This window comes from Opisthocomus hoazin, chromosome 3, assembly GCF_030867145.1.
Source record: "Opisthocomus hoazin isolate bOpiHoa1 chromosome 3, bOpiHoa1.hap1, whole genome shotgun sequence".
Lineage (NCBI taxonomy): Eukaryota > Metazoa > Chordata > Aves > Opisthocomiformes > Opisthocomidae > Opisthocomus > Opisthocomus hoazin.
The window spans coordinates 38,476,259-38,548,347 of record NC_134416.1 but is presented as its reverse complement, the minus strand read 5'-3'; the positions used below and the strand labels follow the sequence as shown (position 1 = coordinate 38,548,347).

General features: G+C 39.8%; 1 protein-coding gene across 1 annotated transcript; it reads right to left on the bottom strand.

The window, feature by feature from the left end:
- Nucleotides 1–20,730: 20,730 nt before the first annotated feature.
- Nucleotides 20,731–63,486, bottom strand: TRPA1 (transient receptor potential cation channel subfamily A member 1). The gene is made up of 27 exons (XM_075415242.1): nt 63,346–63,486; nt 60,572–60,734; nt 58,983–59,158; nt 57,096–57,203; nt 56,569–56,677; nt 56,065–56,210; nt 52,869–53,005; nt 50,653–50,701; nt 46,567–46,666; nt 45,565–45,665; nt 44,098–44,267; nt 43,843–44,007; nt 42,380–42,494; nt 39,993–40,159; nt 39,010–39,103; nt 36,992–37,051; nt 35,509–35,607; nt 34,342–34,412; nt 33,732–33,879; nt 30,871–30,960; nt 30,493–30,662; nt 28,321–28,450; nt 28,012–28,194; nt 26,262–26,330; nt 24,244–24,354; nt 23,621–23,718; nt 20,731–21,720 (listed from the first exon to the last, which is right to left on the bottom strand). Exons 1-27 carry the CDS (start codon nt 63,463–63,465, stop codon nt 21,489–21,491), a joined length of 3,381 nt encoding a protein of 1,126 aa, XP_075271357.1. The 5' UTR covers nt 63,466–63,486; the 3' UTR covers nt 20,731–21,488.
- Between the last annotated feature and the right edge of the window lie 8,603 nt (nt 63,487–72,089).

Below are 72,089 nucleotides of genomic sequence, written 5' to 3'. Positions count from 1 at the left end.
CAAGGGCTGTGCTTCACAGGTGCTTTTGCCCCTCTCTCCTCCCTAACAGGATTTCAGGCCATGGGACAAAGCAGACGGTCCTCAGCGGTTGTAACTGCTCCTACATGACTCCCTCTTCTTCTACTGCCTAGAAGTGAGCAGCAAAAGCAAATGGCAAACACTTTTTTTTCGCAACAGTTGTTCTAGTCTGCAGCTGTGTTTAACTAATTGCTTGGGTAACTGAGATGGATAGAAGAGCTTTTGAAAGCTGTTGAGAAGAGAGCTGTCCACAACCTAATTATACTGTTATAATAATCCCTTGGCATTCTGTGGACTTTTCATCTTCTGACTGAATAATAGTATAGCAAAATATCCAAGGATCCTTTAGAGTTTTGAACAAACAGCAGGGAAGAGTGGTAAAGAAAAATAGGATCCAGTGAGGAACAGCTAAAAGTCTTTCAGCTTGCTCACAGACAAATCGTGAAAGATCAGATTGCAGGAAAATATACAGAGGATTTTCAGAATGTCTCTCCTCCTTCACACTAAATATCTGAGTTTGCTTTTCTGTAGCTGATGTGACTCATTTTAATGAAAATACTTAATACTTATCAGAACCACTTGGGAAAGTTCCTGGTAACGATCACCACTGCCAAGAGGGAAAAACGACCAGAATGTCACGTAACATTTTTGCTCATTTTGGGAAGACAAATGTATACTTGAATACTGAAATACTAATACTACAGAGCCAATGAAAGATTTTTCAAGGTCTTAATAGCATGGGGTTTTTTTTTGCCAGAACAAACTTTTACTGTAGAATACCCCAGGTTACACCTGAGAAATTAGACTGGGGGGCAGAAGGCAACCACGAAGTACCCGATGAACTGGGAAACCTGTGATAACAACAGGACAAGTTGGGTGGTTCTTCCACAGAACGCTGTGAGTCAGGTTTCTTTTTCTTTGTGTGCAGAACTCCTCATTGCAAATTGCTCATGCAGGAGACACAACGCATGAATCACACTGGGACAAGTAAAGAATAAAAATGAAAAAGATCTTCCAACCTGTTGCCCTGGAAGTGTTTTTATTTTAATACCTTTATCTCTGCATAAGCCTCAGTGAGCTTTCAGCACATGCATCAGTCCTCAGTGCAGTTATGGATTTGAAACACACAGTATTCTAAGAGGCATACCTCTCCTGCAAACATATCTAAAAATAAAGAGCTCATATGCAAAGTGAGTAAAATCAGTGCCAGTCAGCGCCTAATGACAGCTGTCAGAGCCACTTCTATGGTCTTATGTTAGCTGAGCTTCCATTTAGCCAACAAAAATGTGATAGGAAATGACACTTAGTTAACATCAAGCTATATCTCAGTTTAAGCACCATGACTTTTAATTTTGATACATACTTAAACACGCTAGCTCAGCACGTTCCCTAGAGCATGACAGGTCTGAATATTAACAGAAGTATTAATTCAAATGTTAAGGCATGATAGTAAAAATAGTAGAAACAACACCTCAGCTGCTGTGCCTCCAAGCATGAAAGTTATTCCAGAGTAACAAAACCAAAACTGACCACTGTATAATACAGTCACACAATGCTGGTTCGAACGGACATCCCCAAAGCTCTTGCATTTTCCGCTTTCACTTGGATAGTCTTGCTAATACCGCGGACCTTTTCACTAGCGACACATATTTTCTGAGCTGGGTATGCAGCAGCTACTGCTTTGACAATGTGCCAGCTGCAGACACTGTAGGCAGACAGTGGAAAAATATCTCACTTTTGTGGAATATGTCTGTGTATGGGCAGGCAGAAAGGAGCTGTTAGTGTAATGCACTGACAGCCACTGCAGACACAGCCTGGAGATTTTACTTGGCTGCTGACTGCAGAGACTTTCCTGCAGTACTTCAGAGTTCTGCATATCTAGGAAAGACAACATTTTTCCAAGCTGAAGTTACACCTGATGTTTTCATCTAGGCCATGCCATTAATAATCTGGCCAACAGGATGTATCCCAACACCCAGCATCAACAGAAAGGTCCTTAAAGCAGCTGTTGCAATGCAACAACTTCAAAATCCAGTTGGCGATTGTCTCATGTCTTGATAAATCCCACTGGGCAGGAGGGTGAACTTGATGGTGAGTATTTCTCTTCCCTCTCTGCCCCTCAGGTTTCTTGCAAAGGTACAAGGCTGCGGGTGTTGGGGGTTTCTCAGCGATCACTATCAACCCCTGCAGCCCTAGAGACGTAGCTCCATCCCACCCGAATCGTGTGTGCTCCCGGTAAGCCCCATGGTGGTCTTTGAAGGTGACACAACTGTCTTCAGAAGTGCCGTAGCAGAGGTATCCCCTCTGCCTGGACAGACACAGGCTTTCAGAGCTGCTTTCCATCTCCTGATCCCTTTTGGATGGTGCAAAATGGGATGGATTATGGGGGGAAACTCTGAATGTGCACCAGGTGATGGCCTGTTTCTTTGATATTCTTTCATGAATTATATTTTCTCAAGCCTGACAGCTCAACCCTCTCAAATGAGGAGACACCTGCAAAATCAGCACCTGGAATTAAATACTTGTCATGAAAACAATGATCCCAGATGGGACTGGGTCTTAGTCCACTACGGGGAAGTGACCAGCTCTGTTTAGCTTGTGTGTCAGGAAGGGAACTTGTGTCCAGCCAAGCTAAATGGTGTTGAAAATTCAACTGTAATGACACAGCCTTAGGCTTTGTGTCATATCCTTTAGACTAGTCTTTCCAGAGTTTTCAGTAGCCTTTATCTTTGCAGTTCCTAGTTAGGATAGGGATGTTTAGCAAACACAGACATGCACATAATGAAAACTTTCCTTATGGTTTCTTGCTAGCATTATTTATTTTTTCAATTAGAGGTTCAATTAGTCCTACTGAACACTTGAGTAATCATTTCCTGTGATCTGAGAACTGACAGGGATAAATGGTGATCTATTGATTTCTACTGTCTACTGAATATGAAACGGAAAGTGTCACCACATCAAGTGCAGAGAATACGATCACAGCACTAATGTCAGCAAAGCATGGCACCCAGCCCCATTTGAGGTCAAGCAATGTGTAACTTCCATTGAAGATTTCCACTGCAAGTTACAGCTGAAGTCAACCATCCTCTGTTTCAGAGACTTTTTACAGCACATGCCATCATACACACTGAAAAGTGGACTCCCCAGTGCCAGTGGGAATAAAGTAAATGAATTCAAAGGATTCCAAGATGATATCTGATAGGCTATCTCAGATGGCATTTGCACTCCGAGAACCTTTCACAGTGCTCTGGACAACAGCAGACTGTTGCAGTAGTGCTGTAATAGATCAGTCACAAAGAATAATCCTCCCTCCCTGCACCCAAAAGACCCAAAGGTGAGGGAACAGCAAGTAAAGATAAAAGCCAAACAAAATGGAGAATTAAAAGAGGAGGGAGAGGTTGGCAGACTGGCATGTTCCTGTGGTCACAAATGCACAGTGTCTGGTGATCCCTTAAAGATGTGGAGTACATGGGATTCATTATATTTTCTGCAGCTTCTTTAGAGCAATTTCCGAGTTCAGTGAAATATCTCAGTGCTGGAGGGATTTCTTCCTGGAAAACAGTGCCAGTCCTTCCATGCCTCTGGCTCACAGTGGTGAATGAACAAGATAGGGTGAATCAGGAGTTAATGCATGGTATCTCTCCTACCTGTCCTTGTGGCTTTGAGATATCTCCTCCAAAGGATGAAACTGTGAAGCGACTGCTGAAATGGGCATCGCAGCAAATATGAAGGCACAAAATGTATTTCCCCTGACAGCTCCACCAAGACTAATCATACACAACGTTTATTAATAAACTGTATATAATACAGTAAGCCTTTGTTAATTTGATATGTAACAGGGGGATTTCAGTTTTTCTATCTCACCAGCATACTTCATGGATCACTTGGCTTTCCACTACTGATTGCATAGCACTCCTGGTGCAGCAATGAGTGCTTACACGGTAAATTGATATTCGGGCAACATTTGTAGTATAATTTAGCTTTCTTTTAGCAAAAATAGCAGATGGAAACCAGGATAGGATTCAGCAGATGTGACCAGTTATCCTACCACAGCTCAGGGGCTGCTATCTGACAGTCCCCATCCTGCATCGCACATCCACCGCGGGGAGGGTCTGCTGTGTGGTGGTCGCAATCACCTATACAATTAGACAATGTTATTTTGATACTCGTGGTGTTATTGAAATTGCTCTGTGCTTGTTGCAGAGGAGATAGATTGTAGAAGGTTAAAACTTGTTGCCACTACAGTGTGACGTTTATATTAAATCTCAGGTAATTGAAACTATTTTCAAGGGCAGTCACCCTATACTTCATATCTTATGTGTAGTAATGATTTAATGTCAAGAGAGTGCAATTTATTCTAATCAAATTTTCTTTGGAAACAAAACAAATTTTTATGGGACTTCATAGATTATACACATTTCAGGACTTGAAACGTAGATTTTTGAGCTGGAACTAAACATTGAAAAATCCTACAATGCTATTAGTACATTTTCTCTTTAATTTTTGCCAGAATAAATCTGCTTTTTGAATGCATGCCTAAGAGCTTTGTCTAATCTATTTTTAAGTGACTCATATGATGGGACTTCTGGCATTTGCCTTTAGAGAATATTCCCAAATGTAATCAACCGATTAATGTATTTTTCCTGCTATGTGAATGAAATTTGCTGCCCTTAAATATTTTCTTTGTACTTCCACTTCAGCTCAAGATTTATATGTATTATGGTATTAAAACTAAAAAAAATCCTAATAATAATTGTTATACGCATAGGTTATTGCAGCAGTTGTGTCCTCCATTCAAAAAAATCTGATCCAAATGGCACCCTTGTGGCACAAAGGTTGGCAATGAGACTGGCATCCTCTCAAACAGAGAGCACTTGAGGGTGAAACGAGGAACAAACGGGAAGTCCACTAACCCAGTGAAATGCATCTGATCAGCTGTGCAAGATCTCTTTATCTTCTAACTCCTTCTTGTTTCCCCTCCCCTGCAAGGTCAGGCACTTGGAGGAGCAATTTATAAACTCACAGCTCATATTCTCGTTGCAGTTCCAGAACTGACACAAAATTAAATCAGTCTTGAGTGCAGTAGGATACAAAAATTACCTTCCCAGTCTACTGAGCCCCTCAAGACTTCCAATAAATCTCCCAGCGGCAGCATTCCAGTGTCGGTCGCCTATCTTCCTTGCCTTACAAAAAGACCTTGAAATGGAAACAGAAGGGTTTTTCTTTGAAGTCATATTTCATAGCACAAGAAGACATGCACAGAAGCAGCTGACTTAAGTGGTTTCCCCCTCTTTTTCCGAGTATTTTCTGAGAAGTTTTAAAGGGGATTTTTTACTTAATCCACAGAACTCTTAATTGCTGGGGCCACACCACGTGTGAAAGCAGGAGCTGATGTCAACAACGGATAAAGGCAAACCTCTTTAAAAATATGCTGGCTAGAAGAAGCATTGTAAGGCTTCATCTAATTGCATTCCTCCCCTGAAAATTCTAGCACTCCTCCCTAAAAAATATTAAACTTAATCAAATATGTTCTCTTCAGCATAGAATTGGCACTGAATGTAGATGAAATATATCCGTGTGTAATTATTAAATTGAACAAGTCATAATTATCCCTAGTAAGATTCCCTGGGCTTCAGTAGACATGTGCTGAAGAGCAACCCTTTTGCTTGCACATCGTGGAGCAGCAGGAATGGGTCCAGAGGTTGGCTCGGGTTGGTCCGGAGCTGGTGTTGCTGGTGCGGGGCCTGGCACGGGCTCCCCATGATGTTACTGTCCTGCGCTCGCCTGGGGAAGAAAAGGCTCAGCATGTTGGCTTATTCCTCTTTCCCAAGAGCTCACAGAGCTGGGACACTGGCAGGGCCACAGGCCTCACCGTCCCTGAATCGGGGGGCTCAGGAGATGTCTCCCATGCTGACCACTGCCTGGGCACGATGCTGGCCCGGTGAGGGAGCGGGTCCCAGTAGGAGCAGAGGTGTCCTTGCCTGGGTGATGGTGGGGACACAGAAACTTCTCAGAGCCTCTGTGAAGGTCACCCTACCATTTTATAAAGGGCTGCTATGGGTTCTTTGGTGTCAGGCTCTCTGTTGCTTGAACCACCTTAAATACTGCATGATGGATATGAGCACCAGCCCTGGCACCTCCCAAACCTTGGTCCCAATGCTGATCCAGGCTTTGGCCAGGGGCCCATGTCTATTTTAGGTACAGAGCCCTCCGAACCTGTCTGTCTGTGTGCAAGTGGGTTCTGAGAGGAACTCCCATATGAGCGACCCGTGCAGACTTCATTTTGTTTCAGGCTGCCTAAAGTGTTATTGGAAAATTTTGTGAGGCAGCTCAAGTGAGTGAAAATGATTTGCTTAGGATGAATGTAACCACCAGTGCATTACTTCACATAATCTAAACAGAGTTTCAGGCACACTTCATCTATCATTCCCTGAAAGAAAGAGGCTGAGTTAATGCTCTCTGACAAATATTATGTTTCTCAGGCAGCCCTGGTGCTGTCTTCCACGTTTCCTGACCCGCTTTGATTAGATATATACAGCATGAGTAAAACACAGGTCGGGTTTTGCTGTTGGAAGCGCAAGATAAGAATACCATAAAGGCTCATCAACACCCCAGCGCTCTCTGTGTGAGACACCGAATGCTTGGGAGATCGGAGATTCCTTCTCAGTGCTGTAAGAGGAGTCACTTGGCTAATAACTATGATTTATAGCAGCGTTTTAATAGCTCCCTGGGCTCTCTGACGAACGCCGGAGAGGGCAGGGTGTCACACCTCGGGACGGTTGCCTGAAGGGCAGGGGCGGAGGGGAGAGCGGGGCAGATGTCCAGCTTGCAGTGAGCATCACTCAGAGATGTGGAGGGAAGCGAGGAAGGCACGAGAGGCAGAGCCACCAATGGGCTCCCGACAGCGGATTTGCTAATGCTGGTACTCTCCTCTGAATCTAACATTAATGTCAGGGCCAGGGCTTGGAGCTGGTAATGAAGAGGGAGAGCTCCATCTCCTCCATGTTGCCTTTGCTACAGAAAGGTGTGTGACTAGTGAGCCTCTCGTCGCCACAGTCTCTGCAGTGGATGATCGAGTGGGTTAAATTTGCCTTAAAAACACCCAAAACCTCAAATGTATTTATTAATTAGCTCTAAGTGGGCCCGTAGCCACATCTCTGGGCATGTGTACAAAAAAGTAATCAGAAGAAAATTGGAACACTTCTTTCCGAACATGAAAACCTCCCACATCCATCAAACTGCGATTCCCCTAAAGTCAGTCCTCGCCGCTCGCTTTCCCAGAAAGGAGCATTACAGAGCAACTTGGAAGTCAGCAAGCAATGTACAAGACACACATCTTCACTACATTGCTAATCCAAAGGCCTCAGAGGTTAACTGAGAGCTGGCAGGAAGAACCAACCAGAATATTCTTTGTCTGGTTTCCCTGATACCATCATGCTAAAACGTTGGCTGGAGGAGCAAAGGCTTAAGAAGACACTCCGGAGAGTTGGGCTTGTGCCCTGTCTTCGGATCTTCACTCATTTGTTGGAGCAGGAGAGCGCAAACTGAGCGACTCCCCCTTCCCCGTGCCGATGGAGGGGTGAGCACAGCCTTGCCCTCCAGAGCTTGGTGCGTACCTTTGGGTTTTCGGCTCCAGGGGTCTGAGGCTCAGCCACCCACGCTGACGGACAGCTCGGGAGCATCCAGACAAGTCTGCAGCTAAAGCTGGGTGGGCAAGATGTCCCTCCCTGTTTTTAAAAAAATATTCCACATGCCAGATCAAGGCAACAAGTTACAAATCTTGGTCCTAAATAAAAAACATGAAGATTTTGGTTTAAAACTTTGTAACAAAAACTGTACTATATTTAATTCTGATATCTAATTCTGATCATTATGATATATTTTCAGTATTTATCGTCTCTCTTTTTTTACAAAACCCTCAAATTCAAAGAATGAAAATCAATTAAACCTAACGGTTAGCCCCTTATGTCTTCAAACAAATAAAATCATAGGATATTTTCACAATGTATGGATTTTTTTGAAATGTGGATTTTCTCGTGAGTGATTTATATTTTGGTGAATCAGTGTTTTCTGATGAAGAAACTCTTTATGTATAAAAATATTTTAAAATAATCCAATGAGCATGTGCTGATGTTTGCTTGCTTGTATCAAGCAGTTAAAAAGCAGCAGCCTCATGAAGATGCCTTGAAGTAACACCTACAAAGCTCTCTCAGCTTCCTGGGTAATGAAAAATGGAAAGCATTTTTTTAAACATTTTTTTTTTTTTTTTTTTTAAGAAAGCAGCTTAAGAATGGTGATTGCTATCTAAAAACACCTTTCAGGCTGCTAAATAGTCACTTGTAATACTTAATCATACAATGTATGTATCCTGACTAAATGAAACTCAGATTTTAATTTTTTGCACTAGGAAGGAAGAGTCTATTCCTGCTGTCTTCTCTAGCAGATACCTAATTTACGTTTCTACTGAATATTGAGATGGGGAGAAGAGCATCCCAAGGTCAATGGTATTGTCTTACGTGGGTTGTAGTAGGGGGGTCTTTTATTGCATTTGGTGAAACTCTTCTATAAAGAGGGAAATATTTTCTTTTTTTTTAATGGGAAAAGGAGAAAAAAGTTAAACAAAAAGACTGTCACTACTAGCAAATGAAAAATAGCCATGATTGTGAGCCACAGCAGAGAGAGAGGTATTCAAGGTGGTTTTAGCTGCCCCTGGAGATTGCCACACCAGAGTGGTGTGGGTGGGGAGAGCTGGGCATGGACAGGTTTTTCCCAGTCAGGCACCACCTCAGCAGCCAAAACCTGTGGTTAGGATAAATTTACACAAGGGCAATTTATTAAGGGTTGGTTTGTACAGTCAGCAAAGACCCTCCGGCGCGTTACGGGCTGCAGCAGCAGGCTGGGAAGAGGGCTGTCAGTCCACCCAGTGCACTCACAGAGAAACTTCATGTCCACTGTCTGCTGGCTGCCCACCCGACTCTGTGACACCCACAGGAAGGATAAATCAGCTTCCCTGGAGCCTGCTGTGACCCTCCAAGGGTGAACACCAATGCCTGAAGCTCCCTGTGAGCACAGCACAGCTCTCTGTTGGGTGTCGCTGCTCTGTCCAGGGACTGGAGACCTTTCAGCAGCCTGGAGCCTTGACCAGGGTCAGAATAGCAGAGAAGAAAATTAAGGCGAATCTTAGTCCACCCTGACAGCTGAATTACTTTAGAAATTATGAAGAAGAGGTTACTGGTTTTTGTCCTTCTGTCTTTGTCCATCGGGAGTTGCTTTCCATCATAACTGACTATGCCTGCATCATCTTCAAGCTGCTGCCCACCTTGAGCCACACGTGGAAGCCAACTTCAAGATCTCTGAAGAAAAAACTAACTTTTACTTTGCTTTCAATGACATGTAGGACTTTCTGTCATGGGTATTATAATGCTGTCACTTCTATGCAATTATTAATTAGCCTAACAGCAAAATATGAGAGAAGGGTGAAGAGTCACTGGGAGGTTGGAGGGCAGCTACAGCATTCCTCCACTCCTGCGGCTGTGAGCTGTGCTACAAATCCTGCCAAGTGCCAACGTGAGACACTGCAGAAAGGGCATCCACAAGGCTCCACGACTCTGAATGCCTCTCAGGAACCATCATATGGCTTTAATTTGGGAAAGACCACACACATCACAACACTTGTACCACCTGCTACATGATTCTTGCCAGTCACTGCTTTGCTTGCTTTGCTGGTTCTGATGTAGAGGGTGATCTTGAAAAAATCTTCTTATTTTGATAACGATACCATAGTAATACATATTCTTCTCCCTAAAAACTTCTCAAGGGTGTTCTGCAGAAAGTGCGCAGGCCACTGAACCAGCAAAAGCCAAACAGCTGGGAAAAGTTCTGTTTCTGCAGCAAGTTAGAAGTTTCTGAGAGGATTAGGGCAGCCACTTGGGCCAACACAGCTTTTGGAGGTTATTTTTATCTTGGAATAAATAACCACAGCACCTGTTGCTTGGTTTTCCCGGGGGCTGCTCTGCTGAGCGCACCCTGCGAGTGGAGCCGGGGAGGTCGGGGCTCCCCTCCGCAGCACCACTTGTGATGCTCAGCCCCGTGTCTTCTACTCGTGCTGGACAAGCTGCTGGCTGCTGCCACACAGGGAGAACTGCGATGCCCAGGGGCCAGCACGGCTGCCCTGGGAGCAGCTTGTGCCATGTCACTGCTGACAAAAAATGAGAGAATCTCCCAGCCACCCCCAGAAGGACCCCAACGAACTGAAATTACGGATAGCAGGGCATTAACATAAGATGGATGCCACTAATGACAACTGCAATGCTACCGCAGCCAGGATGTCTTGTAACTTGCTTCCCTGTGAAAACGATCTTGCTGATAGAAACCAAGAAACAAGTGCTGTGCTAGCACGGAGGTCCTGGCAGTAAAGAGAAACTTGCTGTATTTTGAACAGCACGGGACCATACACTCCACTCATACTTTGAGAGAAGTACAGGTTTGCTCCTCCTTCGTCTAGGAATGTGCTGGGTGGAGGATTGTGTAACGCAGGGCAAAACATGGCTGGCAGTTCTCGTCGGGATGCGTTCGGACATCCCACACACGCTGTGAAGACCGGCATAATTTGCTGGAAGGTTTGCATGAATCTTTCAGGCTTTTCCATGGTTTTATCAGGCTGGGAATGCCATTTCTGAACCAGGGTGCAGCCAGTTGTGTGTGTCTCCAGGCAGGGACCAGGATTGCCACCTGCAGTCAGTGGGGACTTCAAACATTTTCTAAATTCCTAGGTGGTTTGAAGGGTGAACGTGGCAGGAAAGTAGGGAAGACTCACTGCAAAAAACACCCTTAATAGCTAAAAAATGGAGTATGCGAAATAAACTACCCTAAGGCTGTCTCATTCTGCTTGAGTAAAACAGCAGAGCAGCAATATGTCCCAGTCTGGGAAGGTGCAGGTGACCAGCTGGACCTGGAGAGCATGGGAGAGGGCTTGGAGCAGGTTGCCTGGGCTGGGTCAGGGCTCGAGTCCCACGGTAGCCGTGTGGCATTCAGCGTGGCTAAACAAGAATTACCACCCGCAGGGGAGATTCCTGAAGGAATGATCATCTGAGAGAACCTGAGATCTCGTGGAAAACAATAGTGGATTTATCATGGGCAAAGATAACCAGGAGTAGTCACTTCCCCTTTTTATCTGCTGTTCCCTAATGCGGCACCATTTAAATGCATAGATTAGGGGAGACCAGGAGCTGGGATGACACAAAAGCACTGAGGGCGCTGAATCTAAGAATGACCAGCCCTACTTTAATTTTGCTTTAGTCTCAACTGAAGAATTTCACCTTTCACCTATTTAGATACACTATAAAATAAACCAAGTATCCGAGTTCAAGTGATGTTTATTTTTATTTTCTTGAGCCCCTCTTATTTCCCTCTAGCTAGCCATTTTACCTATTTTTAAGGCCTAAGAGGAAAGAAATCCACAGGCCTAGAAATGTGTTATTACTTGATTTCATAATTCAAGAGTAACTTGATTTCATAATTCAAGACTAAGCTCTTTACCAATCATTTGGTCTTTATCTAAAAGCTTTTTTATAAAGCAGGCTTGTAAACACTAAAAAGCAGACTTTTACATCAGAAAATATGCATGCTGGCGCTAGGATTTTATTGTTTATCTCTAGAGTCATTAATACATGTTTTATGAGTTCCTCAGGAATAATTTGTGCATTGTTGTGTTTATTCAGATAAGTAGAGGATGCTTTTATGACTCTGCTGGAAAACAAACAAATCTCCCTGGTGACTCAGAGTCCTTGCTGAGGACTATCTTGAACTCCCCCAGCACCCCTTGTCTTTTCTTTCACCGGTCAAACTTAAGAAGTGTTATAGCATTGAAAACTTTGCTGTCCCAAATCCCAACATCCCAAGTGCTTTCTAAGTTAGCTTCTCTATAGCACCTTTCGCATTGTCTCCCCTCTTTTAAAGTTCTGCTGTAATTGCTCACAGCCTCCAGTTTGGGTCAGATATGCTTTATATTTGCATCTCCTCCTCATCCTCATCTGGCACTTACTACTCCACACTGATGTTTCTTAGCTTCTTTGTCTATGTCTATAGGTTATACAGTTAAGAAAATAGTTATATTAACAGTGCATGTTCATTGGCTTTCTGGAGAAATCCAGCTTGTGCCCCTCAGGGGAAGCCTCAGCTGTGCTCCGGCCAGAACGGGGTGCTGAGAGGTGGCATCCTCTGTGCCACCCTGTGCCTGACCTCTCCCTGGGGTGACATCAGTCACACAACCGATCTCAGGCAGAGAAGGCATCACAGATCCACTTCAGCTGCTGTGAGGAAGGCAGATGGGAAAGTGACAATTTGGTTTGGTATATGGGAGGAATAGAGGCTGGGAACCACCAGGTCACAGGAGGATTCCCAAACTCAGGCCACAGCTCATGCTGTGGCTCAGAGGTAGCAGAGGCGTATTCCGACAGCCACCTTCAATTTCGAAGATCCTTTTAAAGCCTTAAGCAACGCATATTTCCACCTCACTTCCCTGTAACAAGTTTTTGTGGGAAATACTTCCACTGCTCCATCTGTTTTTCCCTGGTCGTAGCAGCCTGATTTTTGGATGGCCCTCAGCCCTTCCACAAGACCCCGCCTGTCTGGCGGGCAGGAGGCTGCAGGTGCAAGCTTCTGATTGTGGTCATCAGTCTCTGTTTTATCTGATGTAATTTTACCATGTATTTTTACACTCCCCAGTACATATTTGCTTATGCTTTAGGATGACAGAGAGCATTTCAAAGCAAAATATCATTTATTTGAGCCAGATGAAGGAATGAAGAGAGCAGTGAAAACCTTTGACTAGTTTTATATGTTAGTGAAGAAATACGAAATAACAGGGTTTTCTATGTGCTCAGAAAGAAAGTCTTACTGTAACAAGCAAGGGAACAAATTGTAATGAAATTAAATCAGTCCAGCTCTATTAATCATGAAAGTTTGTTGGGCTGAAGTTAAAGGCTGAAGCAATGTAGCACTCCCTATCTTTTGCTTTGTGTGTGAAACTCGCTCAGAAAGCAGTGCATGTTTTACAGGAAGATCAGCTACCTATCTTAAGGGAGATGTAGTCAGTACTCAGACCAGATATGAATTTGAAACCCTGATCCTAGGTCTTCTCAAAACCAAGTGAGGTAAGCATGCTCAGAGCATCCTACAAACTTACTAGAGCTGGCTGAGATTCAAGCTCTCCCCTTTTCTTTTGCTGCGTATCAACAGCAACCCAGTTAAATCCGACAAGAGGAGGCATCTCTCCGAGCTGGGCCCTTGGAGTGCCAGACTCCTGCCGGTCCAGGGCAGCTCAGGGGAGAGGTGCCTCCCTGCCCACTGACTCCCTCTACTTGGGGACTGGGGGCACAGTGTCACCGCGTGTATGGATTGCCACCCTCACAAGTACGAAACACCAGCCATTCTTCTACTATATATTAGATGTATAAACTTATGTTGTATACATGATCCATATAGTAAATAAAACAGATATTCTATGTAGTATGAATATATGTGGGTAAAAATAAAGACTTTGATTTCAAATGTGTGGTATATTATTACAGCCAGATGGTCAGACAGAAATGCCTGCTTACAGTAACCTACATTTTTGTTTGGTTCGAAGAAGTTGCCTCTGTTTCCTCCAGACAGCGAGCTAGCCTGCTTTCTGTCCGAACGAAACAGAGAGACAGCTTAGAATCTGGATGCTTGCACGGTTTCAGACCAAGGATCCAACCCTTCGGCAGCTCTGTCAAGCCAAGGTGTTGCCTCCATTGAATAGAGCAGTATCACTCTGAGGACAAATTTACTTTTAGGTATCCATTTAGTCCAAGAGCATTTTAATAACACTGGTGTCCTTTGGGCAAGGCCAGATAAAACCACCTCCTGGCCAGACACCAGATGAAACAACTATCACAGCCCTTAACTTGACAACAAAAGAAAATGAGGCCTCAGAATACATAAACCACCCTTACAGACTGTCAAGGACACACGCAAACCTCAGCACATTTCTCTTTCTACACTATAAATTAAAGTTCATATCAACAATTAGCAACTGCATTACAAGTTCCTGCGCTGGAGAGTGAGGGATGCAGTTCATTACTGCTCTACTTTTGGTGGAGGTTGACCACAACGGTAACCAAAACAGCTTTGGGCCAATAGCCAATGTAAAAGGCAATGACTTTTATTCTTAACTTGTTAGGATGAAGGAACAGCATTCTCACATTTTATCTTTCTCTTCTCTAAGTGATTCACTTCCCATATTTGCTTTAGTAAATGTGAGAAGTGAGTCTGTGCTGAAGGATAACAATGACGGTTTTGACCAGAACAAATACTTCTTCTTTGGTTCCTCTTCATCACACACCCAGCAAGATCTTGTTGAACATGCAAACACAGAATTTATCTTCTAGTTATTTATTTTTACAGAAGGAATTGTGTATGTAGAATTTACATATAACACCCTGGATGCTGTGCTTCAGCAGTGGCATAGAGCAGAGGAGATGCTGACACTACCCAGAAGCAAAGCTATTTCCCTCCTGCTCCTGTTACTACAGTGGAGTGGTTGTATTAAAGATCTGAAATACTATATTCCTGTCATCAGCACGGATATGTGAGAGCAAGATCCCATTGGAACTGGGGCTTGAGATGATGAGAATTCTCCACTTCCCAGCTTTTACGTAAAATATAATTTATATATATAAAACCATTACCTACAGATACCTTGCCCTCAGGACAACAAAATAAAGGTGGCAGTGCCTTTGCTGAGTACTCTGCCCAAGCTGAGAACATGAACCCAACTCTGTCTTTTCCCTCTATCCCTCACCTGGAGAATCCCTTCTCCTTTTTAGGGTGAAGCCACCATACTTAATTCTTCACGTGCAGATGTGTACACAACCTTCAAGATGAAATGAGGCAGACCATATGCTTTGAAATACACATGCTCCTTTCCTCACGACATAGTACAGTGCCAGTGGTAACTTTTAACCATGATTACTTTCACCCATTCAATGCAACTATAATTACGCCACAGACTAGGAAAATCGTAGAATGACAGACTGGTGAGGGTTGGAAGGGACCTTAAAGGTCATCTGGTTCCAACCCCCCTGACATGAGCAGGGACATCTTCCACCAGACCAGGGTGCTCAAAGCCCCATTCAACCTGGCCTTGAACACTTCCAGGGAGGGAGCATCCTCAGCTTCCTTGGACTACCTGTTCCAGTGTTTCACCACCCTCATGGTGAAGAATTTCTTCCCAATATCTAATCTAAATCTGCCCTCTTTTAGTTTAGAGCCATCCCCCCTTGTCCTATCACTACACACCCTTGTGAAAAGTCCCTCTCCATCCTTCCTGTAGGCCCCCTTCAGGTACTGGAAGGCTGCTATAAGGTCACCCTGGAGCCTTCTCTTCTTCAGGAATCCACAGGAAGCAAGGCAGCTCGAGTGATGAGAAATTGCTCCCAAGTCCATTCTGGGTATCTATCACAGCATTGCTTCCATGCTGCCTTGCTGAATCATTCCCATGGACGCTGCCAGCTCCAGGGATTACCCTCAGGCCTGAGCTGAGAAACATGCTTTCTGGTTTCAAAAGTTTAAATGGTCATAAGTCTCCCTGTCCTTAATCTCAGATGGCTGAATGCAGCTGAATTTGACATTCCTGTGAGCACCACCGTTGTACTCAGACTGCGCCAGTGGTGTTTTGGGGCTTTCGGTCCCTTTTTAGCGTGATCACACTAAGGTCAACGTTACTCCCAGTTTCTTCATTTTTCTTGAAGTTACTGGCCTGTTTGAACTTTCTGTTTTTCTCAATCCCCAGTTTCCTGTTGCTGATTGATTTTAGACTCCAGTCACCTCTCTGGATAAATAAATATTAAGAACATTATTCCTCCTTTCTGAAACAAGCAGCTTCAATACTTGCTCTGCTTTCTAAGCTGTGATTCCCAGTCATGAAATGACATAAAATGCATTGCTTCTCATCGGTTGCATGACTTCCCATCTTGACTTCTAAACCTTTGCTGAGATTTCTCCCTCCCTAAGCTACCTGTTCAAGTGCCTGAAGCACCTTCTCTTGTCATTATTGTGACATTGTCTTCGCTGCATTTCTATAAGGATGCCAAGACCTTTACCCAACAGGTTCAGTCATGTGTGAGTGGCCTGTGCACAGACCAGCCTTAGAACTAGAAATATGGTTCAGAGATGTTCAGGCTTGCATGGAGCTCTCTTATGCTTCACATGCAAGTGCCAATTTACACCTTGGTACCACCTGGTATCTTTGTACTGCTCAGAAGATGCTGCCTTTGAATAGTACTTTTATTTTTGGAATCAAAGATTTTCTCATACCCCGTGCTATTCTTTATAGCTGCTCAATCATTTAAAAAAGAAAGCTCAAAAACTCTCCTGCTGTCTGTAACTCCAGGGCGAGGTTTGCTACAGTCCTGTACTTTCTCCATTCATTACTGATAATGTGGGTCTAATTCCTGCTCACAGTGAGACCCCTTCTGTCAGATAAGCAGTAAAAAAGTATCTTACAAGCGATGTGTACTATGCGTGCTATGCAGCTAGACTGACAGGGTGGGGTAGAAGGGCACTAACCTGCAGCAAAATCTGGCTCTGGTTTCTTCCCTTGGGTCCTACGGTATGGGTTAAGGATGTTCTCTCACCTCCTTTTCTTCCTCTCACTACACGTTCTGCTTATGGGCACTTAATCTCACAAAACAAACCCCTAAACTCAACCACTTTGCTCATACAGATTTCTATTCTTCCTTAACATGTGTAGCTCCCAAGGCTTTTAAATCCTTACTGGCTGATTTCAGCAGGAGGGCTCTCCTCTACCCATCCTCCATAATCCAGTATTTCACATAGTATGTACTGTCTGGGGATCTGAAGGGGCGACATTTTGGTGTCAAATGTTTGACAAAGCCACATCTTCAATATGTTTCAGGTAAGACTATGGTATTATACAACAGAGTAAGGGGAATGCAAGGCTGACTAGTCCTCTGGAGACAAAAGGAGAGTCAAAAAATGTTGGAGGATTACTTACAGAGTGGTTATGTCTTTGTTCCAGCAGCATATGAAGGAAACGAATATACACACTACAAAGCCTGAAGCAGGTTATTTTCTGTCGTCTGGGTTTTCCTGCCCTAAAATAGTCTCACTCTAGTCCACTTCAAGTCTGGGCACTTTAGGTTTTCTCATAAGGAAGCATTTTATCGCTCCTGTTGATTTTAATTCACTTAGCTAAAGTATTTTGCTCGTCTGTCCTTCTCAGTGAGAGTCCAATGCATTCGCTAGAAAGCCAGGCCTCTGGGCCTTTGGTTTCGGCAAAGGATTGCCAACTTGTTTCAGGCTGCCAAATTACACAGTGACAGCAAGCATTTCTCGTCCGAAACTGTGACCTTCCTGCGTGTCACACAGGTGAGGCACAAATCAGCCCTTCCGGCAAGAACTCTTGGGGACGCCCTGGTTTCGGTGGAAGGAGATGGTGCCGTTGCCTGACACATGCTGCCGTTCACTTTGAGGAGAAAACGTTGCCAGAGCTGATGAGCAGCAGGAGATGAGCTGGAAAATTTACCCTCGCCATCAGAAATACTTGATATACAATCCCCAGAGCACAAACGATGCTCACGTGCGCCTACAGAGCTGCCTGTACTCTGAATGAGGAGCTGGTGGCATTTCCACAGATTAAAGGGAAGTGGGTGATGAAGACTCGATACAGATACACCCATCACAGTTTGCAAATGCTGTGTTCACAGCCAAAGAATCAATTTCGGTTGAATTTATTCACGTTGATTCCTACATGTGGCTCTAAAAATTCACAAGATGACACTTTGAGGTAACATATATGGACATGTCTAGCAGGATAGCTTCCAGAGGCTGCTGAAATGGCCCAGTACCTTACCTCAGCCCACACAATCCTTTCCAAACAAAACTGGCATTTGTATTCCAATTTATACTACACTTCTTAAGTTTCTTAAACTCTATACTTCTCAGACTCTGTTAGATATTTCTATCACACGGCAATTAAATAATCATAGTCTGATGATTTCCATAGAAAGTTAAATAACTAATTCAATGCTGTAATATTAGCTAATTACAAAATACCTTCTATCTGTCTTTCCATATAAAAGCTGTTGATCAAAATTGGTTTTTGTTTGCATATTAATCGGCGTACAGGTGGTTTAACTGTTTTCTGTCGACCGCCACTTCTATACCTGCTGAGAACTGCTCCTTCATGAAGCTTAAAAGCCAGGCTTTAATTCTGCAGCTTTACCTTAAACTGCAGGAAACACCTTTTTTAAACTTCTGTGTTTTCTGCCAGGAATTGGACAGTTTTGGCTCTGCGTAGGACCAAGAGAGTCATGCTCTGCAGGCGCTCTCCATATCTCAGCCACCATAAACTTTTCTACCACCCTTGGTTTGTACAGTCCTGCTGTCACTGCAAGGGAAATGAGTGTTTCTCTGCCAGTCTATCCCGACGGCCGTGGCAGCCCGAGAGCGCATACCAAACCCAGCAGCAGCTACCCAAAACAACGTATCACAGACCCTCACACCCATTCAACTACCGATTTGTGTGCAAACTGCCCAGTAGACAAAGTATGTTTGGTAATTTTTCCTTAAATCCAGAGACCTGAAAATATTACAGATTAACTTTAATCATGGCTTTTACATTATAAAACTGTGAATAATTTAGTTCATTATATGGATGCATTTACCTTTATAAAGGGTGTTATGACACACTGTGGAGTTTGTCAGAAGCGCTTCCGTTATCAAAATCACTTCTGTATGCCATGACGTGCGTTGGCTTCCTCATAATGTGCCAGCACTGGTTTCAGATCCACACTGGATGGTCCAAGCTGTCCAGTTGCTCTGACTTGTGGAAGAGCTGTTGTTAAGAACTTTAACAGGTCGTGAACCTGCTATGGCTAAGTCACAGAAAATAAAATAAAACCAAGCCACTTTGTGATCTGGGAATTTCTTAACACCCACCACCAAACGGCCCTCCATGCAGGCAAACTACGCAATGGCGTTAGGGTCAGCTCTGGATGTGTATGTGCGAAGGGTGGATTTGGTTATCCATGTTTTCCACCACAATGACAGCCGCTAAATGAGTGAAAGAAGATAAGTGTGAGTGGAAAAAAAAGAAAAACATTTCCTAAATGGTGAGTTAAAAGCTCAGAAAATATTAAATCCCTGTCCTGCAAGGCTGCTGTGTATAAATGTCTCCAAGTGCTGTTTAAAGAGGCTTGAAAGGCTCAAAGTTGAAATCTATAAATGCTGACTACTTTGCTTTTGCTTTAACCGTACCGTTGTTCCGCTTCACTTAAAACTACGCTTTTCGGCCTGATTTATTTATTCAAAAATGTTATCGCTCACTGCCATCTAGTGTTAATGGCACAGATTGTCAGGAATTTAAAATTCTTTTTCTGGATTTAAGAACTGAAAAAAAGCCTACATTTTTCAAGCTTGGCCCAGTGCTGAGAGCCTGGCCACTCCTGCTTCCACGGACAGAGGGAGCTGCAGACGCACAGCAGCTCAGAATACCCAAGCAGCTTGCTCACAGGAGTAGATCTGAGTTGAGAGGCCACCGTGCAACTTCAGTGACGGTGGTTACCTCCGCTTCTACGTTCTCAATTCCGACTCTGCTTCCCGGTTCGCTCCCTGTTCCACTGTGTCACCCCGGACTCGGTCCCGAAGCAGAATGGCCCTCAGCTGCTCCTCCCGCAGCCTCCTCACCCTCCGCTTCTCGAGTGAACGCTGGAGACACTGTTACGCTCCACCATCTGCGCACCCCGCTCCCTTTCACCGGGGTCTGCGAGCGTGACGGCACACACCAGACCCCAGCAGCACAGCTGGAAGGCAATCCGGAAGCAGGCTTCAGGAGGGAGAACACCCCGGAGCACACCTGCCGACCCAGGCACACAGCAGCGCCTACGTCCATGCCCCTAATTTGCTGTTTGGAGTAGCCAAGTGCTTGTTTTCTGCCTCAAACTATTACTTAACTGAACTGCTGCAGCCACACTTTAATGCAAAATGCCTATCCAGATTCTGGGAAGCAAACCCAGAATGGAACTTTGGTTTTATCAGCAAACATCTTCAGTTACAAGTGGCATGGATTTGCACCACCGTATTCAAAGGTATCAACGAATCTTGCTAGTGAAGAGAAACAAACTCCAACTGCTTCCCGAATCTCTACAGATGCCATCCACCGTTTGGTATTAAGCAACTGTTCACCTCAGTAAGTGTAGCAGAATAGTCAAAAACAGTGTTAACCATCTCCTTTCTCTGTTGTACCAGGCGAGGATTTAAAGTCTCAAAGCCGGCATACAGCAGTCAGGCGAGAAGGCATTTTCCCTGCTGAGCAGCATGTCACATGTGGCAATTTTAAGACACAAGTCTCACTAACGCACAGTGCATCTTCCTGCGTTTTCTGAAGACTGGACGAGTTCTGTACCATGCAAACTACCGTCTAGTGTCTACCTTTTAAATAAACAGGAATCGTAACTATCCTTTACACAAAGAATTAATGTATATTAAGTTCTCAAATAAAATGTCTGAATTCAGAAGCCGACCACAAAGCATTACAGTCACATACAGTCATAATTAGTTTATTAGCACTGTTTTTGAAACAAACATACTTGGCTACTTAAACACAGTTTAAATCATGTTTATTTCCACATTTGATATATTACTGTATATTACATAATGCACTGAATATCCAGTCAGTAAATAATAAAACCAAAGTGCAGATTAAAGTATCAAGGTCAGTTTTTAGGTTATCAGGAAGGCCCAAATCACATTAGCAGTATAAGGACAGTAAGTTGTAAACAACTAATACTTAACACGTCATTCTGTTGTGTTATATGCATGCTAGTACAAATGATCCCTCTGAGAATTGCGTATAGTTATCCATAAAAGTAAACAGTCCTTCCCCTACATTACATTTTCTTAATCTTTTTATTTCTTACCTTTCAGGCCTGATCCTGCAGTCCTTACTCAGCAAAACTTCCAAAGCAATCTGTCAGATTAGTTTCCCACTTTTTTCTTTAAGCTACACAAAGCCCATCGGCTCTCTCAAAACGTCTGAATACTAAATGATTAGAGTTTTAAATTCTAAAAATTTGGAAATTCTAAAAATATTTGTAACAGAAAATAATGTAGTTAAGTACAGACCTAAAAGGATTAGGCCCAAATCCAGGAACAGATCTAGACAGAAGCCTTGGGAATTGTCAGGACAACAAGGCTGGCATCTGGCGAGTCAGGCACTTTCTTGATCAGCCAGCCACTTCTAGGATCACAGTTTTGGATGTAGACACCTTCAGTCTCCTTAAATACTGTTTTGAGAACCTGCATCCTTTTTTTGGATCTGGCCTTTTTTTATACTTGAATACATTAACCTCATGCACAGACACTAAGAGAAGTGATCCTAAAGAAAAATAAAATGATAATACGATGTGAGATCTTAGCCATGTCTAGAAGAAGGTATTGTTCTTTTCTGTGCTTGAGTTAGGCACATTTGTTTTAACAGCTTTTAACACTGTATCCCATTTACTATTCTTGCGCTCTAACTGCCTTTTCCTAAACTTGTGCTGAAATAAATCATTGCTGTCTTCATCCTCAGCCTCTGACACTATCTCCATTTTTTGTATAATCAATTTAATGAGGTCATGTTGCTTTTCCAACAGTGTTGATATATCTTTGAGCCTAAAAAAATAAAAAGAAAAAAATATCCATACAACAGGCTTTGTAATTTTGTTTCAAAGGACATTTTAGTTATTAAAATTACAGACGCAAAAGACCTGACAGTTGTCAACTTCACCCTCCTGCTAACAAAGAGTTTTATCACGAGTACATTTAATCTTTCAAGCTGTGGTACTTTTCCTAGTTTCAGGAAACAGGATTAAAGAACAGATTCCTGGTTCTTGTGAAAAGTAACTTACTATACACTTAAGGTAAGAGCAACTTCACTCTCAAAACAAAATTCTGAATAGTTCCACCAAAAGATTTTCGTTGACTGAAGTAGTCTGGCAAGAAAAAGGGGCCAGATTTGCAATGGCAATTAAGAATCCAGAAACATTTAGTGAACTTTGTAACTATTTTAACAGCATAGGAGAGATACTGATGAGGCACTTACGGATCTCTTTTAGTGCTTTTCATACAAAGAAAGAGTTAACATCAGTTAGCATCATGTATACAGAACACAATATCTATTATCTTTTAAGAAAAAATGAAAAAAATGGGAAATGTGTCTAGAAACTGTCTTCATAAAACTACCAAACAGGCTTTTTGAAAATTTACTTTTCAGGATGTCTAGACTCACAAAATTACAGCATGAAATATCCATAGTGACTGAAAAGATTCTCTGTGAAGAACAGTTTGTGCCTTCTTTAGATGTAGTTGCCTTTTTTTTTTTCTCCCAAAAAAGCAAGTACGTTTCAAAATATGTGAAAACCACAAGAATTAAAATAATGCAGCAACTAGCTAACATGAACACCAAGCAAAAAAATTCCACCCCAAATCAAAAAACAAAACTGTATACGCTCAGCACTGATTGCCACTAGATTCAGCAGGAACTGAACTCTGTCTTGAACTCTGACACTAAAAACGTACTGGCAACATAGTAAACCAAAGTTTCCAGCCAATATTTTCAGAGCAGTGAATATAACTTTCCACAGTGAAATTGTCATACATTATTCTATTCCAAATAACTATAATACAGTAGTTTTCTTCCCTCTTTGCAGGGAAAAAAAAAAAGGATGATGTTTTATGCTTGCTCCTAATAAACTGATATAGTATGGATTTGAAGAAAGACTTGTTAAATTCTATGGTTTGCCTACATCTGTAGGGTGTATTCTCATCCCTTCAATTCTTGCTGAGTCCTTCATGTGAAAAAATATTTAATCAGAATCTGTGCAGGGAGAAAAAATTCAGTAGATTAAAAAAAAAAAGGAGAAAGAAAAAAAAAGAAAAAAGAGCAGGGGAGAGTGAGACAAAATGAGAAAGAATAGATTTTCCTAGCTGTACATTCAGGAAGGGCTTTTCTGAAACCATTCTTGCTGATATATTGGTAAGATGAGTAAGAAAATTCAGTACAGAGAATTTCTTCCAAGGCTTTGGGAAACAGATGATTTGTTCAAAAGAGAACCAGGACACCAGTCCGTTTTTGGAGAAACAATCTGAAGCAGATTTACCATCTCATCAGTGGAAAGTCAGTTACAGATTGTGTATATTTGCAAACCAATTGGAATTACATCAATTGTAAGTTTAAAATAACCATTGAAAACCTTCATACACAAACTCCTAATTCTGAAACAAAAATGCATTTTCCCCATTACTTCAGTTTACTTTAATGAGCAAACAAGTCCTCTTTCTCTGCCATCGGATAAAAATATTTCTCTATCACACAAGCATTTTGAAGGTAAATATATTACAGAATTTAAAACACTAAGTTACGATAGTGAGGGAGCTTACTTAAGGACACTAGAGACATCGAATTTTACTTTTTTGGTACAGTCTGGAGCTTCAGAACACTTTTTAAAATAGGAGTATATTTGTAGCATTGGTTCTAATTATTTTTACACCAGTAAAATAACATAATGAATACCTGTATTTCTGCTTCAGAACTTCCAGTTCTAATGTTGTATCAGTGCTCTGCGCATCTGTGGTAGAGTCCTCACACCCAAAGCAATACTGGAAAACGCTCTAAAGAAAACATGGAACCAAACCGAAATCAGATATTATAGTCTGACAACAGATTAAAAATCCCAAATAAGTGAACGATAACAGTCTCCACAAAGTTTTAAAGTTGAAAAGAGTTTCTGCTATGAAGTTATTTTTTGTATATCAAACATTTAGTTTGCAAAATTTGTTTAATCCGAAAATTCAGTCTACAAACATCAGCTGAAATGAAAAGTAAACAAATAAAAGAAGAGATGCCAAAAGGGAGTAATTGTGTTTCTTGTCTGAATAAATTCTGCAGCATGTCTCGCTTCATAAAGTCACAGATCACCGAGAATTCGTACACAAATTGTATCTGAATAAGTTAGGCTGCACTCGAACTGATATATCATTTTCACTAAAGACAGTCAAGATCTAATCACGATTCCTCTGATGTCAGTTAATGATTGATTCCTATTAAAGCAATATTCCTTGCAACGTGTGCACGAAGTTAAGTCGATCATATCACATTTTTGTAAGAATTCTTTAGCCTAAAATTCACGATCTTACCATAAATCCACAGTATCTCGGCCTGTTGGGATATACAGTGATGGATTCCTGGTCCACCCGACTTAAGAACCAAAATGGTAGCTTCTTCTCTAAGTTGGTGTGAAGATTAACCTAAACAGAGTTTTGCGTTTAGAATAAGATATATTCTTTAAAGATAAAGACACATTATCATGTGAAAATAGCCATCGTGTCATTATATTGTAATCACTGTTGCTAGATGTCAAGTCTCAGAGGGTATCTATGCTGCAAACAATGGTATAATATTTGAACAGTCCAGCCCAGACACTAAAACAACTAGTCATAGCAGTATTGGCTAGCTTAGCAGAATTAATTATTCCACATAGACATGTACTCTTACAACTAAAATGGTTCCAAAATTGAGTTAGCTCTTGTGTAATGGCTTGAATAGCTCCTGTGGGTTGCAGTATAGAATTACAGGGCAGAAATGTTCAAAAGACAGAATACCTGTCATAGCCACAGGTTTTAAGACAAAGTAGTAACGGGAAAGTGAGTGATCTTTCTCTCATTAGTTGTGCTGTCAAGTCAGTATACATTCAGATGCCAGTGGAACACCAGTGAGAAAATAATTTTTCCCTTGGGCAGAAACCAGTATGTTATACATGAGTGCCCTTTCAGGTGATGCTACCTTTCCAGACATTCCCAAATTGCTACAGAAGTACCGAGCATATGTATCTAAACGAACAGGATGTACAGTATAAGCCTATTGCAGACAACCATAATCCTGTCAAACATACAGAAGGTTACACACTTCATCAAGATTTCGTTAATTCCGTCTAAAGTCGCAAGACATCACCCTTCCTGAGCATTCTGTCGGCAAAGAAATATCTGAACAGGTGAAAAGCATTAACTGCTACAAGAACTGCCCTCCTACCTCTGCTTTAGTCATTTCTATCTCTAGCAAAAGAAATGGCTCTTGGGAGGAAAAAGACAATTCTTCAAATACACTTGAACTAAGCCAGTACAGCACACAATTTAAAGTTATGTGACTGCTAAAAGTTATTTCTGAGCTGTTCTTGTTCTTGCGTATTCTGTCTATGCACACCTTTCTTTTTTGTGCTCCGCCACTAGGTAGGCTCTGAAACTTTTTAGAAAAAGCAGTCAGCAGAGAACACAGGCAAAGCCAGTCATGGCATTAATTTTATGAATGGTCAGTTCTTCTCACAATACAGACTTTAAACAGACCTTCAACGAAGCACGTGGACAGGTGGTTTCTAAGAACGTTAGCAAGACGTAATCTTTATTTGACAGGTGTATACTTTGTGTACTTCCACTTGTGAAAGTCAAGCTTGAAATACTGCTTGTAATGAAAAGAAGCTTTTGAAAACTGTATGCCAAATTTATAATTTCTTAAAATGAAAATGGTATTGGTGGTATTGCCATAGTCCCAGTATGTAAGCCTTAAGGAGTACAATTGCAAAAGCTACTTTGAAAATATCTAAGATACCTATAGTTTTCAAAAGCATATAGGTTACTAAACTCTTCTGATATCAACAGAAATTCTGTTAGGTGACTTTATACATCTTCAGGTATCTAAAAACATTTAGAAATATGACCCCAAGTTCCTTAGTTACACCTGCTATTGCATAGTATCTCCTCAGTATACAGACCAGCGAGCCTTCAGTATACTGCAATAAATTTGGTGTCCTTTTGATTTCTGTATACCTTAACCTTCTTTCCCCTGCATCAGTTCTCTCCTTAAAAGGCAACTCTTCAATTTCAAACATTGCATGTACTAATTTTGAGATTCTGTTGCTGGAATAACTCAGAATTCATTGAACTGACTGTTAAAAAGTTCCTTGAAAATGCATTTGCTTATACATTTCCTTGACAATGACCCACATGAATGAAAATGAGAATCAGAACAGGATGTCCATATTCACCAATTTGCTTTACAGAGATGCTAAAGATATTAGGTAGGGATGTCGATGATAAATCAGCTAATTATCTAAATTATCTTCTAACAAAGATAACTACTTCCTATAGTTAGCACTACTTACCTGCATTGCAATCCTTTTGAGTGCAGCGTATTTTTGTACTTCAGCTATGTCCCCAACAGCCAAACCAATCTAAAAATACCAAGAAAGATTTCATTATCTATTTTTTCACAGTCGGTAATTTCAATTGTATTTCTTATTCACATTTAAACCCAAAATAACTCTAAAGTTAAATTTATTTTGTTTCACTTGAATTTGGAAACATACCCCTTTAGTGCGCATTGGGAAAATCCATATCAAGAAATGTAGTAAGCTTTTTTAATGTCACCTAACTGTCTACCGGTAAGGCACTAAAGAGCTACTTCAAAGATTTGTCAAGAACAAAGTCCCCTCTTTTTGATTCTTCATTACAGCTAATATGTTAAAAAACTTGTTGATCTCTTCATTGAATAGAATCATGGCAGTAATAAATAACTCTAAAAACCTGAATTGTTTGATATTTATTGCTCAGCTCGTATAAAAACCTGATTCCCTGTCATAGTTTAATGTGGCACCTGGCAACTAAATACTAGACAGCTGGTTGCTCACCCTTCTCCTTCCCCCACCAGCAGGATGGGGAGGAGAAATGGACAAAAGGTAAAACTCAAAGGTTGACATACAGACAGTTTAATTAGACAACAAAGTAAATACTACTACTACTACTGTTAATAATAATAATAATGACTATGCAAAACAAACTATACAAAATATAATTTCCTCACCACCTGACAACTGATTCGCAGCCAGTCCCCGAGCAGTGATTGTGGAGCCCACGAGTTTCCCGGAGCTCACAAATTTTGCAGTTTCACCAAAACTCACAAATTTCGCATAAGTCCCGAAGCAGACCAAACTCCCAGAAAAGTTCAAACTCCCAGACCAGAGAGGGTTCAAAGACACAGAAATGAGAGAAGAAAGATTCCTGCCCCCTGGCGAACCCCCATTCATACATGGAGCATGACATTTATGGTATGGAATATTTCCACTGGCCAGCTTGGCTCTCTGTCTGGTTCTGCTCCCTCCCAGCTCCTGCACACCTGCTCGTTAGCTGAATATGGGAGACTGGAAAAAAGTCCTTGATTTCTTAGCAACAACTAAAAACACCAGTGTTATCAACATTCTTCTTGTACTAAATCCAAAACACAGCAGCTACTGAGAGGAAAATTGACTCCATCCCAGCTGAAACCAGGACATTGCCAAAAAAAATTGATGTTCAATGGAACATGGTTGATGGTGTATTACATATTTTCCCCCTTTCTCACTATTACCAGATTTTCTGATTCATTTTTTCAGGTCAGGCTCATTAGTTTTAACACTACCGCTGACTGCTGTTTTGTGTGCAATGAAGATCTGGGTTTTGGCATTTAAAAAAAATTCTGCCAGCGCTAGGCTATGATACCGCAAGGGGTTGAACAATTAAGACTATGTTTACTCTAGGAGGCATGCATTTATCAAAATACTTCTTAAAGTCATTGTTCCCAATTTTCTTTATCAAGACATAACAGTACATTGCAGCTCCAGTTCAAATACCGTCACAGATACTACCTAAAGATAGACCAGATAACCCTGCAAGAGTTAACTCTTGAAAAATACTCATGACAGTAACCTGGAGAGAAACAAGTCCAGGGAAAGGCAGCTTTTTAATATGTTACTGAAAATATCCATTTGTTAAACAATGAACAAATGTCATGAATCAGCACTAAAGAAATTCTATTTGCTAAAACTGCGTATAAACCTCTGTTTACCTGCTTTGTGTTTTAATAAGTAGTGTACTTACTAGCAAGTTCATAAGAAGGATTGGAATAAGCAAGGTAAATATAATGAGAACTGTGTAACTCAGGAATGGATAAGGCAATTCACTGCTTAGTAACGGATCAAGAAATGCATCATGGTAATTAATGTCTCCCAACATCATTGCAAACGTCTTCATTACAGAAAGCAGAGGTGTGCTATAGGTTTGCTGCAAAAAGAAGAAATACTAAAATCAAGAAAAAAACCTGATGAAATTTGTAAATAACCTCTTGAGATTCTTTAGTCAAAAATTATACTTCTAATGATAAAAAGTTAACTGTGACATTCAACTAACCTGTGAACCCAAAAGGACAAAGAAACTCAGTCCAAAGGCCAGTATCAGGAAAAAGAAAACTACAGCAATCCGAATCAAAGTCCTCAAAATTTCCCAGAACATCACAACATAGATGCCATAATTTTCAAATCTAGGCAAGAAGTAAACAGAAAAGATATGCAAAATTAAATACTGAAGTTAGAGTCCCTTACAGTTATTTATGTAAGGCAATAAATAATCCTGATTTTTGTGTGTGAAAAGAGACATTTCGCCTCTCTGAGACATTCTGAGATGGTATGAACATGTATTTTCACATCCAAAAAGAATGCAAGTGGTCTCCTTTACAGCAAGCCTAAACTACATAATTTTATATTTTAATGCATTAAAGCAGTACTTCTTCAAGATATTATTTTTCATGGACAACTTTTACTCTCTCCATAGCCACAAACATACAATATTGTACAACTGTTGCATTTGGAATAATAGCATTAGGAAATAATCAAAATTTTTGCTGCATTTTGAAGCAAATTAGCAACCAGAACAAAGGACAACTGGCACCATGATCCATCTAGCAGACACACGCCTGATTTAAAAAGACTTCACTTTTTATGACACTACAAAGTATGGAAAACAAGCAAACAAAAAGAAACACGTTGCTCAGGAAGGTAAGGGGAGTAGCACAATTTTATGACATTTGTGTTTCCAACAACAGTCTGTCATCTGACAAGTCTCTCCCATTCTTTGACTTGCACAAAAACTAGATCTCAGAACATGAGTTGTCACAAAGCAGATAAAGCTACTTTTTCCCCCAACCCGAAGTTGGGAATTTATGTCCTCTGCAAGCTCCAGGGTCCAGACATCTGGTTGACAGTAGCAACTGAGAAAATCTCTCCACAGTATTTTCCCCCTGAAATATTATGTGCAAGGCTGAAAAGATCAAACTGGAAGTAAAGAAACCTGCTCTTCTCGTCTTTATTAGGCATTTATCAGGCAAAACTCCATTGGAGTCAAAGGAGCTCTAAAGGCTGCTTTGAGAAGAGATGGCCTAAATGAGTTAGAAAATGATGTGTAGAGTTCTACTGCTGTACAAATGAAAAACATTCAGGCCAGGGAAGCATTTTATCTAGCAGAAAGAAGGTTAGGCATTCATGAATTTACTTTTTACTGTTTAGGTTCAACTCGCATTTTGCGCACAGCACACAGCAGAGAGGACACGTCCAGTCATCTACAATCAGACACACACAGGACAAGGTTTGCCAGCACAGGCAGTACCATAAAGATTCTCTCTCTTTATGACATTAACTCTGTTTACAAACCTTGTCCTTCAACATCCCAACTACAGTAAAATGATCCTGACATTAATCAGCAAATGCTGTGTTTGTCTGCCTGCCAGACCTCATGGGGGTGATCAGTGCACACATACGGTAAGAATCAGAAGAATATATATGCAGTGTTATCACATACTGTCGTCCTTATTTTCTGAACAGCTCTAAATCATTGCTTTTTTACTGATCAGCCACACTTCATATTTGTGCAAGGCAGTCCTGCTCAGGCACAAGCATGTTTAATTTATTAGTCTTAAGCACTACACCCACACTATTTTTCTCTCCACCCAACTCTCCTGTGGAGCATAACTAGGACACTATTGTACCAGTGACAGCATTAAGATCATTAATGACAATAAATAGACCTAATGTCAACAAAAGAAATAATTTCATCCATTATAATTCTTTTGCAGGACACTATGATGTAGAAAAGTGGGGTGTGCCATTTAATTTGTAAAATGATAAAAGAATTTACTTTCTCCCAGGTATTACTTATGAAAACAGATGTCCTTTTGTCTCTTGTAATTCATATCCTTTTTTTTCAAGTGAAAGTCTATACAATGTATTGAAACATATTTTTTAAAAAGACACATGCAGTGTCTTTGCTTACATAGCTTTAAAAGGTGTCTTGTTATTTCTTTAGCTGTAAAAACACATGCTGTGATGCTCTACATGACAAACACTGCAAACTACTTTACAGTTCATGAAGTTAAAAATTCCTATGGTCCTAATCTGGAAAATTGTATGGCTTGAAAAAAATAAAAATAAAAAATAGGGCTATCACATTTGATCAGTCATGGTTTAGGTTATGTAAAATATCTGAAAATATTAAAACTATTTTATTGTAAAGCACGTAAATAACTTTTACCGTTGAAGGTAAAGCAAGAAGTTCATCCAAGACAAGTATACAGCAATTGCTCCACATTCCCACTGCAAATGAGCTGGTATATTAATAAATAAAGAAGACACAAAAATTATGCTTGTAGTATAAATTGTCCAGTCCAGTAGATTGGAGTAATCCAACAAATATTTCAATTTCTAGGATTTAAGAGAGACAGATACATATTTACAAGTCATGCATCATTAAAGGACTTAATTAGATATGCTATTTAAATCCTCTTCTCACTTTTAATATTCCATAAATTGGTATTTCCCTTTTAATTAGGGAAAAGTCAGATTTATTTCAATATCACACAAACTGCTATGCAATCACTGTCTGATTAATGTTATTACTCTATGTATTTACCTGCTGAATGAGTTGAAATATTTCTTTGCAGATTCCCAGTAAACTCATAATTAAAAGTAAACACATACACACCCTTGTGAAGTATGAGTTCTGAAACAAAAAGCAGACCACAAAACAAATTAGAAATTAATAAATGAATGTTTATTTCAGCTCTACCTACCATATATACATTATATTGCCAAGTTCAGAAACTGTTAGCTTCCTTCAAATAAACTTATTGCTACCTAAATTCTGTTTTCTAATATTTAGCATGAAATTCACATCATGTATATTGTGTTTAAGTAATTCAAACTATGTATGAAAGTTTGAGCATTCCCCTGATAAATAGTTCCTGTGCAGCTTCCTTATTACTACTGTGTGAATTTGGGAACTGAAATTGCAGTATTTATGCCATATTTTCAGTATGGTTTGCCACTGGATGAATATAGAGGCAAATTCTGTTGTCCATAACTTCAATATCACATTCCAGCATCCAAAATGGCAATAAAAGTCTTTGGGCAAATTGGAAGTCCTGGCATCCTTATGTGGCTGCTCCCTTTGATGTCTCCCTTTACAATCAGTATAAGAAAAGACAACTTTGTTGTGAAAAGCTTTCTGCTGGCACAGATAACAATAGTGAATTTCATCTTTCAACCTATAGAGCTAATTCCCCACCTGAGGGGTTCATCAGCTCATAGGCAGACCACAAATTTATGGCACTCACTTTTCAGTGGTGCTGCAGCACGCATCAGCATCTACCCCACTGTGACGTCCCTCTTTAGCCTGGGTTAAGAGTATAGCATCATGCTCTGTAACACCATGCTCCCTGCACAGCTGGCATTCCCCACTCCACTCCCATTACTGGGTCGTTAGGACACCCTGTCTCCTCCAGTGCATGACATTTCATATGCACTGCTGTTGCTTTAGTCTCTCAGGCAACACCTCCATGGTTCCTGTCCAGTGGCCTGCTTCTCCACCAGCTGGCATCATTCCTCACTGAAGGACGGGACTCCATCTTCCAGCAGGGCTTCTTCTACCCAGTCTCTGATGATTCCAGGGCCTGGGTCAGTATGAGTCATTCCTGCCTCTACTCTACGCAGCTGCTGCCATTCTCCTGTCTTCCACCAGGAAAATGAGTCAATTAGTGGAGCATGAATTCTTCCTGTTCTGCTAGTTCTTCTGGCTTCTGAATCTTTGAGAATCCTGCACTTACTGGGCTGAGCTGGGTATGTGATTCTCCAGACTTCTTCGTACATCAGGATATCCTCAGGAACCTTTAATATCCCTTAAGTTTATTTTATTTCATATTTCTACTAGCATATCCTTTTTGAGTTCCTATTTCAGTTTTATGTCTTTTGTCTCCCAAAAGAATTGTAAAATATTTGCTTGTCCCTTTTCTTTCTTGCCAGAATTATTGGTTTTAGTGATAAAATCACTTCTTTGAAATGGATCATTTGCAAAGTTCGCCTCACAACAAAAACTTGTCTCCATTAACACCAGTCTGTTACCGTTTCAAGGCTAATGAAACAGGTGTCTCTTCTCAGAATATATGACTACGTTGTGGAGATAGAGCTCTGTGACTCTCCCACCCTTCACACGGACACAGGAGTGTAACACTGTGTATGAATTGCACTCACAGGTTCAATAAACAGCAGAACATGCCGTTCCTTCTCTGGAAGTATAATACAATGTTCAGCTTAGGGACAACAAAGCCCTCTCAAAAGACAGAACACTGCTTAGTTTTAACTGCAGGAAGGAAACACTTACAAAAAGGACATCAACCAGTCGCACCAATGTCTCTCTTTTCTAAAGCCTCATTCTCCTGCAGCAGTGGACCTGACAAGTCTAACTTCTTTGGTTCACTATTGTGTTCTAATTATTCCAGTTCCAGCTTCTGAAAAAAAGTTTCAGCTTTGTTTCTTAACAACCCCGAAGTATCTATGGAGGACAGGCTTATCCTGAGACAGGGTTCATCCTTGTTTGCTTTCCTTTTGGCACCAACTAAAGCACCATTTCCATCCAGCGCATATCATGAACGAGATCAATATTCATAAATTACTAGAGTAGCCCCACACCTATCACAGTTGTGACCGAGAGAGAAATATTCAAAAGTCACTGTGATGCATATGTACTTTGCTACCTAATCAAGTTTTTCATTTTGAGATATCATAATTACAAAATGTCGGTACATCGATCACATTTTAGTCCAATACAATTTTTTCTGTTGATTTATTTTAAGTTTATTAACAGGGATTATAAGAAACACCCATTGCACTTAAAAACCTTTCACAGAGTTTTCCATGCATATATGACTGAATTCTGTTGTTACGTTTTTCACCATTGTTGTACATGAGGTACCTATATACAGACTGGCAAGAATTGTTCCATTTTAGCCTCATAGTTTATGAGCCTAGTGAAGAAACACTGGGCCTGCAAGGGAAAATAATGCATAATATGGGCAAAGAAAGATGTATTTGAATACCCCAAAGCACTCTATTATTGACTACTCTTTCTAGGTCAAGTTTTAAATGTGTAATATCCAGTTATTTTGGACATAGAAAGCTAAAGAATCCACTGTTTTCTGTACTTTCGTGATTAAATACACATTAACCTTTTTTCTTCAACTTTAAATAAATATTCACTTCAGGGAAGAAATTGAAGTAACCATGTACTAAATGTAAAATTTTCAGAAAAGATTAAAAATAAGAAATGAGAATTGAAAATTATCTACAGAAGTTGCTGCTGAATGCTTAAAAATATACTCTTCAATTCTATTCCTTAGAGCTGCTAAATCATAAATAATTCTAGAAATTATTTAAACAATGACACCTTTTTGATATAAAAATCCTAAATGTATTGTAATTAGTAAGAAAATTCAGTACCTCATAGTCTAATGGTCTTGATTCATAGATCTCTGTTCCATTCAAAGGTCTTCCTGGCTGTATGTGAGTGACCAGAAGAGTCAGTGGGATGAGACCGAGAGAATATATGCCCAAATTCATCAGATGTGCTCGAAACCCATAGGCCATCCTTGAAAGCAAGAACGTTAAAGTTACAACACTTTAAAAATTTAGAAGGGCATGCATTCAAATGTTACAGCTAACAATGTTTTCAAGATGAGGAAATATTTATTAAAATGTCCTTTTGTGATGAATGTGTTCATTGAGCTTTATGTGGACAAAAGTGTATTTGCCCTTCTGTTCCTCTTCTTTTTAACTCAACAACCCTATTACATATTTTTTGCAATATAACGGAAACAAATATAGTGGCTGTCTTTGCTGTAAATATCAAAGAATTACTACTAAATGCTAAGCTACATTTTATATGCTAATCACCACCGCTGTCTAAATATGCATATGAGAGGCTATATGGAAAACATATTTGCTTCAGTCAACACTATAAATATGTATAACTTAGTAAGCAACTCTCAGGCACAATAGCCTTCATCCTGACATGCAATATTATATTTTATGTACATTATAATACACCTACCATTTCATAAGCAAATATTCTTTACACACGGGATGACTGAGTAGCTCCATGCGATTGTGACGTACCATGGCCTACAAAACAAGAAAGCAGAAAGATCAAACTTGTCTCATCTAGCTAAGCAAAGTGCTTACAAAACTGGCTAGGCCACCTTCTTTACTTGAATATTAGCCTAATAAAATGTAAAACGTCTGCAAGATATTGAAAAGTTCTTTTGCTTATGTACTCTGGCCCAAAGCTACTACTGTCTTGCCTTCTCTGCCTACTGAGGCATCCAGCTTCTCCTGCTGTTCTGTTAGGCTCTTTCAAGCTTTAAAAAATTGTTCAGATTATTGACAACTACACCTATGAGATGATCAAGCTTTTCTAGTTACATTTAACTTGTTTATTTATTATTAGACAGTATACCAAGTCTAACTGCCAACAGGAAACACAAACAGCAATGAAATTAAGCCAGAAAGTTTGTTCTATAAACATTTTCTGACAAGGAATGAGAGAACAGACTGACAATGTGAAATAACAGCCAAATTCATTTTAGGCACAGAAAGTATTTTGCAATTAGCATATGAAAAAAGCAGATTTGCCAGGGTTTTCAGTGCCTTATGTTCCAGTGCGTGGTTACTACAATGACTGGAGTACACTTTGCTTGGATACTGTACTTGCAGGTACAGCATGTTCTCTTGAAACATTCATAGTTTAAATAAACTAAGAATTTTTACCTAAACCTAAAAGAAATCACAGAATCACAGAATGGTCGGGGTTGGAAGGGACCTCTGGAGATCACCTAGTCCAAACCCCCTGCCAAAGCAGAGTCACCTACAGCAGGCTGCACAGGACTTTGTCCAGGCGGGTCTTGAATATCTGCAGAGAAGGAGAATCCACAACTCCTCTGGGCAGCCTGTTCCAGTGCTCCTTCACCCTCACAGTGAAGAAGTTCTTCCTCATGTTCAGACAGAACTTCCTATGCTTCAGTTTGTGCCCGTTGCCCAAGTGTTATTTATTACTTAGACTATAGGAACTTTTGCCCATACTTCATTCCAACATACTTTTAACGTACAGAGTTATGGGCTTTGGAGAAGAAATATTATAATGAAAAATTCAAACCTCTTGATTTTATCTAAAGAAAGACAGCATGGAATAATGTCAGAGGAAAATAAAGAACGAACTTACATTTAAAGTGGTAAGTGGTTCATAGAAAATGTCTTCGCCATCCTTTACTTTCTTGTTAAGTGTCAGGGGACACTGAAGATATCTGAAGTTATATTCAATCTGAATAATAAACACATACCATCATTTAAATGCGATGAAACTGATAATCTAAGACTGAGATAATGTGCTTAATTTAAAAAAGGTTATTCTTTAGAGAAAAATGGCATATTGTGTCAAAGTAATCAGAACACTGACGTATACCAATTGTTACTTACTCTGCCAGCGAACACGTCACCAAGATACACATCTGTGACGGTAAAGTGATTAAACAGTCATTTTGAATTGTAAAATAAAAAGTACACATTTCTTCTTTAAATAGTACAGTTTAAAAAGGTTGTACTCGTAACTGTAATTTGTTTTAATGTTGACTTTGAAGAAAAACCTGTATTTAAAAGTTATATGGCTGATAATATAAAGCAAATGTACAGTAGCAGAAAATTTGCAAGTTTTCTGTTAATGATGTAAAGATAATCAAATGTAATAATTGATAAGGTGGTTTTCAATATGGTTTCAAAGGTAACATAACTGTAGAAGATTCATGCTCCTTAGCATTGTGAAAGCAATCTGCTGCTTAATAGTTTGGACAAGAATTTACAAAAAAAACCTATGTTGGACTCTAAATTATTGACGGCAATTGTACTGCTTATGATAGGTATGCTTTTGATATGCATAAACAGGTATTAGGTCTTCTACCACTGTTATTCTGAAATATCCATAACCTCCGATACCCAGCTTGATTGCAAGAACTAACACAGCAAACATAAAGTCTATAGATTGCTCAAGTTTAATGGCATACTTGTTAAAATGTGTGAGCATGAAGATTGCAGAAAGCCATTTACAGCCCAAAGGATAAAATAATATCAGTCACCTGTGTGTTTTCTGTTAAGATCTGATATTCATCTACAAGCGTATCTTATGCACATGAACTTGACATATACATTAAAAGTGTGCATATTGTGTATTTCCAAAACTTTCAAGTCAAAAATGTGTTCATTTCAGCATCACAGAGGGAACAGAGAGAACTAAATCAGTGGCTTTGCTAAGAAAAAAACAAAGAGACTAACAGTTGAAGATTGCTAGTATCTGATGAAGGGATTTTTAAAAGTCATCCAAACATTGAGGAGTTTTTTGCCAAAAATATATATTAAAAACACAGATTCAAATACAGTCATTGGTGAATAGCTACTGAATTATTCATAAATCAAGTTAAAATATCAGCTGATTTCAATTTACCAACTATAGAACTACAATTGCAACTACAGAAAATATTTAAGAAGTATTAGAATTTAGTCCAGTATTAGTAGTTAAAAGAAGCTGATGATTTTCTAACTTAATTATTATCTAAATAATGTTCCGCTGCTAACATACAGCCAGGCACATTGTGACATAGTCCATCCCAAAACTGTAAAATACACTGTCTTCATAAATTTTTTCATCCACTTACGTAGAAGTCTCGACTTGTCTTTTCCTCTGAAGATTCAATTATGCAGTTGTCCAAAACCAGCTTTGCAGATGAACAAAAAAGTGAATTATGGTGATATAAATAACATTCATCAGAAAGAATATGTTTGTACCTGTAGAAAATGACCTTCAAATACAGCAGACATTTAATGGAAGTGATGATTCAATCACATTTTACGGTGTATGTTTTGAAGACATAAAACTTCAGAGTTTACATGTAAAATCATGAAACTATGCAATTTACAAGGCTACATGTTAGTTTACAAGTATAAAATGTGAAGTGTTTATGAAAATACACATATCAAGTCACTCGCTATTTTAATAAAAAGCATTTCTGCAGCATCATTTAACAGTTAGCTCAGAAGTGGAAAATATCTCAAATGGTTTTGAACCCAATTAATTCTCTTCTTAGATCCTGGGAACTACAGGCCTGTCAGCCTGACGTAGGTGCTGGGCAAGATTATGGAGTGATTCATCTTGAGTGCGCTCACCAGGCATGTGAAGGACAACCAGGGTATCAGGCCCAGCCAGCCTGGGTTCATGTAAGGCAGGTCCTGCCTGACCAAACTGATCTCCTTCTATGACCAGCTGATCCACCTAGTGGATAAAGGAAAGGCTATGGATGTTGTCTACCTGGAATTTAGTAAGGCCTTTGACACTGTTCGCTAAAGTATCCTCCTGGAGAAACTAGCTGCCCTTGGTTTAGATGGGCGTACTCTTCGCTGGATAAAGAACTGCCTGAATGGCCGAGCGCAGAGAGTGGTAATGAATGGAGTTAAATCCAGCTGGCGGCCAGTCACGAGTGGTGATCCCCAGGGCTCGGTTTTGGGGCCAATTTTGTTTAATATCTTTATCAATGACATGGATTGAGTGCTCCCTCAGTAAGTTTGCAGATGACACTAAGCTGGGTGGGAGTGTCAATTTTCTTGAGGGTAGGAAGGCTCTACAGAGGGATCTGGACAGGCTGGATTGATGGGCCGAGGCCAACTGTATGAGGTTCAACAAGGTCAAGTGCCGGGTTCTGCACTTGGGTCACAACAACCCCATGCAACGCTACAGGCTTAGGGAGGAGTGGCTTGAAAGCTGCTCACTGGAAAAGGACCTGGGGGTGTTGGTTGACAGCCGGATGAACATGAGCCAGTAGTGTGCCCAGGTGGCCAAGAACACCCATGGCATCCTGGCTTGTACCAGGAATAGTGTGGCCAGCAGGAGTAGGGAAGCGATCGTGCCCCCTGTACTCAGCATTGGTGAGGCCACACCTTGAATACTGTGTTCAGTTTTGGGCCCCTCACTACAAGAAGGACACTGAGGTGCTGGAATGTGTCCAGAGAAGAGCAACGAGGCTGGTGAGGGTCTAGAGAACAAGTCTTGTGAGCAGCGGCTGAGGAAGCTGGGGCTGTTTAGTCTGGAGAAGAGGAGGCCGAGGGGGGACCTTCTTGCTCTCCACAACTGCCTGAAAGGAGGTTGTAGTGCGCAGGGTGTTGGTCTCTTCTCCCAAGTAACTTGCAATAGAATGAGAGGCAATGGCCTCGAGTTGCATCAGGGGAGGTTTAGATTGGATATTAAGAAAAATTTCTTTATTGAAAGAGTGGTCAGGCATTGGAACAGGCTGCCCAGGGAGGTGGGACATGGTTTAGCAGGCATGGTGGTGTTGGGGTGATGGCTGGACTTGATGATCTTAGAGGTCTTCTCCAACCAATGATTCTATGATTCTCTTCTGACTTTCGTCACTTTCATACTCCTTTTTTATTACTTTTGCACTCTTCTAACTCCATTGATTTCAGGAAGCCAAGAACTTTTTCTAATATTAAAGAAATTAAACTGGACAAATCAAAACTATCATTGAAATACAATTAAATCAATTTCTGAATTTATATTTTTTCTATTTTATAATAATACGTATTAGTGAGGACAGTATTAGAAAAACAATGGGAAATGATGCAATGTATCTAAGTGTGTTTTTTTGTGCTGCCATTTCTTTAATACGTGCAGAAAACTTACTTTAAATGAATCAGGAAGATACTCAACCATTTCCAGCAAAGGACACTTATTGGCACTAGAATAGTGAGAGAACATCACAACAGCTTCTTCCCATCTGCAAAAGATAGTTGATATAATGGAAAATGAATTAGCTGCTTCTCTTTTAAATTAACTACTTTTAGATTATTTGAGTTTTATTTAACACATTATTTTGTAAATCACAAATTGTAACAAGTTTACATACCATCAATTAGAAAATCAGCTGCTTGGGCAGTAATTAGTAACATTCTGGATGCTTCTCTAAGAATGATTCATGTTTAATTCTGTTATCAGTTAAACAGAAATGTTTCAACTATGCTAAGAACTTCTAAAAAATATGAAACTTGAACTAAAGCTGGACTCTTGGGTTACAAGATCAGGTGTGTAATAATAAATACAGTAAAATACTGGCAGTGTTCCTCCAACTCTTACCAGGAGACGTGATCATTAGGCAATAATGCAACACTTTCATTCCCAAAGTGGGACTTGACTACAGTGTAATATAAAATATTCTAAACTGCAGTGGAACTGCCACATTTTTTTAAATACTTGCAACATTTAAAACAACAATTTTAAATTAAATCTCTTGAACGGCATCAGTTGTACTCACATTTTGATAAAAATTCTGTAGGTACTGAAGCATTATGTGAATGGTCAAAATTATGTATGTTAAAAGAGAGAAGACATGGGAAAGATTACATATTTCTAATGGCTTCTACATGTTTTTTTTAACAGAATCTGAATACTCAATCTAATATGGAAAACCACATGCCACACAGCTGATGTCCATTACAATTATGCCATTTTTTATTTGCTCTCACTAGAACACAACATAATCTCTGGAATTTTAAAATATGTACTCAGTCTTACTTATAAAACTCCAGGTTTTCAAAACTTAACCACAGTTAAAAAAAACCAACACACAATGGAAAATAAATTTGAAAAGCACTTTCTGTGTACCTTACCTTTTGTGCAAAATGACAGCAGACACTACATCTTTTCTCCTATTGTGTATTGCTTCATGGAAAAAAGAAGCTACTGCTTTGTTGAACAGAATTTTCGCACCATAGTCAAGAAGTAACCTTACTGCTTTTGCATGTCCTTCTCTTGCAGCCAGGTGCAAAGCTGTGTTCTGTGCAAAAAAGTAGTACAGCAATACATCCATGAGAATCATTAAAAAAAAAAAAAAAAAGAGTACATATTTCAGTCCTTTCCCACACTGAAAAGCCACATGCTATTCTCAGTTGCAAGTCCTGACTACTTTTACTAGCAACATTAGAATGTTGTCACAGAGAATCTGATACAGTTTATAGAAAAGTTCTTTATTCTATGTCTACACCTATAGTAGTTTTAAATCTGAAGAGGAAACTCAGCTGTAGGTATGAAAGGCCAATTCATGAAAATTGTTTAGTTTTCTAACTAACAAACTGCAATTCACAAATAGGCAAAACTGATGGTATATACAGATACTGGTCAGGGCTCAGTACTGGGGCTAGTCTCGTTTAACATCTTTATCAATGATCTGGATGAGGAGATTGAGTGCTCCCTCAGTAAGTTTGCAGATGACACCAAGTTGGGTGGGAGTGTTGATCTGCTCGAGGGCAGGAAGGCTCTGCAGAGGGATCTGGACAGGCTGGATTGATGGGCCGAGGCCAACTGTATGAGGTTCAACAAGGTCAAGTGCCGGATTCTGCACTTGGGTCACAACAACCCCATGCAATGCTACAAGCTTGGGAGCGAGTGGCTTGAAAGCTGCTCAGTGGAAAAGGACCTGGGGGTGTTGGTTGACAGCCGGATGAACATGAGCCAGCAGTGTGCCCAGGTGGCCAAGAAGGCCAATGGCATCCTGGCTTGTACAGCAGTAGGGAAGTGATCGTGCCCCTGTACTCAGCACTGGTGAGGCCACACCTGGAGTACTGTGTTCAGTTTTGGGCCCCTCACTACAAGAAGGACATTGAAGTGCTGGACTGTGTCCAGAGAAGAGCAACGAGGCTGGTGAGGGGTCTAGAGAACAAGTCTTGTGAGCAGTGGCTGAGGGAGCTGGGGCTGTTTAGTCTGGAGCAAGGGAGGCTGAGGATAGACCTTATCGCTCTCTACAGATACCTGAAAAGAGGTTGTAGTGAGGCAGATGTTGGTCTCTTCTCCCAATTAACTAGCAATAGGATGAGAGGAAACCGCCTCAAGTTGTATCACATGAGATTTAGATTTGATTAATATCCAATTTCTTTACTAAAAGAGTTGTGAAGCATTGCAATAGGCTGCCCAGGGAGGTGGTGGAGTCACCATCCCTGGAGGTGTTCAAAAAATGTGTAGACGTGGCACTTTGGGACATGGTTTAGTAGGTATGGTGGTGTTGGGGTGATGGTTGGATTTGATGATCTTAGAGGTCTTTTCCAACCTGAATGATTCTATGATTCCATGATTCAGAACACCTGCATTTGATAATCAGGGAGAAGCATCCAATTATATCCAGATATGCTCATACAAACAAATCTGCAATAAAATCTGCAGGCACAATTTATAAAAGGAACATATTTTTCTTTGGTATTTACATAAAAGTAAGGCAATGAGTGGTTTAGGAATGAAGTCACACTGAAACTGACATTTGAAAGCCTTCCCAACTCACCCAGATTTTTCTGATGGGGATTAAGAACTAAGCATGGGCTTCTTATTAATTTCCAGGCAAGTTTTGTTCCTAATCTAATCATTCTAAATGTTTGCAACACCAGCTTTCAGAGAAATTAGCAACACTTTCTGTATTGGAAACTGAACAGTTCTTTAAAGTGACCACCCTACGTTTTCTGATGGGGAACTGTCAGGCAGGTTCATACAAGAGGTCTCCAATCCGTGTAATGGATTCTGTCTTGACCGAACAGATACGGCATTTGTCTGAACTTCAGAGCAAGACAGAAGCTGTATCTGTTGGACATCGCTGTGCAGAACAGATGGATTTCAAACAATATGTTAATGAGCTATAGTTGATATCGTATTTTTTTAAAATCTGTGTAAGCTCTTTAAATTACCAGTGTTTGTACTAGTTTGTTAAAATACTCATGCATTGTAAAGGGGGGAAGAGAGACATGTCTAACATACTCGGTATTTTATGTTTTCTACTAGGTGCTTTGCATTTTTTTTGTCTCCCACATAAGAATTGGATAAAAATTTCAGCAATCACGTATTAATCTAAGCAATAAACTTTAACCATGGTGAAATATGAAAACTTTAAATCTGCCACAGGAAATTAAATATTACACTTGTAATGCACAGTGGAAAAGTACTAATAGCATATCACTGACGTTTGGTCTAGCAGTAATACCAGAGAAGACACAAATAACGCTAAGTGAACACATACCCCTTCTTCATCCACTCTGTCAGTACACTTCACATTAGTATCCAAAATGATCTGCATTGTGCGAGTGTATCCTCCAAAGGCAGCATGGTGCAGGGCTGTCCAGCCTTTATAATCACTTACACATAGCAGTATAAAATTACTAATTACAAATAGAAAACTATTTATACATTTAAAGTAAATTTAAATGACTCCTCTGATTCAAACCTCTTTTCTTTGGCAGGACTACTGCAGAGATATCCATGCCTTCTGTCAACTATTACGTGATTACCAATGCACCATTTGGCAGTAAAAGGTTCAACTCAGTAACAGTATTTGGGTCTCCCCCTCTCTTTTCTTCTCTCTCTCTACCTCTGTATATATCTGGATTGTGCCCATATTCTTCTGTCACCCTTGAAAATGACACAAATGCTTGCAGTATTCCATTACCAATACTTGGTCATAGATGTGGCACAGATCATGTCCATATTTGAGAATTTTGCATTTAAAGAGAGTGACTATTCAAAACATTATAAGCACACAAATCTATTCCTATTAATATTACTTCATCTTAGTATGATGAAACTCATTAAGCCTTTTATCACGTAGAACCTACCAGGACATTTCTTTAAAAAATGCCAGATTTAAGTCTAAAGTAAGCGTAAATACACACAAACATACATATGTACACATAGATATACATACATACTTCTATATAGTTTCATATATATATGTATATTATCATCTCTACCCTTGCTAGGTGTGCTAGTCCAGCTAGGGACACTGGAAATAAACAGTTCAACAGTCGTCCATTCAGTGGGTCCTCCGCAGTCACAAATAATGAACGACAGGTCTGTTTGCTAAAGGATCTCCTCAGAACGCTTCGGCCCTGAGCTCCAGGGTGTAGCTGCAGTGCACTTGGAAGCACAGGACTTCACAGTTAAAGCTCTAGACTGCACCTTGGAAACAGGACTCTCAACTTTTGGTGGCTTTAGCTCCTGGCCTTACAGGTGTGAGCCTGGAAACTTTTGTGGAGCTGCCGATGATCTGAGGGTCTTTGACCAGAAATCAGGACTTAGAGCGCAAGACAAGTTGTCCATGAACGACCAATTCTAAGAACCCTACTCAAGCCTGTAAAAGAAGCTGATGTATGATGATACTATTTCCAAAACAGTATTGTTTCCTACAAAAGGTTTGATATTCTTCTCAGCTGGATTTAGAGAAATCTGAGTTTGCCCAGCATTAGAAGACTTGCTTTACAGCTAGCCATGATTCTACATGTCAGGCTGAAGCAAGGTACAGTCAGCTTAGTTTTACAAATATTTTATAAATATGCTCTTATATTGTATATTTATATTTGTACATATTAATAAATATTTTCATATATTGTATTTATATTTATATTGTACTAATTTCCCAGTAGATGGACATAAAATGTAGGGTGATAGTTCTTTATTGCCTTAATGAATAGAAATCTGTATACTTACCAGAGAAAAAGCGCCCCTCTCTTCAGAAGAAACTGAACTACCTTCTCATGACCATTCTGGGCTGCCAAATGGAGGGGAGTCATTCCCTTCTTATCACCTTCATTCAAAAGTCTTGTGTCTTTCATATCTCTTATAAGTCGTTGACATGTATTGATGCGCCCATAGCTTTGAAAGATAAACATAAAAATTAATGTAAAAAAAAAAAAAAGATGCAAAAAATAGCATTGATTCTATTGCCTAGACTGCACTACTCACCTGGCAGCAAAGTGTAATGGTGACTTCTTGTCCCTGCTCTTAGAGTAGATGGAAACGTTGAGGCTGAGTAAATTATTCACAGAGAGGGCCACACCCTGTCTGCATGCATAATGCAGTGGAGTACATCCTTCATTGTCTTCATCCACTACAAGATTTTTAATATGTTCCATCTGTTACTCCCCAAAATAAAACCCAAAGCACAGAATGACATTTATTTCACTAATGCTCCATAGGTTCTAATAACTTGAAAAAACAGCATTAATACTTCAAAGCAGTATTTAAACATAGGAAACAAACTTTAGTAAATCTAGCAACAATGAGCATTTAATGCCTGCTGATTTGTGGGTCACCGTTTTTTCAAAGAACTACACTTCGAAGAACACAGCAGTTGGCAACTCTGCACCCTTACTGAAATCCATCCACAGTACAAGTAGAATACAGGAAATTCTTCTTTGCTGCCATTCCACCATAATACTCACTGCTGTCAGCAGAAGGCTTCTACAGAACCTAGGGGTAGCCTATAGTCTGTACGCAGCAGTAAAACTTCTGGCTGTCAAGAACCATCAGTTCACTGGTTTACAGTGTAATTTTATTTCCCCCATTTCTCTTTCTCACCTTCATTTCCCTGCTTTTCCTCCATACCTCATCTAATGTCTAACACTATCCTATGTACAGCCTTTCCTACAGCAACTAAAAATCTCCTCCCCTGGTCTGCTCCACTCCTTTGTCTGAATTATTAGTATGATTAATAATTAGAAAGTCATTGCAGACAATTAAGAGTTATCACTCTGGTTTAAAACTGATTCTCTACATCTGCTGAAAAGGGAGTTTAAATCCAGTCTGCACTACTAATCAAAGTTTTTTACAGATTTCAGCAGATGATGTAAGATCAGTTACACTTGATTCACATTTAAAAGATTGTTTCTGGAGCTCTGGAGGCTAGAAAATTTAATTATTTCAAGTGAGCTTGGGCTCTAGCAATAGGAGTTCTTCACCTCAGCATAGCCAAACACAAACCCACGTTTGAAATCCTTTTTAAAACTAAATCCAAGACTTCATTACCATCCAGTCTACAGAAAGGTCCTGCAGAATATGCTGTAAACTATTTAAATCCCAGAGCTTGACTGAATATGAGCATGTCCCCTAGCTTTACTGCATGCAAGCTGCAAAAATAGAGTGAAAAGTTCTATATTTTATTGCCTACCTCTTGAGCTATTCAATCCCCCAACAGCAAAATAATTTATGGGATTATGTTATTCCTTTGCCTGGCAATAAGAAAACTGTATTATTTGCTTTGAAATATTTTCATGAGAGATATGTACCTCTTCAAACTATTTTCTGTGACACTGGGCAACTTAACTAGCATCACAAACTTCTACAAACATTCCAAAATAAAATGGTAGGTTCTTTTTTCTCTACATTTTCTAGGAATGGTAACAGAAAGACATAAATAGATGCTTACTGTACCTGCAGAAATTTCTCATTCAGATGCTGTAATCCTCCAGGCTGCAATACCGTCAAATGCAAGAAATTCCGACCAAGATGATCTTTTAATGATACATTTGCTCCTAGATAAATATGGAAATGAATACCAGCAACTTCAAAACTGCTGGCCCCAGGCACTGATTTATGATGTTTAAGACAAAGGAACTAATGTTCAACAAATGTGTTTATAAATCTCTAAAACAACAAATATTATTTCAAGCCAACATTATAACACATACTTTTACTCACAAAAAAACCCCTACTGACATTCAGATTTCATCGTTATCTCGCGTGTGTATGCATTTTCTATTTCATTCCAGCATTAAGATTTATGTGGGGCCCTTATACTTAGAGATACTGAGCACCCACAAACCAAGAGGTAATTCAAAGATGCAGATGAACACCTCGTCTAATCTTTTAAAGTTGTAATCTTGTTACAGCTTCAAAATTTATTACAGGGCTTGTTAACAAAAGCAGTTATATTACTATTAACAAGTGGAAACATAGTAACAAGAATTAGCTTGCACCAAAAGTGTAGCAATTGAAAGATACAGCTCAAGCATTTTCAAGGCAACTGTGATTATACAAAATCACAAGTAATGCTTGAAATACGGGCTTTAACATTTAAAGATTAATTGCTGGTATGAAACACAACTGTGTATGTGGTGTATTTGTTCTACCGTTCTGCTTACTTTGCGAACTGCTAAGGAATGCAGCGATGCAGTGCCAGTGCCACCTCTACCTTGAGAAGCATGACACAGTTTTCTACAGCCTGTTCGCTCTGTAATAAAGAGGGTGAAATCATCACACTAATTCTTCCTTTATCTGAGCTGATACCAGCACTGCGCAGCTGTTTAGCTCAGCTGTTCCTGGACTGTATGCTGAAGTACTGAATTGAAATTGAGAGGAAAGTTATATGTAGAGTTTTAACACGTATGAACCCTGCTCAAAAGAAGTATAGCATATGTGTATATTCCTTTTTACCTTTTGAGAGCAGTAAATTCACAATTTTCCATGATGCACAGGAAGTGGCCAACAGAAGTGGGGATCGACCTTCTATGTCAACACTATCAATATTAGCCCCCTGCAATAAAGAATTTCAAGTTTATCATGAATAATGAATAAATGAAATCTTTAAATTGTGCTGCCCTTTTTAAGCATAGCAGAATTACAGGCATTCTTAGTAAATCCAGATGCTCCAGATAAGCAAATTCAATAAACACATCACATCTCTATATAAAACTATTATGTTTTCAAATTGTCAGCCACAGCCCAGTCATCTCTATATATTAATTTAGATGCCTAAATAATACTGGCTTACTTCTAGCTATACTGAACTCAGGACTCATTATCTTTTGTTAGGGTACCTTTTAATTCATTTAAATACTCAAAATATATAATTCTAACTTCAAAATACTGGGATTGAAGCTCTGGAAAAATAAAAAAATTGCAGCCCTTTTGAATGATGCGGTCTTACCTATCAAACAAGTACCTGAACAAGACCCTTCTGAGCCTCTATGCTATATGAATCCTGTTCAAGAAGTAATGCATCCAGAGATTAGTCTAGTTTGATCTGTATAGCTTGATCTAGCTTCATTTTCTATCCTTCATCATAAGCTATATGAGCCGAGGTAATTTTAACTCCAAAGTAGCTGTATCAACAGTGGACACATTTTTATGCTCCATACTCAAGGTTTTTGATATGACTTTTCTCCTTAGGGGAAGCAACTGGACTGGAATGAGATATTCTGGCAAAAGCCCAGTTTTGCTGTTTTGTCTATTTTTGCACAAGATGCACATTGCCATAGTATGGTCACTATCGTCACAGTATCACTATGACCATATCAGCAAAACACTGAGAGCATAAACATAACTATGTAAAAAATCCTGCCAACAAGGGAGTATGAAGATACAAGTAAATGAACTAATGATACGTATGTATTTTTTATGATGTTTTAGATATAATTTTTCTAGATATTGATTTGCAAGTCAAATTGGATGAGCTGAACAAAGTACACAAAATAAAAAATCTGTTTTCTTTCAGATAATATCCATAGATCATTGAAAGAAAAAAATCAATGGGAGTTTTTCCATTAACTTCATTCATCTTTGGGTCCACTCCTAATCTGAGAGAGAACTAATCGTAATCACGAGCAATATTTACTTTCTAGGATGGCAGAACCTGTAATGTAGTAATAAGAAACATTTAATAAATGTACAGTGATTACTTCACGACTGAGAACAGGAAGTTTCCAATCTATGTTGATGAAACGTTTGAGAGCAGCACATGCAGGACCCTTTCCCCAGTTACCTTTCTACAAGGTCAGGCAACCTCTTAAAAATCTTATTCATCAAAGAAACAGATCTTTTTTATCCAAGTGGCTCATTCATTTTAGCGAATACAGGGCAGCAATTTCCAGTTAATAATGCAATCTTTAATCACATTCCCTCCAGCTAACATCATTGTTCAGTCTTCAGCAAAATGAATACAGCATTCATCATTATTTATTACAATAACGAGTAACTCCTATATTGCCACACAAATTTACCACATTTATGATACAGCTGAATTAAGAATTTGTAAATCTAGTTTCTGAACTCCTTTTACATTTACTCCTTTTTGCATTTATACATTAATATGTATGAATTAAACAGACCTTAATAGAAAAATAAATACTATGCAAATGTTTTAAATATCATTCAGTATTTATACTAATTTAATCTTTCATTTTTATTTTAATGAAGACAACAGAAGCAAAAAGGTAGTTCAAAAAAAGAAGCAAGAAAATGTCTAAAATTACCACTTATTTACTTTGAATAAGCAGGTTTCAATAAAATTCATGAGGTAAACTCAGGAAGCACCATACACCTCAATGCCAAATTACCCACTAAAAGATGCAGGGAAATGCATCTAAGATGTTAGATAAATCATGAGAACTTTCTGATTTTCATGTGTTTATTCTTCTTTATAGTTGTATACATAACTTGGAAATACAATCATGCTATTTGCATGCACAAAACAGATACTGTGCACCTAACTGTCAAATGTGACGATAGGTACTTTGACATTACTGTTAAAAGTCATTGTGCTCAAAATGCTTAATTTGCAAATCAATTTTTAGGTAGCATTTCTTTAAAATTATAAAGTTTTGTAATGTTTAGAAGTTGGGAACAGCGATCTAGGTTTCTGTCTTTTGCCTCTTTTTAAGGGTTCGGTTAACCTTCAGTTATGGCAAACCATAGCTGTGCATCTCACCAAAACAAGAGTATGGACTCATTGCCATGCTATGTTGAGGCCAAATGCAATATAACGAAAAGCTGTGCAAGAAACATCTGTAGAGTTTGATCCTCTGATTTTTGTGTAGCAGATTGACCTACAACTCACAGAAAAACTGGTGTGATTTAAACGTAAATAGCATACATCATGTGTCTGGACAATTGTGTTTTGCATAGCTAACCTTACCTTTTCTTTCTAGTAGAGCTAGATGTAACACTATATCTATTTACAATGGCTTTCATTTTCAGACACAAAAAGTACCAAAAATAAGATAAAGGAAGTAATAATCAGATCAGAAGTCTCCTTCTCTGGAGACATTCAAAACCCTCCTGGATGCAGTCCTGTGCAGCCTGCTGGAGGTGACCCTGCTTCGGGCAGGGGGGTTGGACTGGATGACCCACAGAGGTCCCTTCCAACCCCGAACATTCTGTGATTCTGTGATCGTCATAAGTTAACATGCATGAAATGTGGATATTTAATGTATAAAATAAATAAATTTTGTTCTTTATTAAAACCAGAAAGCCATTCTGAACTGGAATTACTACTCCTTTTGAGCAGTAACATTGCTCCATCTTCTCTTTTTCACCCCCGTGTACACCACAGCATAGGCGATAGTGAGTGATCTTGCCAGGAATTCAAGAGAGCAGGCAGCACAGGTTGTATGTGCCGCATCCCACTAACCCCAGGTAGCATATTTCAATCCATTCCCAGACATGGCAAATGAAAACAGCCCTAAAACTCCAAAACTGACATGCTTTATATGGAAAGCCAAACAAACCCTCAGCACAGATTTCGCAAAAGAGGCCAAAATAATCAAAATGACTCTCAAGGAATACAAGTTTGTTCTTAGCAAGTGCAATGTTAAAGCTATTCCCTCTAATACTTTGGGCACACGAGCCTCCACATGCAAAAACTTGTGCCTGTATTTATCAATTAGTATCTGCTGCAGATAGGTTGTGCTGTCAAATAAGTTTAAGGAGTCAAACCTCACCACTTCACTTTTTAATTCAAAATAAGCACACCATCTAGTTCTGACTAAATCCAATCCCTATAAAAGAGTTTCTGAGAAAAGCAAAACTGCATGTAGAAGAGAATTCTTCTTAACATAATTGTCATGAAACTAATTCAAAAGCCGAAACATACACAACATGCAAAAGAAGTCTGCTGATTTCTGATAATCATCTCATCACTGGGGCATATAATGGTTGTATGAGCCTTAGTTTAATTAGTATAAATGGACACTTGGAGCATAGCCAGTAGCATGCCCGGTTACGTTTCTTCTCTTTCTCCCTCATAATTATTCATTGAAGAAATATAACAAAACTACACAGAATAAAAAAATATTTCTAGATCATGCACAAACTTAAGTATATGGCTACGTGATCCCAGAAAAATCATATGTACGTACTTCAAAGAAAGGAATTCTAGAAAAAAATCAGATTAAATTCAATGCATATTTAACATTTATTTCATATTTCATATCCTAAAAACAATGATGATTGAATCAGTTTGTCATATCTATTAAAAGATGTTTATGAAACCCTTTTGAGTAAGTGAGATGGAAATAAAAATGCAAGTTTTCATCCTCTGTAACTGTGGGATGCCATTAAGGAGCCACAACCACTGCTGTATTATAACTGTCAATTATGCATTATGAAATATATATATCTCTCTAAATACCCTATACCTGAGCATACATTCTCAGGTATAGGCATTTATGAATTTCTCTATGAAGACCTGTACTAATAGATAGCAATAATCTCTATAAATGTATTGCTTGATGAAATAGTTACCATTGAAATCAAATACTCTGCCAGTTCATAATGATCAAACAATGCTGTCCTGTGGGGAGAAACGCAAAAATACAGTAGCGTTAGAAAGGACAATGAAGTTTCAAGCCAAAGGGTAGCATTTTTTCCATTTTTTGCATTTTCTAATATTTTCAAATAAACACATTTTAAAATAAAGAGACAGAGAGATACCTTTGTTACATAATTAATTTTAATAAATTGTTTCAATTTTTGTCATGAAGTGTTGTTTTTAAACTAAGTTCAGTTCAGTTAATACATTGAAAACCCACTGCGGGAAACAAAGACCTCACTGATAGGTCAACAGGCATTTTACCACTGATTTTTAATAGAACCAGTCATTTCATATATTGGATATTTTGCTGTACCACACAAGGTCAATATAGAATTCCATAAACTTCAGACTCCGTTTGTTGCAGGCAGACCTAGAGCCTCAAATCCACTTCATTGATCCGATCTTCAAAAATAACCTGCCATATATTTTGTGTAATAACACTAGAGAGAGGTTAAAATGGCAGTAACTTAACTAAACATGCATTCTGACTGTGACAAATATTTTAAAGCTGTCTATACACATGAAAAACTCTCAGGTTCTATTCTACAATAAGACATTGAATTATATGTTATAAGAAAAAATGGTCAAAGCAGGAAGTATAGCACAATTAATACACTCATTCTAAATGTTTTCAGAAGTCAGACCCCTAATAAATATTTTGACTTAATGAGCAACACAGAGAGACAGTTCTGAGGCTGTACTGTATCTCAAAGATAACAGTTCCCTTAGCATTATAAGAGGTCATAACACAGGCTGTACTATAGTTAGAACTCATTACTCAAATGACGTATTTTAAAACTCATGTCATGGTTCCAGATAGGTACAGAAGCTTCCATTATCTATAGCAGACCCCTCCAGCCAGGCATAAATGCTGAACGCTTCACACACACTCAAATTCTGAGGCGCCTGAAGACAGAGCAAAGTAATTTTACAAAATACTTAGATGGAAACATGTCAGTAGGAATGGAACAGATTAAGTCCTGCATGTACTTCACTGCTTCTTCATTTCTCAACAAGTTAACGTTCCTATTCAGTTTATTTATATTCTGAGAGATTTGGGTGATTTTCTACCTTTCTGATGATTCTTGATAATATTTTTCTTTCCTGTTTCACAGATACAGGGAGTAAAAGAGTGTCATTTTTTTCCCAAGCTTTTTCCAAGGACAATCGTTTTCATGGATATGACAGCCAGTTATCTATTAAGTAGTATGTTGTATCTGCACAATTTTCTTTGGTGTTCTGTCATCACTTTGTCTTCAACAGTGTTCTATCACGGTAGCATTTCCAAGTGTACCCAAACCTTATCTTCACTTTACAACACGCTCCCCTTTTAATTTCTTCAGTTATCTTTGAATCATTCCACTTTATACTGTGTTCAAAGAACAATCACCTCTACTGTCTCTGACTTTCTACCAATTATTCTATATTGTAAAACTCCTTGTAGAATAACACTGTAAAATCATTACACTTAAACACAGTGAGACATATCTTTCTTGCAAACATGTATAGATGGGGAAATACATTATATTCCATAGAGTTGGTAGCCAGCACATTTAACTAAACATCTTTCTGCTACAGAAGACTGTGGAAACTTCACACTCTAGCGCTCTGGTTTCAAATGGACTGTAAAAGCCTGGAGGTCTAGAGGATTATTACGTACACAAATGCCAACTGCAACTTTGTATTCATAGGGAAGTGTACCAACATCTACTTGTAGCTGATCAGGTGTAAGATAACCTTTTAGGGAAAAAAAAGAAAATATTTTTTAAACTGTTTATATTATTTTTTGTTCATTTTCTGGAGAACATAACCTCATTAGATTCCACAACCTCAGAAGCTGTTAACAATTCCATAAACTTGTTCACCTACTACTTCACCGGAGTAAATTTTCAATACAAGCTGTTAGTGACCATTCCTTGAGATTGTTCCAAGGTAACTGGAACTGTTTTGATTTTTATATCAGCACCAAAATGTTTAACATTCTGACCAAATTACTGACTCTTTCATATTGTACTAAAACCACTCCCCGTGCCATGTGGAAGGGTGTTCCAAAAGTATACTATGTAAAGTATAATTGGATGCTGAGAATAACTAAGAATATCACGGCTCACAATTTAGAGGGAAGTCTGGCAGAGGAGCCTCCTACCTGTGAAGCAATGTTTCCTTATTCCCATCTACAGCATCAATAATGGATTCCTCACCAGCATAGGATGACATCATTAACTTTACAATCTCAGTTGCTCCTTGAGTGGCAGCAAAATGAAGTGCTGTGCATTTTTCATTCTGTAAATGGGAAAATGAAAAAACATATAAATATTTAAACCCCAGCAACCTAACCTCCAACCTATTAAACACACTAGTGATCTAGCCCAGGATTCATAATTCCTAAATGCCTAAATTTCTATGCAAGTAATGAAACTTTAGTCTTTAACTAAAGTAGTGGAACTCTAAAGAGATCTTCAAGATCAGAAAAGAATAAAGAGATAGTTTTAAAGGATCAGTAGAAAGCTGCTTCTTATTCTATGCCAAGTCCCTAAGATAAGAGTAAATTACATTCTTAACAATCTTTTGTATTTGAATTAATAAACTGACACACAGAGCACCCGTTAATACAAGAGATAAAGCAAAGGAAAACTACAGAAAACCAGAAGCAGACCAGTACAAATGAGTAACCAAATAAATGTGCTGATATAATACAGAAAATGCATTCTTTTAAAACATTTTTGACTTCCTTAAATGGAATCTTCCTTAGATATGGTTCTTATGTAAAATTTTCTGCAGGTTAAAAATGACTTGGTCTAATATGTTATCAATATGATATTAGGGATCGCTTAAGCAATCTGGATGTCCACAAATCCATGGGCCCCGATGGAATGCACCCACGAGTGCTGAGAGAGCTGGCGGATGTCATTGCTGAGCCACTCTCCATCATCTTTGAAAGGTCTTGGAGGACAGGAGAGGTGCCCGAGGACTGGAGAAAGGCCAATGTCACTCCAATCTTCAAAAAGGGCAAGAAGGAGGACCCAGGGAACTACAGGCCGGTCAGCCTCACCTCCATCCCGGGAAAGGTGATGGAGCAGCTTATCCTGGAGGCCATCATCAAGCAAGTGGAAGAAAAGAAGGTTATCAGGAGTAGTCAGCATGGATTCACCAAGGGGAAATCATGCCTGACCAATCTGATAGCTTTCTACGATGACATGACTGGCTGGGTAGACGAAGGGAGAGCCGTGGATGTTGTCTACCTTGACTTCAGCAAGGCTTTCGATACAGTCTCCCATGATATCCTCCTAGGGAAGCTGAGGAAGTGTGGGCTGGATGAGTGGTTGGTGAAGTGGATTGAGAACTGGCTGAATGGCAGAACTCAGAGGGTTGTCATCAGCGGCGCTGAGTCTAGTTGGAGGCTGGTGACAAGTGGTGTCCCCCAGGGGTCAGTACTGGGCCCAGTCTTGTTTAACTTCTTCATCAACGACCTGGATGAAGAGTTAGAATGTACCCTCAGCAAGTTTGCTGACGACACCAAACTGGGAGGTGTGGTAGATACACCAGAAGGCTGTGCTGTCATTCAGCATGACCTGGATAGGCTGGAAAGCTGGGCAGAGAGGAACCTGATGAGGTTCAACAAAGGCAAGTGCAGGGTCCTGCACCTGGGGAGGAACAACCTCATGCACCAGTACAGGCTTGGGGTGGAGCTGCTGGAGAGCAGCTCTGTGGAGAGGGACCTGGGTGTCCTGGTGGACGACAGGTTAACCATGAGCCAGCAGTGTGCCCTGGCTGCCAAGAAAGTCAATGGGATTCTGGGATGCATCAAGAAGAGTGTGGCCAGCAGGACGAGGGAGGTTCTCCTTCCCCTCTACACTGCCCTGGTGAGGCCTCATCTGGAGTACTGTGTCCAGTTCTGGGCTCCCCAGTTCAAGAAAGATGAAGAGCTACTGGAGAGAGTCCAGCGGAGGGCTACAAGGATGGTGAGGGGACTGGAGCATCTCCCCTACGAGGAGAGGTTGAGGCAACTGGGCTTGTTCAGCCTGAAGAAAAGAAGGCTGCGAGGGGACCTTATAAATGCCTACAAATATCTGAAGGGTGGGTGTCAGGAGGATGGGGCCAAGCTCTTTTCAGTGGTGCCCAGTGACAGGACAAGGGGCAATGGGCACAAACTGAGGCACAGGAAGTTCCGTCTGAACATGAGGAAGAACTTCTTCCCTCTGAGGGTGACGGAGCACTGGAACAGGTTGCCCAGGGAGGTTGTGGAGTCTTCTTCTCTGGAGATATTCAAGACCCGCCTGGACGCAGTCCTGTGCAGCCTACTGTAGGTGACCCTGCTTCGGCAGGGGGGTTGGACTAGATGACCCACAGAGGTCCCTTCCAACCCCTACTATTGTGTGATATTCTGTGATATTCTGTTATTAAACTATTATAAGCTACACAGTCACATAAATATTAAACAATAAGTAAATTATTAGAACAAAATTTGCCAAAACAGGATTTCATGTAGCTAGATGGGACAAACTAGCTTTGATACATGCCTAAGGGTTTTGACTCTGTCCTTTTTAGAACAGGAACATTTCAGTGAATGCATCGGAATAGGCTTTTCCACCGTGCCACAACCGTTCTCAAAACAGTCTTACCCATCACAACATCAGCAGTTAAATTATCTCATTCAAAAGGTGTGTGTTGAAAGTATCAACCCAATAAAAGAAATGTTTATCTTTGCTCTCATGAGTTGATTTGAGCCTTGCAAATAATTTGATTCATGATAGATATCTTCAGAAATGTTTGTTCACCACGAAGCTGGGCACAGGCCCTTACACCAACAGTATCACGGTACCAGCAGTAGCATCACAAATTTGTGCGTGTTTACTAAGAAGATACCGTCAAGGCCAGGGCAAGGCTGAGGATAAACAAGAATGATGAGAAAGGGTCAGACCAAAGATCCCATTTCTGAGAACGGACAATAGCAGGTGCATAGTAAAGAGTTTGTGAAGACCCTGCCGTTGTCCAGTGTGCTCCCAGACTCCACGTGTTTATGACCCAAGGACTTCCTGAGCCAGAGGGGATGTCATTGCATTCAGTAGCTGAGGACTGATTTTTCTTCTGTGGATCTGCCCAAATGCATCTGGAATCCATGCAAACTTCACAGGCACAACATCCCATGTAACTTGTGTAAAGAAACCTGCCACTCTGCCTGATCTGGACTAGAGACTTCTTTTCATTTGCTGCTCCCTAGGTTTTGCATTGGAAGAGACAATAAGCAATGATTATCTGCTCGTCTTTTTTTCATACCACTTAGAGATTTAAAGATATCTAGGTTTTATCAAAATTGTATTTGCCTCCATTTGAAGTTTTACCTGTTTTAGATCAATCTGGGCTCCAAATTCAATGCACATTTTAATCATTTCAAGGTCCCCACTTTGAACTGCCAAATGAAGTGGACTGCACTTTCCATTATTGGTAAAATTGATGTGAGTTTTAGCAGAGTGACCCAATTCTTCACCTGAGAAATGAAAATAAATGGAAATTTTTTAAATGAGAAAGATAACAGAAGCTACCAAAGCTTTCAAAACAAGCATATGAACTGTGGATTAATATTCTCCCCCTCAAAATGTGAACCTTTCACATCTATCATTAAACAATGCATGGGCACACATTTAGGAAAGCAGTTCAGCTGCTGCTGCAACCCTGCAAAAGTTACTAGCGTGAATTGCCCATCGGAATCATTGCATTAACATCTTGTAAGTTCAATCACAGTTATAAGTGCTTGTTTACACAGTTTTTTGAGAATTAAAGCAGTAAATTGGTAAGGCTACCATAAATAATAAATTTCACTGACAGTTTGGGAACAATGTATTTACCTTTTTTCAAAAGAATTTCCATACATGTTTTTGCACCTGAAAATGCAGCTGCATGGATAGGCATACATCCTGTTTTGTTTGGTTTACATATTTTCCCTCCATTTTCAATCTGAAAAATAATGCCTGGATATAGCTTAATGACATACAGAAAATTATGACTCATGAACACACTATTACAGGTATAGTCTCCTGGGTAGCTGTGTCTTCTTTTTATGCTGTATATGCATTGTGAAGTTTATATACAAATATCTTTTGTATGTTATATCAACACATCTATACATATATGTGCTTCATTTTGTGTTCTGATGACCTTCAAAATCAGTTTAAGTCTTTTCTGTTTGCCACTCAGACAGATTTATATGTACTCTTAAAAGATTAAACTCTGTTAGTAACCTATGCAAAGTAACTTGAGTATTGGGTCCATGGTTAACCATCCGTCACTAAACAAAGACAGAACACAGAAACAGAATAACACTGCATCAAGATAAACAGAATCACATCAAAAGATGATAGATAATTATACCTACCAGGAGTGTCAGTGCTTCAGGATTATCCTTGTAACATGCTACAATTATAGGTGTGTTCCCTGCTTCACCTTCCAAATTAACATCTGTACTGCTATGCTGGACTAAAATCTAAATTTTTAAGAAAACATTCAGTCAATCATAAGCCAAATACAACAACAAAGGCCTATCCCATTACTTTTCTTGTTTATCACTCATAGCACTCTTCTGACTTGCTACTCTTCTTGCATGCCAACAGCCCACAATGCATATGCAGAGATGAGGGAGAACGTAAAAATATGCAGGTGAAAAGTGCAGGTGAGAACGGACAAAGAAAAGTAAAATTCTTTGCAGCAGATGGCTAGTTAAACAGGATAAACACCGCACATAGCTGCAGAGTAGCTCAAAATTTTATTTAACAATTTCCGCAATACTGTGAGAAAACCTTTTCTGTAGCAAATTGCAGATGGGGATTTTCAACTGAAGTTTGTTATAACGTCTTGTAATACCCCGTATTCCCCAGAAAGTTGCAAAGGTGTAGATGCTGCTTGATTAGGTATCTAATGGACAGTTATAGAAGATGAGGGGAGATGGGACTTGAAAACAGGGACCCTTCCAGTCCTGAATTTCTGCTTCGGTCCCTATGCTAACAGCTAACACTGAGCTATCAGTATCACCGAGTACCTCTATGACTGCTTCCATCATCTTTTGAGAAGCAAAGGATGTGGAAATGATAATGACCATACTGTACTGCATCTTTATTCTTCTATCTAAATATTTACATAATTGTCTTTCAGTAATTGAAATTAATTTTTCTGTACTGGCAGAACTGGCACATTTTAACCACTCCCAGGCAATTTGACAATAGAAACCAAAGGAAAATTCACTTGAATAAACAACAGAGTGGGGAAAAAACAAGAGCATGTATTTAGTCAAGAGAAGAGCTGTAAATAACTCAAACCCAGAACGCAATAGAAAGCCCATTTAAAAAATGTCACTGTATTTCAGATTTTATTGTTCTTAATTCATAATAAATACAGAATTTTGTAAAAGATGTGAGGACAGTGAAATATTTTAACACTGAAAATCTCTAAAGGATTTTAAATCTTGAATACAGGAATATGTTTTTCTTTCTTTTGTTTGGATTAAATAGAAAAAGAGACAACTTTAAAGGGAAAAGCAAGTGATGTGTTCACAAGGCTGTATTCACTTACTAAATTCAAGCACTTCACAAATTCTAAAATTCTATCCAAATGCCACATATGGAGTGAAAATATTCTCATTGCACTTGGACAAATGATGAAAAAATTATGCTGCTCAAAATCTCAATGCTGTTGCTATTTTACAGGGTTCAAAATAGACACCTTAGTAATTTCTTCACAATCTATTTTTGTGATTTTTAATTGCAGATTTAGTTCTGCTATTATTCAAATGATTATTACAATGTTGGTTTAAGAACTGTGTTTTCTGACTAATTTAAATCTAGTTTTCATAAAAACATACACTAGTTTCAAGAAAATTTTGATACTCCTATGACTCCCTACACTACTGCACAAAAAAAAAAATCAGAACATAAATATTTGAAATAACGCATGCCTACGTGAAATTTTAGTCTTAAAAATAACTTTTTAATACAAAATTCCTTGTGTTTGGGAAATTGAAAAGAATTCTCCAAGAAACATAACGACTACTGTTCAAATACCAGTATTTATATAAACCAGTAAGTTACTTTTTACATGCTGTGCTGAGAAGACACAAACATTTCTATAAGCATAATATGTTACACATCCTGCTTGCGAAACAAAGCATACGAGGAGATACAGCATATATAAACAATGTCTTGGTGTTCTGCATGCAGCTGCAGTTGAACTTCTTACTAAGTGTGTGTACTTCTGTGGACGTTAGACTTACCTTAACAATTTCATTATGCAGGGACTGCACAGCCATATGCAAAGGTGCCATCATATTGGAGTTGAGAATGTTTGGATTGGCTCCTCTGCTAAGAAGCAAACTAACACTTTCAACCTGGTTTTTCTTTGTGGCCCAGTGCAGTGGCGTATTTCCAGAAGAATCCATCACATTTAATACTAGGTCAAAGGGGAGAAAACAAAACAAAACCAAAATCAAAGCAAAACCACCAAATGTTCTGATTGCTCTGGAAAAAAAAAAAAAAAGTCTTCAATGGAGGTTTAGGTCTGTGCTACTGCATTTCTTTGAAGAGATAAAGGGAAAGATTGCATGTCATGCAGTGCATTGTGTTAAATAGATTAAATATTGTGCTGAATACACGGTATCAGTTAGATAAAATGTTCTATTAAAATATTAATACACTAAAATATTAATATACTAAAATAGAGAGAAAGCTTGACAAGGTTACCAAATAGCAATAAGGGTTTTATCAGTTCTTTTGAAGTTATAATAGTGGAGAGATGGGAGAGGTGAAACACCTGTCTATTTCTTTCCCCTTATTATACACCTTCCTCCCCACAAAGCATTACTTGATTTCCCTTTTTCCTTGCTCCTTCACTTGCCTATCTTCTTTGACTTTGCAGCTATTGCTTTAAGGGCTGCACAGAACAAGTGAGAGTGAAGAACTAAGGTAAGTGAATAAATAAGTGCCTGCAAATTATAACAAGATTAAAGACCACATCTATTCTGGTTCACTTACTTAAGAACACAGAGGTAAATCAATTTATACCAGTTATAAAACTGGTGTGTTCTACACATATATTTTGAGCTTCAAAATTGGAACTAAACTTCAACAAATATTCTTAAAATTAAGACAAAAATTATATATTGAAAAGAAAAAGAACCTTTTTCAGATGGAATAATCTAAAATTAGATTATTGTTTGGTGAAAAAATGAGCTTTTTAGGATCTCTGTATGCTTCATCAGTAGTCACAGTCTGTCAGTGGAGTTGTACATACTGTCACAATGCTTATTAATAACTACTCAACAACACCTTTTACACAGAGTGGTTTTCAAGCATTCAGAGTCCCATGTTCTCCTGCTTATCACTTCTTCCCTAAATTTCTTTATATGGCATACCTCATCAAATGTTTATTCTTCCTCACTAAGTAAACAAGTTGTGATGACAACTCGAATGACAAGTATGAGAACCAAATGAATTCTCTTTTACTTTTCCAGTATTTTAAATGTAAGAAAAGATATATAACGTATATAAGGAACACAAAAAGTCAGGCCTACTGTACTTCACTGCAGTTTTCTCTTTCATATCTGAAGACTGTAAATCTGAGTCCCAAACAAAACAAGATCTATTGAATCACTGCATTAGAGACAAAACATGACTAGGCCCTAAAACAACAAGGGTGACCCAAACCACACCCAGACACTGCAAACTGTGGCAAACAGTTTGAACTGTATTTAAATCCACAAATGCAGATAACACATACCAGTTCTGCTTCATTTGTGTAACAAACACTTTGATTACTGAACTTTTTTATTCTTTTAAATAAAACAGTTAATAAAACATGTCTTACCTTCACAAGAAGAATCATCTATGATCAACTGTATTAATTCTATTTGACCTCCTTCTGCAGCATGATGCAGTGGGGTGGCATTTAATTCATCCACTTTGGTAAGCCCAGAACGATTCTTCTTAATGAAGCTCCGTAGCCTACAGGCACTTCCATCTGAAATCACCTATTTTGGACACAAATACTCTCATTTTCCTAATAGGCAAGATATTAGCAATGCTATAATGTGTTACTGTGGGCATGTTATTGCTCACTAATTCTCCCCCAACTGTTTAGTTTCATACAGAAGTACACAAATCCTGATCAGATTGAGTCCACAGTGAAACTCTGATTGATTTGATTGATTGCAAAACCAGACCCGGTTGAGAAACAGTGCAAAATTAACAAAACCACAAATTATCTTGAATACATTATCTTGTCTTCTCTAGTGATCTTCCCTCCATCGCAGAAAATCTTAAACAAGAAAATTCATCACTTACTGTTTAATACTCTCTCCAGCTGTGGACACGTAAAATGAATTCAATAGAGAAGAAAAATTAATAATCTTGATAAATTCCTTTTCCAGACCTTTCTACAGAGACTGGTACCATATCTTGGGCTTTCAAGTTCAGCTGTTGGGTTTCTGTGATGTTCTTTATGTCAGAGCAACCAATAAATTCTTTAATTCCAGCAGTATCCTAAGAGCTTGCCATGGGCTACTACCTCAGTCTGAAACAACCCAGCATCTTCACAGCACAATAAAAAACCAACAACCCTTCAACAGCTCAGCGCTCTGACACCTTGATACGTCCCTGGTACTGTGCTCTGCAATCAAAGCCTACTATGGAAACCCAGCTGATACTTACTTTATGATGTTCTCCAAATATTTCTGTTAGAGTGTTTCAAACCCCATACTTGTATATGAAGAAAAGAGATTGCACTGAAATGGGCAGGCATTTAAAAACAAGTTATTAAAAAAATTAAAAGGGAATAAAAAAGAAAAACAATTCAACAATATTAGAAGAAAAAAAAAAGGGAAAAATGCATATCAAAAGTAATGCAAGCCTTCCCAAAGATGTGTAAGCAAGCTAAGGGCGAAAAAGCGCACTCTCCCAAAACCACAGTTCCCTCCTCAGCTGCAAAAGAAAAGGATAACTTTGCTCTCCAGGAACCCCTGAGCCACAAAGATTCAACAATTTTTTCTGTCATTAAGCAAATATATATTATGGGCAGCCCATTCATACACTTAAGCAAGTGTTAAACTTCCTTGAGCTTAATAGTCCTATTGACCTCAGTGAGGTTACTCATGTGAATAATGCTGCAAATGTGTTTAAAGATTTAGAAGAGTGGGACCAAATACAGGGGTAGCACCTGCTTCAGAAGCGCAACTAGAAAAAGCTAATAGAATACAGATGATATCATTAAGGAAAGGGTATTTAAGACAACTCAACTGTCATAAAAATAAGAGGTCAATTACATACACAAATATCTAAACATTTTATACACCCTTATTATAGTTCCAGTATCTTCTATTTCTTCTTATATTCTAACCTAATTTTAACTGCACTGAATTTCAAATCTTTCTATTGATTTAGACCACATTTTGCCAGTATTTACATTGGAAGTATTTGTCAATGTAAGACAAAATGAAGCTGAAATGTGGCATAATAATAATTCCTGTCAACAAAAATAAGACTTTTCAGTCAATACTGAAGTGTTTCATTAACAAAATAGGAAAGGAAGAAATCAGGTAGGTGTTCTCAGGACTTTGGTTGGTTCAAAACAGCGAAGGAAGCTATTTTAAACTACAGCAGCTCCTTGGTACTTCACCTGAACAGCTATGTAGTGGCAGATCACCCACCAGAGTGACAAGCTGTGTTATGCTGAAGAGGTGTTCCTCAGGACTGCAGCCCGCACACAGAAAACAAGTCTGGAAATTATCTCAAGAGGTCTTTAAACACATCCATGTACTTTGTCAAATTTTTCCAGCATGCTCTTAAAAATCTCCAAAGTTACCCAAGTCACCCGTCCCGTAAGAAATGAAATTCCGTTGCTGAATTATCCTTAAGTGTTAGAAAAGGCTTCCCTAACATTTGCTCTAGGTCTCCCTAGCTGCAATATAAATACATCATTTCTTGTCCTACTCTCTCTGGACAAGGTAAGAGGTTATATCCTTCCCGGCAGTAATTTTGCATTTGTAGGTTCTGCCGCTGGTTCCCTTTCCCTTCATAACAGTTCCAGCACTTCCAAACTTTCCTTTCGGGAACATTTTTACAGATGGTGAACTCACTACCATCACCACGTCTGGATCTCCCTCTAAGAGGGGGACTTTTTCTGGGGAGCCGTGCCCGGGGGGGATGCGAGCCCCGCGGCAGCTGCCGCCCTGCCACCCCGCACCCTCCTCTGCCCGCTCCCTTCCCCTGCTCCCGCTCGCCCCGCTCCGGACTTGGCCACCCAGCGCCACACCGCCCTGTGCCTTCAGGCCCCACGACCAGGGCGGCCCCCAGCCCGTCTCCCACCCCTCACACTGCTGCGTGAGGGGTGAGGCCAAAGGGCCTGAGGGGGAAGGGTCTCTGGGACACAACCAACACCGAGCCCGCACCGCTGCCTCCAGAGCCCCTCACCCACCTCGCCCTCCACCTTCGCCCCTCCTCGTCCCCTTGCCTCTCGAGCCTCGGGCACCATCTCCTCCCGCGCCGCCGGCCCGGGTGCCTCAGGCAGCTCGGCTGTCCCCTCCGGCTGACGCCGCCCGCCCAGCCCCCGGCGCCGCCACCCCTGCCGCGCCCCTCCGCACGCACCTTGAAGACATCCTGCGAGGCGACGGAGGCGGCATCCGCCTCGCAGGCGACGCCCTGGTAGGAGCTGGAGGCGGCCGCCTTCTCCCGCGACTGGCAGAGCCGCAGCAGAGACCGCTTCATGGCTCCCGCCCGCCCGGCTCCGAGCAGCGCCCGCCCCGCCCGCTCCGCAGACCTGCGAGGCGAGAGACCGAGTGACGGCCGGCGCCCGGCCCGCGCCCGGCCCGCCCGCCGAGCCGGCGGCGAGAGGCGGGGAAAGCGGCGGGGGCGCTCCGGCCGCTGCCCCGGGAGGGCGAGCCGCTCCCCGCCGGGGCGGGCACCCCGCCGAAAGGCAGCTCCCGGGCCGTCCCCGGGGCCGCCGAACCCCGGTCCCCTCGGGCCACGGGTGGGCGCCCGGCGGGCCGGCGGCCGGAGGCGCCGCTGACAGCGTGACCCGGCAGAGAGGGCGAAGCGATCCCCGGTGGGGTCGGGGTGGGTTTTTTTGATTCCCTGATCGAGTATCCGACAGTCACAGAGGTCCCTGGGGATGTACGTGGAAAAACTGCAGCGCGGAGGGCGCGGTGTGCGAGAATTAAAATAAATATTAAAACAAAAACGCGAAGTCGGACTGTTGGCGGGCCCCGCGGCACAGGCTGTGAGGAGAAAAGCCGCGCTGCCCGGGCTGGGTGCGCAGGGCAGGCCTGCGACCAGGGCGATGGCGATGGCCTGCGCCGGGCTCGCGGCGTTCAAACGGTCAGTCGAGCTTTCTGCCGTTAGCGTCTCAGCGTTTGCTTGGGAGCCATAAAATTCGCTCGTAGAATTTCTTTCACCAGAAAGAAGAAGAAGTGGTGTAGGAAAGCTGTGGGAAGAGCGTAGAAAGAAGCAGCACAAAATGCTTCAAAAGTTTTAATTGCTAAAGCGGCTTCGCCTGACTCACTCTCGGCAAGTTTTCAACAGAAACATTCATAACTCAGACAACTTTGCTTAATGTGATAAGAGCAGCCCTACCAAAGGCCGGTAGCGGCCGGGGCAGACGCTCAGGAGGAGCAACAGGTGGCACACGGGATGGCTTTTTGCCTGCGCGCCCATGGTTTGTGGCAATCGGCAGCTTGAGGACTGCCAGAGCCAAGTGCTGCGTCCAGTCTAGCCTGTTTAATAGGCCTCAACTGGCAATTCTCCATTGCTCCACTCATGCCCATCCTGAACCCTTTTTATATTGTCCATGCCACAACATCCTGTGGCACTAAGTGCCGTAATTTCATTATGCGTTTGCAAAAAAGGCTTTCTTTTACCACTAGCTTCACTTAGTGCTCCCTAGTGTGTTTATCCTGAGAAATGGAGAGTTGTTCCCCATTTTTTTATTCTTGTTAGTTTTCCTAATTTCACAAAGTTCCTCCAGCTCTTTGCTTGCTGATGGGGCTTGGTTCATATGGTTTTCCTTCTTTGGGGTGCCATTTTGTATCTCTGAACATCCTTATCCTGCTACTCTGCATCTTTACCATGTTCCTTTTGAAATCGGGTGGCAAGACCTACATTCTGAAGGCAAGTTATATTGAAGCAGTAATAGTAATTGTTCGTTACATTTTTTCTTCATTCCTCTCCTAAATGCTCACAATGGTATTTGCTTTTTTTTGAATGCCACTGAGCTAAGATTCCTGAGAATTTTTGCTGCTCCACCCTGATCCCTTTTCTGAGTGGTGATGGCATAAATAAACAGCACTTGTGCTATGCTAACTCCTAGGAGGGTAGTTAAGGTTATGTTTCCTCTATGTACCCAGCTAGTGTTTATCATAATTGAATTTCATCTGACATTTCATTGCTGTATCACCAAGTCTTGTCGGATCTCCCACAATCATCTGCTATTTTGGTCATTCTGAAAAATTGAGTAGCGCTTTCCAGATCACCAGAATGTCTTTGCGTCATTCATCCCAACACTGACTTTAAGGGGTCCTAAGGAACCTCCCTGCTTTGCTAGGATGTATTCCTATTTCATATTTTTTAACCCTTAACCAGATTCAGTAAATCCTTCCTGCCTGTCCTGCTCATAGTTTCGTTAAGAGACTATGAGGAGCGACCTAGTCAAAGAACTTTCCCAAATCCACTTATTGCTGGCGTCATTTGTACCTCTATGCTTGCCAGTTCCTTCAGAGAGTTTGACTGGCGCATGTAACGCTAGACTTCTCCCTACAAACGCTGTGTTGTTGTTTTGATCCTAGAGCCTGTAACTCCAGAATTGTTTATAGTAAGTTGCTTAAGTTACACAACCTTAACTAAGTAGTCATAAGATCATAAAACTAAATAGTCCTAAGACTGAGTCGTTTTAAGTGCTTGTGATATAGAGCTTTGGTCCTATTAATCATCAAGCAACATTAAAAAATGGAACAAAATAAAGTTTCTTCACATTCCGCTGTAACTATAGATGTTGCATACGTTCAACAGCAGTGCATTAAGGTACATTTTTATTGTTATCTCCTCATTAATTGTGACCAAAAGAAACAGGGTCATTTATGCTATAGCAAGAAAGCTATACTCAAGAAAGATAGTCATTAGCGCCTGCAGAGATTCTAATTAGGTGGCTTGGGATTATGTCGCTGGAGGAGCCCTCTGTATTTCTAAACCCTTTTCCTGGTACTTCCATTGGGAGAGGCCCCAGTTGGTGAGACTGTTCAACTTCCCATGGTGAGGTCGCTTTGAATTCCCTGTCTGGCCTTGACTTTTCTGTCGCACATAGTCCTCCTTATGAGAACTTAACAAAGAACAGTCTAGTATCATGTAAAGAAAATAAATGCTGTTTTCTGCAAGAATCACTACCTGAAAATAAAGGTATCACTGAAACACTGGTAAGCATTAGTAAATCTATCACCCATTTTTTCTTAAAATCCCTTAAATTGCAGTCAGAGTAATGCTGTGAAACAACAGAAATCATGATCCTCAAACAACCACAGTTTTACTTATTTGCTTGAATCTGATAATACTGCCCTCTTCTTTTAAAATTACTGTTAGTTTTCAGTCTTCTAGTAAATGTTCAGTAGAGTGTTCAGAACATGAAAAATAATACAAAGATTTTCCATTCCCAGGAGGAATAAAATGGAATTTTAAGTGGGCTGACCACAGCTTTTATTTCTGCATGGTGATTTGACATAAGGAACTAATTCACATAAGTAGTCAGAGAGTAACCTTTCTTACAGCTGTTTTTCCCAAGAGTGGATTAAAATACATTTATACCATTTTATTTCAAACATGATCTTGCTAATGGTAGAATAGTGGATCCATTAGTACAAGCAAAATTCACTAAAGATAATCATAGAGCAGCATTTCATTAAAATTACAATTGTTTAATAATTAAATTGTATATACAGTAAATATGCACCATTCCAGTCTTGTAACCTTAGTAATACAGTACTGCAATTTAGTTAATATTGCAGGCCTAGGAACCGTAAATTCAGGCGAATATCAGTAATGAAAAGGATGTACTGTATATTTTTTTGCCTTGGAAGTGATTTATTTGGCAACAGTGTTATACACATTATGATGTGTAAAATGATATTTAGGATTTTTTGTTGTCGGCTTAATTCAGTAAGTCAAATGAACTCATGATGCCACTTCAGATATTGATTATAGTCATCCAGAAATTAATCCAAGCTACTGCCTAAACAAGCAAGAATGCATTGTCTCCTCCAAGTTTTCAGAAACATGCTTGTACTTACCATGAAGAAAAATCCTGCTGTGTTTTTAAACCAGCAAAGTGAATTTAACTCACATTTTACACTTACATCTAATGGATTTTTTTGTTGCATTTTTTCTTCTTTAGATTTTGCTACAGTAAGGGACATGCTGCTATGCCCAGCAGAAGGATTTCAGTTACTGACAGGTTTATTACATGCCTCATTAAAAAAAAAAAAAAAAATTAGAAAAGAATTATTTATTCCACTACACTGCAGAGTCTTTTTTTTTTGTAATGATAATCAGATATGAAATAATATCTTACAGATTTTGAGTCCTCCTCTTAATGCTTTGGACAAGAAGAAATGGAGAAGAGGCCCACAGAGTGCATTCTGTGCTTTGAAAGTAAGTGTAAATTGACCTTAAGGTTAATACCAATTGTAATAAGGAAGGGAGGTGACACTCCATGAGAACATTCTTAGTAAGGATACTTCCCAAGGTGTCCAGTAAAACCCAGCAAGTAGTCGCGGCGACTATTGGTTGCAAGTTAACTCCTAGAGAAAAGCTTTCAAGTATGTAAGCTGGATATAGGAAAGATTTAGGTGTATGGTAGCAACAGTGAATGCAATCCCTGTCCCTGTGAGAGCTGGATGCTTCAGAGTGGAGCATGTACAGGTGAGGGGTGACCATTTCAGACAGTAATCCTGCTGTGAAGCTGGGAGCTAAGCCATCTCCTGCAAACCATCTTTTAAACAAATGGAGGGCCTCTCACATGCCAGGCATCATGTGCCTCCCTCAAATTAGAGATATTAAAATGTCTACTTTTCAATAAAAGCAATCATGGCCACCAAATGGCAGCTCGCTTTCTGGTAGTGATGCTCTCTCCCCCTGTTGAAGCTGTGCCGAGGTACGGGCAGAGACGGTCAGGGTCAAAGTGCTGAAGTCTGGTTCCCTGTCATACTGGAAAACTTACCTTCTTGTTCCTGTCTAGGGCTGGTTTCGTGGTTTTACATTTGGCTACCACTGATCAAACACAGCAACTGTCTGTGAAGCAGGGACCTCAATCCTGGGTTTCCCCTAACTAAGGAATTTAGGAAAAGCTGAGTTGCCAGGCTTCAGAAACTTTCTGATCCATAAAGTCTGATCAGACTGAGGCGTGGTACGTATGCATTATGATGCTTATTATGGACAAGTTTATTTCAGTTCTGGGTATCGTGAAGATATACCTTCAGTTCTACCAACTCTTAAAAAACTGGAGAATCTTAATAATGAAATACATAGAATCATAGAATAGTTCGGGTTGGAAGGAACCTTTAAAGGTCATCTAGTCCGATCCCCCTGCCATGGGCAGGCACATCTTCACCTAGATCACGTTGAAGATACAGGTTCCTCAGGATAGTGATACATGTAAGGGTTGGGCAAGGGTTTGTCTTAGGAAAGACATGCCCAAGTTTCGGAAGCCTAAATTCTACCTGCAGTCATAGACTCATAGAATCATAGAATGGTAAGGGTTGGAATGGACCTTAAAGATCATCTGGTTCCAACCCCCCTGACATGAGCAGGGACACCTTCCACCACACTAGCTTGTTCAAAGCCCCATCCAACCTGGCCTTGAACACTTTCAGGGAGGGGGCATCCTCAGCTTCCTTGGACAACCTGTTCCAGTGTTTCACCACCCTCATGGTGAAGAATTTCTTCCCAATATCTAATCTAAATCTGCCCTCTTTTAGTTACAGCCATTCCCCCTTGTCCTATCACTACACATTCTTGTGAAAAGTCCCTCTCCATCCTTCCTGTAGGCCCCGTTCAGGTACTGGAAGGCTGCTGTAAGGTCACCCCGGAGCCTTCTCTTCTCCAGGCTGAACAGCCCCAACTCTCTTAGCCTGTCCTGGTAGGAGAGATACTCCAGCCCTCTGATCATCTTCGTGGCCCCAATCTAATTTAAACACTTACTTGCTGACAAAATAATACATTCAGAAAGCATTCTTTCTTCCTACTTGTCCTACTTGGTCTTTCCTCATCAGCTGTGTATTTTAGATCGCCATTGCTGTCCTAACACGCATCCACAGATTTCTCCTGCACGGTATGTATGCTGCCGTGCCTGTCAAAGAACAACACCCTCATTGCAACACTGCTTTTACCTATTCATGTTTGTAGGAAATAACTATTATATCAAAGCTGATTTGTGCCAGAAAGTGTTTGAAATCAGAATGAAATAGAAAACTTTCAGCTTGGAGGGGGAGCGAGGCACGGAACCCAAATAAACAGAGAGAAATGAACAAGACTTTAGGAACATAAAAATAGGTCAAAATGTGGAAAAATGCATGTCAGCATTTTCAGGAGGAACATACTGATACTATTTTCTTTGAAGAGTGAGGTGAGCATCTCATTGCTAAACCAGAGTGCTCAAAATTTTTCGTGCTTGTAGTTGTTCTGAGGAACCACTGATGGAAAATCTCATGGATGTTTCCACTGTCACCATTTTGCAAGCATAGAAAATGAAGGGTGGCAACCTCAAGCATGGAAAAGCAGCATTAGTAAAACAGTAGTGCATATTATTTCCAACTGTCTTCATGATGGTGTTTCAAACTTATTTCTATGACTTTATCTCTATCCTTCCTACTATCTCATCTCTTGCTTGTTCTTCTCCCCTGGCTTCTCTCTTTAAATTTCAAGGCTGCTTAATCCTCTTTCTCTTCTTTCCCTGACATTGTTTTCTTTCTGTACATTTCATCCAGCCAAAGCCTGTCTTCCCCTTACCTTCTGCTGACTATACTTTTGTTTTTTTGGACTAAGAGGATTCACTTCACTCTCTGACTCTCTTATGTACAAGCATTTTCTGAAAGCACTTCCATCATTTCTAATATCTGAGAGAGACATGAGTCCTACCTTTCCAGTGGTTAACCTGAACCTCTCGTATAAGTAACTGGGACTAAAGAATCAAATCTATGTCACAGAAGCATCCAACACTGGGAGTCTTCAATATGTGCTCTCTATGGATCATCACAGACTGGTATAACTGCAACAAAACATGTATTTTTCAAAATAGAATGCAGTTACTATTACCTTCGCCAGATGACACCCCAGGTTTTCACTGCTTTCAAATATAAATAATGTATTTTGCAAGATGACTATATAACTTTTTTTTCTTCTCAAATAATTGTCCATGCAATTGCACTGAAATAATGGAGCAGTACTTTCGGTATATTAAACTATATTTCTATCGGTTTAGGAAAAAAAATAGTTGTTAAAAAGTAGAATTATTAAGATGTATCTTATATAGTGCAAATAAGCAAATAAGCTATATATATTTAATTTTAAAATGAAAGAAAACATTATCTTGAAAATAGTTATATATATAATTGAGTGAAAATGCTGCTTATGTGCCTGAACTTGTAAGATGTAGAAATACATAGTTTCCGTCTAAATTAGTCAGTTTAATCAAACATAATTCAGGAAAGAAGAAAAAGGCCAAAATGTGTTAATCAAATTAAGTACAGGATTGTATATTTTAGCTAGTCTTTAAGACTTGCTGACTCTTCACTTCATTTCCCCAAGTCCTGGGCATATTTGTCCTAACTGAAGGATGGTAGTCAGATGAAAGTCATTCAGACACTATGTTTCACTGACTAAGATTAAGTTATTAGGTGGAACAGATATGGGCATTTGTTTGAAATATATTTTCTCTTTTGTATTTAGTAGATATGAAACTATGGCCAGAACCTCAGTAATAATAGTCTATTTTAGTCTAGGCAAATATAATTAAATATTTCATTTTTTGCAAAGAGAAGTAGAACTAATATCTACCAGTAAGGTAGGTACAGTACTTAGAATGTTTTTTCATATGGAACTACTAGGGAAAATAAACAATGTCTAGTGGCCAAAAGAAAAACTAGATTGTGAAAAAGTTGTGCCAATAGAAAGAACATGAAAGGATGTCACATTTTTGTATATTATTTGCATTTACCTGCTTGGAAAAAGTAGATTTTATTAAAAATCATTAAGAATGTATGATACAGTTCTTCAATTAGCTGAAATTATGCCAAATTTACATTTAAATATGAATCCCAAACCTTCTACCCTGTATTTTTCACACAGAGATCTCCCTGAAAGCAAAAGAAAAATAGGCCAAACAAAAATTTGAGTGACAGAATCTGAGCTAGAGGAAAACTATATTACGCTTACCATTCAAGAAGTTAGCAGGTGGTTTCTCTCGGAAGCAACACACATATAAAGAACACAAAGATATGACTATTTGGATCCTTATCTGATGCTTATATCGGGAGTTCCTGTGATGTGTGAAGCCCCCGGTTGTGCCAGCTGGTGGCTCGCTCTATGTAAACAGGGGCTGCTTTAAAAGAGGTGGGGATGCGTTCCTCGGTGTGGGAGGAGCATCCATACCCATCAACTGATCCTCAAAGCTTTCTTTTTTTAGTACATCTAATCCAGCCCCATCCATTTCTGGCTGGAAACGTACCTTCTGTACCAGAAGTTTTTTTCTAATGCAATATCTTAGAGTAGTTTCAAGTTTTGTTAGGTAGTCACTGGAGGGTACTTGTTTACCTATTTTCAGTGAACTAATTGCTTTTAATGGAAAAATCTAAACATCACTGAAGAGAACTACTGTCTACTTATGAAGATTCACTTTACTAATAAATGTTTCAAAAATTAGAATTGGCATATAAAATGTAGGGGACTGTGATCAATACCTAATGCAATATGGGGCAGCAGGAGAGTTGCATGTGCTTTCTTTTTGAAATATAAATCATACTTTGTTTTCTGCACTTTATTTTCAAAGTGCCACAAAATTGTTCCGTTCATTTGAACTAATTCTCAAATGACTCCTTGGCCCTGTCTGCATCAGATGTAAATTCCGACTGTGCAGTTCCCTGATGCTGGAAGAGTTACTGTGGCTATTCTGATATAGAATATTGTTTCCCTGTGCTAGCATGTATCGACCAAATTGTCTTACCACGTATACTAAAATACATAATTGTGTAATGTGGGCAAAATAGCTGATATGCTCCAAGCAGTATCACAAATTCAAGTTCTGTGTGATTTCATCTTCTTGCTGCAGAATCTATGAGCCTTACTGACTTCCAAAC

Coding starts and splice junctions, on each gene's coding strand:
- TRPA1 (XM_075415242.1), bottom strand. CDS start 63,465: ATGAAGCGGTCTCTGCTGCGGCTCTGCCAGTCGCGGGAGAAGGCGGCC. Junction 60,735..63,345: donor CCTCGCAGGATGTCTTCAAG/GTGCGTGCGGAG, acceptor TGTCCAAAATAG/GTGATTTCAGATGGAAGTGC. Junction 45,666..46,566: donor GAATTTACTGCTCTCAAAAG/GTAAAAAGGAAT, acceptor ATATTTATCTAG/GAGCAAATGTATCATTAAAA.